The sequence below is a fragment of the Saccostrea echinata genome, unplaced genomic scaffold, assembly GCF_033153115.1.
Source record: "Saccostrea echinata isolate AGI-Se365-2 ecotype Australia unplaced genomic scaffold, CSIRO_AGI_Sech_v1 ptg000016l, whole genome shotgun sequence".
In the NCBI taxonomy this organism is placed as follows: domain Eukaryota; kingdom Metazoa; phylum Mollusca; class Bivalvia; order Ostreida; family Ostreidae; genus Saccostrea; species Saccostrea echinata.
The window spans coordinates 24,170,608-24,232,240 of record NW_026889765.1 but is presented as its reverse complement, the minus strand read 5'-3'; the positions used below and the strand labels follow the sequence as shown (position 1 = coordinate 24,232,240).

General features: G+C 31.4%; 3 protein-coding genes and 1 pseudogene across 3 annotated transcripts; 1 reads left to right on the top strand and 3 right to left on the bottom strand.

Moving 5' to 3' along the window:
- Nucleotides 1–3,354: 3,354 nt before the first annotated feature.
- LOC133188241 (putative nuclease HARBI1) lies at nt 3,355–4,388 on the top strand (annotated as a pseudogene).
- Nucleotides 4,389–4,917: 529 nt separating this feature from the next.
- Nucleotides 4,918–9,156, bottom strand: LOC133188240 (uncharacterized). Its single transcript, XM_061323618.1, has 2 exons — nt 8,679–9,156; nt 4,918–5,174 (listed from the first exon to the last, which is right to left on the bottom strand). The coding sequence occupies exons 1-2, from the start codon at nt 9,154–9,156 to the stop codon at nt 4,918–4,920; spliced, it is 735 nt and encodes a 244-aa protein (XP_061179602.1).
- A 6,001-nt stretch (nt 9,157–15,157) lies between these two features.
- LOC133188239 (uncharacterized) lies at nt 15,158–27,104 on the bottom strand. The gene is made up of 10 exons (XM_061323617.1): nt 27,053–27,104; nt 21,400–21,610; nt 20,098–20,171; nt 19,587–19,697; nt 18,107–18,316; nt 17,795–17,910; nt 17,525–17,639; nt 17,136–17,361; nt 15,507–15,571; nt 15,158–15,395 (listed from the first exon to the last, which is right to left on the bottom strand). The coding sequence occupies exons 1-10, from the start codon at nt 27,102–27,104 to the stop codon at nt 15,259–15,261; spliced, it is 1,317 nt and encodes a 438-aa protein (XP_061179601.1). The 3' UTR covers nt 15,158–15,258.
- A 5,661-nt stretch (nt 27,105–32,765) lies between these two features.
- LOC133188575 (deleted in malignant brain tumors 1 protein-like) lies at nt 32,766–42,204 on the bottom strand. The gene is made up of 10 exons (XM_061324056.1): nt 42,067–42,204; nt 39,379–39,506; nt 38,114–38,258; nt 37,768–37,925; nt 37,334–37,480; nt 36,003–36,146; nt 34,471–34,673; nt 33,950–34,353; nt 33,548–33,807; nt 32,766–33,001 (listed from the first exon to the last, which is right to left on the bottom strand). The coding sequence occupies exons 1-10, from the start codon at nt 42,177–42,179 to the stop codon at nt 32,850–32,852; spliced, it is 1,854 nt and encodes a 617-aa protein (XP_061180040.1). The 5' UTR covers nt 42,180–42,204; the 3' UTR covers nt 32,766–32,849.
- Nucleotides 42,205–61,633: the final 19,429 nt, after the last annotated feature.

Here is a 61,633-nt window from a genome sequence, read left to right as displayed (position 1 = left end):
ATTGCATGTTAACAACTATCAAAATAAAATATTTTTCAAACAATTGTGGAGTGAATACAGAAACCCTTTTAGATGTGAAAGTATGATGATCATTTAGACCCAAACAATCACTTCAAATTGCTATGAGAAATAATGAGGAATGTAAGAAATATATTAATGACTCAATTTTTTTTTCATAAATGTTAGTATCGATCACTGGTTAGTTTTCGTGGATTAGTAAAGGTTTGTGGGAAAGTTATTTTGTAGACAACATCTTATTTAGAACAAGATGTGTTTGTGAAATACTGATGCCACCATATGGCAGCTCGTGGCGAGTGTTAAAGTTTCTCAAATGCAAATAAAATTCCAAAGTCAAGAGATCAAAAATGTCGATATCCAAAGAAAGGTATTTTCACTAAAGGAATACACCCGTGAAATATGGAAGCCCTAGTACCAACCATTCAAAGGTTATAACCAAGGTTAAAGTTTTTCAAAAGTAGGTCAAACTCAACGGTCAAAGTCAAAGGGTCAAAATTAATTGTGCACTAGGAAAGGGCTTGTCAAAAGGAATATGCGTATGAAATATGAAAGCCCCAGCACTAACCATTTAAAAGTTATGGCAAAGTTTTTCAAAAAAAGGTAAAACTCCAAGGTCAAGGACAAAAAGTTAAAACTATTGGTACCTTATGGAATATCTTGCCACAAGAAGTAATATGTGAAATATGAAAGCCCTAGCATCAACTGTTCAAAAGTTACGACCATGGTAAAAGTTTTTCAAAAGTAGGTCAAACTCCAAGGTCATGGTTAGAAGGTCAAAATTGTTCGTGCCCAAAGGAAGGTCTTGTCACAAGAAATATACCCGTGAAAAATGAAATCCCTAGCACTTACCATTCAAAAGTTATGGCAAAGGTTTAATTTTTTTTTCAAAAGAAGGTCAAACTCCAAGGCCAAGGACTAAAGGTAAAAAAATATTCGTACCTTAGGGAAGGTCTTGTCACAAGAAATAAAATGTGAAATATGAAAGCCCTAGCACCAACTGTTCAAAAGTTACGACCATTGTAAGTTTTCCAAAATCAGGTTAAACTCCAAGGTCAAGGTCAAAATTCAAAAGTAATATGACTCAGGTTGAAGTTTGGTAATTTTTTTTCAAAATTGGGTCACATTCTAAGGTACCCAAAGAAAGGTCTTGTCACAAGAAATACACATATTTAATATTAAAGCAACAGGTCTAACTAATCGAAAGTAATGAAAAAGATTAATGTTTTTGAGGACAAACAGACAGACAGAGAGATAGACAGACGGACGGACAGGGCACAAACTATATACCTCCGAATCTTGGATTCCGGGGTGCTAATCCCGCACAGAGATTTTGATTGGCTTAAAATATGTTTATAAAATTACATCGGATAAACATCGTAATGTTTTCAGGGAAAATCAGACGTAAACAGGTTCTATTTACTCATGCAATATTTAAACACTGGAATTGAATATTTAAACCCACTCAGTTTTTTTAATTTTGTTCTCTGTGCGGGATTAGCACATACCATTTCATGGTTGAATTCGACTTTTCCACACGGCGAGCAGAGTTTTGACGCTGTTTACGGAGACTAAAGAAAATAAAGACAAGCATGCCATTTGTGGCTGTGTAGATAAATTATAGTAGAAAACATAGGTATAATCAGTTTGTCAGTGTATTTCCTCTGAAAGTGTAAATGAGTGCGATTCTGTGGGAGGGGGGTACTCCGTGTAATTGGGAGTTAGATACCTTTTCGTTATTATTGTATACAATGCGTTAATTTTTTTTTACCGATACAAGTGCCTGTGGTATACATGTATGTAGTACTCATGGTGATACATATTTTATTATATGCATGTATAGATAAATAACATTCGGAAATGAAATATAAAATTTTAACTAAAAATTTGAGTTGCTAGGTTATGATGAAAATTCTAAGAAATACAAACTATCTGTAATTTAAATTAACATTTTTTGACGGAACAAGTTTATTAATTTTGATATTAAAAGCCATGGTCAAATATTGTCAGGTATTTTTAGGGATGTGTCTGTAGATGCCTGCAGACCATAATACGGAAGGCCACATGAGCTAGCACAGCTACCTATACTAATCGTGCACCTTATCTGCATTGGCAATACCAGAATTTCGTCCAAAATACCAAACGAAAAACATAATTTAGTGAAAGAAGACAAGGTAAACTTTAAGACCCTAATAAAATTCTTTGATATTTTGAATTTGTTAAGGCCAGTACACACAGTGAAATTTGTAATATAATGCAATTACATGTATTTTATTTGTATTATAATACTTTCCTGTACACAAGCTTATACATGTCATATTAGATTGTTAATAGACTTTAGGTATTTCTACGTGTTTCCCTCGCGATATTCTCTCCCTCTCTCTCTCAATAATAGAAAACGAGGTTCTGTTAGCAGTATCTGTTAGAGTTACGTTTTATGCACTGCATCAAAACTGAAAAGACCATCATATAGGAAATAGCGGCGGAACACTCGTACACATAGTTGGTGCACATAACAGGCCCGTAGGAAGCAAATTCAGTTGGGGGGGGGGGGGAGCAGAGCCATATATTTTCAGTTGGGGGCATTATTAACTATCAAAAATTCCTTGACAAGCAATAAAAAAAAGAAAAAAAAAAGAAAAAAAAATCAGACGTTTTTATTGAGGGGGCACAAACATATAGTAGCTATATTTTCAATAGTAATCTATATATCGGCAAAATTATGGGGGGGGGGGGGCGAGGGTACGCCCCCCCCTCGGTTCCTACGGCCATGCATAATGCATTGCTAGATGAGGTGCAAAGAAAGACCCCATAAGTTATAAAAACTTCATTAGAATAGATAATGCAGCATTTGAGCAACTTTTACAATTACATGTGGTTACTCATTTGACCTCCTTCCCACAAAACATATTTTACTGTTAAAGTCGACCATAGATTATTTACCATGTGCTCTTTTTTTTTGTTATGATAAAATAGGATGACCTTAATGTGAATACTTTTGATTGATTTAAAAATGAAAGGTAAGTTAAGACTTGCATTAAGAAATAGAGCATTGCCCTGTTCTTAATACAGTTTTATAAGATTCGAAAAATCTTATTATTCACTGTATTAAAAGTCTATACATAGTAAGATTTTGTACTTAAATACATATCCGTGTGTACAGTCCTGCAGGCATGTTTACGAAGCTATCTTAGGACTAAGAAACGTCTTAAGATATACTTAGGACAATTCTTAAGTCTAAGTGGGGTTTTCGAAAGTATCCTAACTTAAGAAAGTTCTTAAGAATTATCTTAAAGTTAGGACAGCTTTTGACATATCTTAAGTCTATCTTAAGCAAAAATGGCCGCGCCCAAGTTGTTGCTGGCTCGACGAAATCGTCGTATCAGACGTGACAGAGTATTTAGAGATATTGATAACCCTCTTGACTACCTTGATGATGAAGCTATAATAAGAAGGTATAGGCTTTCAAGTCCCTTAATCCATGATTTATGTGAACAATTTCAAAATGAACTACAACGTCCTACTATGAGATCTCATGCATTACCTGTCTCACTGCAGGTAATGGTTGCATTACGATTTTATGCAACTGGCAGTTTCCAAGCAGTCGTTGGTGATGTGCATAACATTTCAAGACCGAGTGTGTGCAAACTAGTGAAAGATATGACCCAGTGTCTTGTTAATGTGGCCAATATACACATAAGAATGCCTATTACTTCAAATGAATTGGCAAAAAACATGAATGAATTCAGTTTAATTGCAAATATGCCAAATACCATTGGGTGTATTGATGGAACACACATTAGAATTAAATCTCCAAGCGGTGATGAACATTTATACATAAATCGCAAAAATTACCATTCAATTAATGTCCAAGGGGTTTGTGATGCCAACTTAAAATTTATTAACATTGTGGCAAAATGGACCGGCGGAACACATGATGCGTTTATTTGGTCAAATTCTGCTTTGAATTGTTTATTTGAAACAGGAAGGATTGCAGAAGGATGGTTACTGGGGGACAGCGGTTATCCACTGCGTCCTTGGTTACTTACACCTGTAAATAATCCATCAACAAATGCAGAAGAGCGTTACAACACTGCCCATATCCGCACCCGCAATTCTGTTGAAAGATCTTTTGGGGGTTTTAAAATCACGCTTCCGCTGTCTAGACGCAAGCGGTGGAAGTCTACTATATTCCCCTCAGAAAGCATGCGATATCACGGTAGCCTGTGTAGTGTTGCAGCACATGTGTATTTCTCGCCGTATACCCAGATCCACGAGACACGGGAAGAATTCGAGGGACTGATTATGCAGGGACCGTTAATGACGGTGCTCGAATCAGAGATCGTCTTATCACAGGACGTTTTTCTAGGTGAAGCAGCTGTAAAAATTACCACTAGAGATTTCTTTTTTGTTGTTGATGCATTTATCAAAGCAAATGTAATACAGTTGTGACTAATAAATGATATTTCTTTTCATTTGAGACTATTTGTCTTCATTTAAAAAAGTTATATATTTCTCTAACCCCCTCCCCCCCCCCCTCAATTTCATATGCAGAGTTGTCATTCGTAGCTCTCTCAGACACTTCTGCAATGGACTCGCATCGAGAGGAATAATTTAATTACATGTATACAATTAAAAGAAAGGCGCTAGTATTTCTTGTTGTTATCAATGTGATGTAGGAGTATGCGAGTCAAAATCTCTCTCTCTCTCTCTCTCTCTCTCAGGGTTGAGTCTGTGTGTATTTTCTTTCAAATGATAAACGTACCAGTAAATCAATTACAAAAATAACTTTAAAGAACCATAAGGAATCGTTTACTGTCATGTAGGTATTTGTACAAATTATATATTACTTCCTTCAAAAGTAACACCATGCTTGGCTAAGTACACTTGATGACGCTGTGTTTATATAGTAAGTCTCTGTCTAACTCCAAACGTTCCTTTTCGATCTCCAGCATCGATCTGTCTCATGATTGAAAGCTTTTCCTCCTCAATGCTCAATAACTTGTTTTCATAAAAGTCCTCACTGTCTTTTTCCTTTTTCCTCTTCTTTGAGGGTCCGGATTCAACGGACACGTCGCGTGAAACTGGTAAATCACATTGCGGCGCAATACTAGCACATGTACTGTCACTTGAACATGCAGTCTCAACGCTCAATATATCTAAAAAACAGAAACAAAAAAAGAAAATCATGGATTTTTTAAAATTGTATTTATATCATGTGGTTTCTACAGATGTTGAATTATTACACAGTTATACGTGTACTGCATTTGTTCATGCAAGGAACGTAGCATCGTTTTTTGAAAAGGAGGGGGGGGGGCAAAAAATTTAACTTAACAGAAAAAAAACTTGACAAGGAAAAAAAAGGAAATTTTCCTAACTCGAAAATCCTATTTCATAGGGGGTGGGGGGGGGGGGGTGGTGGTGGTAGGTTCCAACTTCTTTCAGTGTCAATTTTTATTCACTAATGCATTACCCTTTTTTAAGCGCTAAGCGCAGCGCAAAGCGCTTACTGTCATCGTAAATCTACTTCCGTTCGCGATCCAGCGCCACTAAGCAAGTTAGATAAATCCACTGGGTTTTCTAAAAATATGCAACTGGAAATCATGACTCTTTTCGGCTATTTTAGTGTAATACTGAGTTACGTGCAGTTCTAATAATAGGAGTCAATTAGTAAGGTAAAGATAAGCATGTACATTGTAAGAAAATCCACTGTTAGTGGATAACGGTGGTTCTTGTCATACGTATCTCTATACATTGTTGTTCATTGAAAATCGTGTCGGCACTCATCACTCGGTACATCGAATTACCGAAATGCCCTTGATATACCGAAATGCCCGTAGAAATTACCGAAATGCCCCTGGAAACTACCTTGTGTACCTTGTAGCTAACAATCGCTGCATCTATGGCGCAAATACTTAATTAAAAACGGTTTATTATATGTTATGTACATGTAATGTAATGATTGAATAAGTACATATTTTTAAAACTCAGATGGGATTTTAATAAGTATTTAAAACTCAAACTGGAATTGAGTTATTTAGTAGAAAATTTCGAATAAAATTGATTTACAATGTACTTACATATATACGTTCTATATAACTTATATCCATATAAACTATTATTCTTTCCTCTAGACCCTTATTTCAGGCATTGTAACTAAAAACAAGTCATCCTTTTATCACCCTTGCACCATGCAGAGAGCTATTAATGAAGTATTTTCGCATCTCAGTATCAATTAGTAACAGACTGGAATGCATTCATGGACTTTATATACTTTTCTATACTTGTAAATGGGTAAAAATATTATGTAAATAATTCGCTAGGAAAGGCAGTTTGCGGCTGTGCGTACATATAGGGCACATGGTGGCTGTGTTTTCAACGAATCCACTCAAATAGGAAAACTAATTTCTCGGAATATTATGCTTTAAAATTGTGCGTGCAGTGTACAAGATATGACGAAAAATGTAAAAACCTTAATTAAACGTTCTTAGCAATGGACAGGAATAGCGCCGATGTAATGTTAAGCAAATAGTGTAATACTTGTATTTGGAAAATAGGAAGAAATAGTTTATGTAAAGATGTGTGCGTGTTGCCGATTTGACTGCTAAGCAACTTAATGAGGACTACATAAAAACAGAATAGAACAATGTTGTATAACTTCATGAAGATTTATCAATACTTGAGATTAATATAATGTATTTTCTTTCTAAATTAGGCTATTGAATTATCATGGAAATAGCAGAAAAATTACGGGCAATTATTTTCAGTATTCAACTAACACAACAGTGCTGTGGATAATTTTTCCCCTCTAAACACGTTTTGCGTAGTAGTTAAAATCATACATAAACAAGTAAAGAATGGTGTAAAGCATCAAACGTCTGTAAAAAAAAAAAAAAAAAAAAAAAAAAAAAAAAAAAAAAAAAAAAAAAAAACTGAAGCATTTTTAAGCATTTCAACAATAATCCAAATACTTTTGGGGATTTATTGACATATTTTTAATCCGAAGAAGAAAAGTATAAAAAAAAAATTATTTTAAAAAAAATTAATATTTACAAATCAGATATACATATTGTGAGATCAACAGAAAAGACAATTTTTTGTTGCAAATACATTATATATCATGTATATGAAAATCAGAGATAAAAGGATAGCACCGAATGTTTTATCATCAAACAAAGAAGACAAATATAATATCTTTATACTCAAAATGTATATTTACCAATTATCTCTGACAAAAGGACGTTAACTCTGGATAGTTTTGTCACATGACGTTGTTACAAACATGATGCCGATATACTGCACAACGTGATGAAAGTGAAGTGTTAAAAATGTATAATACACAGCTGTAGCATATTCAAAACAAAATGTAATATATAGTCTAAGTTTTATTTATCATTTATAAATACTAGACGCTCTTAGCGATTGTGTAAATATTTTACACACTCCATTAATGTATAATTTCTTGTAAGATCCTTTCTATAAAATCGTAAATTTATAAATCGCTTATAAATATGGAAAAAGAGATATACTAAAACAATTAACTAGTAAGAATATTAGTATTCGATATTTTTGAAATGTTTTATTCATAACTTTAATAAATGATTATGTTTTCAATAAGGAAATATTTATCAACGCAATAAACAAATAACGTCTTTATTTTCCGAGTGAAGTTTCTGAAATTAAAGCATAGTTACTAACAGCTAATCTTCAATTTAAAACACTCGTAAACACGAAATGATTTTATTATAAAAAATTATCACTAGAACATTTTAGCTGTCGGTGTTGCACATAAATGAGAGGAATTTCAGCGACATTTTCAAGTGTCCAAAATTATTTAGAAATATACATTTTCCAGCAAATATATAGCTACATTTATAGTCTAACTGTGGTCGGAAAACTTTTCGACCATCTCCCCTCCAATAAATTGCCATTTATACGCAAAGTTACCTCTAATTGACTCCTTTTAGGAGATGGAAAAAGAAAATATTTTTACATGTTCTTTTTTCTTTTATTAGGTTTGAGAAATACATTGCTGTTTGGAGTAAATATCTGCCATTTAATTTGTATATATTGGGTTTTTTTTTTTAAGAAACGGAGAAATATTTTCTTGCAATTTCATGTATGTGAAATTGATTGATCTTTTGACAGAAGAAGAAAATGTAAAATGCTTAAAATAAAAAGGCATAAGACCATGTTGAATTTCATATTCCAACGGAAGATTCATGACTCACATGTTTGATTATGTATCAAACAACTGTGCTCGCCCTAGCGCAGCCGCTTTCAAGATATTGCTTAAATTCAAATACAAAAGGCAGTTTAAATATTTCTGATGAATTTCAAATTGCAATATGCTTAGCGCTTCCCAGTACTTTCAGTACTTTGATTACTATACTGCACCAAAAAGTGGGGAGGGAGGGGGACCTGTCTTTCAATGAACATTTTCAATGATACAATGTAAAAAAAAGTTATGTTTGGACCCCCCCTCCCCGATGTTACATGCCTGCATGCATCTACTTTCCAAAAATACCCATGGTTAGAACTCTTCCGATATTCAGTGCTTCATAGGGATGCACAACAAATATAGTAAGATGTAACCTGTTAACAAAATAAAACTATTGAATCTCACTTAACAAGAGAGAGAGAGAGTTTAAACATTACTGTACCGTTTTTTTCGGTGACCTCGCAGGTGTCGATACCGCCCTCTATGCCAGAAATTGGGGTACAACCAATTATTCTCACAATTTTTTCCAGCGTAGGATTTAGTCCCTGGGGTGGGGGGCCTCCTCCAGTTTTTCCTGTTTCCCTGCGATTTTGCAAAGCCTTCTTTTTCGTCTCACTCATATAAGAGGACCATTTCTTCTTCACTTCTTCTACTGTCCTACAGTGGTCGATGTTATTTGCTTTGTTGATTTTCTCACATATTGCCTCCCATGCTCTTTTCTTTGAAGAACTTGTAGATACGTTGGAAAACTTTGAAAATAAAATGGCTCTGTTTTTCTCCACCTCATCAAGCAGTATTTCGATTTCAATTTGAGAAAAATTAGGACTCCTCTTTCGACTCATCCTACTGGGTGTTTTCTTGTCGAACCAGAAATTGTCAATGAATAAGAGCTCCACGGAGAAAATTGGCGCGCTTTTCATGGTTCAAGAATTCTGAATGATCAAATAGAACTCTATTTGATTTTAATAACAACCAATATTATCGTCGAATTCAGATGATTATTTAAAAATATATATATTATTTATATTTAAGATTTTAAAAAAAATGTTTAAATCAGTTTTTTTTTTTTTTTCTGCTCTTTAAAATATTTTTATTATTATTAGCTACATAACGTGTAGCATTACATACCAAAAATGACCACTCTCTGATTCCTGACAATGGTTTAAAACTTTGCGTATTTCTATGTCATAATGATTTAAGACGTCTTAGTTTAGGATACTCTTAAGATAGCTTTGAAAAACACTTTAAGAAAATCTTAGGATGATCTTAAAATTTTCCTAAGATCTGTCTTAGGAAATTTCTTAAGAACAATCTTAGGAAATTTTCGTAAACATGCCTGCAGAAGCCGATTGACAGACACAATGAAAGCATATCGAACAGTGGAATGTCACGTGAGTTAAGTGATTATAATATCAAATGGGTCAAAATAGGTTGACACTCGGTGACCTGTTAATTTAGTAGCTAACTCGATCGCAGTTTGGAGAATTTTTCAAAAAATTACATATGAGCTGCAAATTGTCCAACATTGCCCTTTGGGTATGTATAAGTTTAGATCAAAATACACATTCTGTCCAAATGAGACGAATGGAAAAGTTGCGGCTCGATGTAAACAATGTCGTTGAAAACCGGTATGCATATGAATTATTTATAACAATAGAAATGTGACAAAACTGCTACACCCCGTCGCAAAAACCAGTGTCGCTCGGCGTTATTTAACATTTCCATGTGATATAATATATCAAACCCTGCTCTTAAGATATTGTTTAATAATTCCGATTCAAAAAGTTTTTAAACTTCGGAAAATTATTTCTGGCAAAGCACCGGGACCCAACTCTCATAGCTTAAGTGCACTGATCCTTTTAAAATGATTTAATGTATGTTTGTAATGAAAAAGGTGAAGATAATTTAACCAACAATGATCGATCTAAAAGAAAAAAAAAACAAAACAAAAAAACAATACAAATCTGTGAACAGGGCTTAAAACACGGACTTCTGGAAATTCGAGAGGTGGTATCAGGTGCCTATGTGGAGTAAGCATCCCCTGTTGACCGGTCACACCCGCCGTGAGCGACCTATTTAGGATCAAATTCGAAACTTAGAGATCAAGATAAAAAAAAATAATGTTGTCAATATGATTATACATGTGTATGTAAAAATTTTTCTAGTAATCCTTAAATATATGTGCTGTTTTCAGGCAGTATTTATTTTAATTTGACATTGTCAACGATTCAAATTATACCTTTATTTATTTCATCACCGGGAGCAACATTTTTTTTTTTAATTGGCAACAGATTGCATTGATTTTAATAAATAAGATTTTTAAATCCTTTGTTTTTTTTTGGGGGGGGGGGGAAATGAGATGATCATATAACGAAAATATTTTTGAGATACTTTATTCTTTGTGCAGGATATGTATTTCACAAATTTCGATTTTTTTTTATTGAAGATAAATGCATATTAAATATGTTACTGTGCCTCTACTTTTTAGTGAGAGCATGTAAATGTATTATCATATCCACTATACCTTTTTATGTACAAATGCCATTTTCTTTTAAGGATAAATTATACAAACTAACTTTTATCAGAAATCAGCAATATTTCTCATAAATTTATTTTTAAATTGGTAATCCGATAATGTTTGCCAGGTATAGTGGGAGAATTTTATAAGATTTTGACATAATGTCAAAAAGTTTAGCAAAATTTTGTATGGAGTTACATGTATATAGAAAGCGACACAAAGTCACATTTCTAAGCACAAGTAGAAAACTTAAGATTTCTTTATATTTTAGGCATGGCTGTAGGAACCTGAGGGGGGGGGGGCACGGGGGTGCCCTCCTAATAATTTTGCCGATATATAGATTACTATAGTAAACATAGATGCTTGTGCCCCCTCAATAAAACGTCTGATGACCTTTTTTTTTTGCTTGTCAGGAAATTTTTGGTAGTGCCCCCTCAACTGTCAACTGAAAAATGTATTGCTGTGCCCCCCCCCCCCAACTGAAAATGCTTCATGTCATTTCTAATCAAAATCAGTCAAAAATAAATATCAATCCATGCATCAAATTTTTGTTTGTGTTAAGTATCCTTAATGTATACTTCATAAATTTGAAAATTAAAAAAAATCGATCTGAACATTACGATAAACCCTTCAAAATGCTCTCTGTCTAACTATCTATTTATTTGTTCTGTTCGGCTTCTAATTTTTAGATAAAGTGATTTTTTCTCTTATCTTTTTAGAAAGTAGGATGTATCATATCACATATTATATATCTAACATAAAACAAAAAAATATATATCAAAAAATCATTTAAAATAATGAAGAAGAATTCTGATGCACGCAAAATAAATAAATAGGAAAAAGAAGTAGGTATGGTTTTGGTTTTATTGTGCCCTAAAAATTTATTGTTCTCAAAAAGTTTTGAAACTGGCTTAAATATGAGTTGATTATATGACTGTGATAAATCATGAAAGAATATGGCATGAAGGAGGACCATTCTAGAAAAATGACGTCATTAATTTGATACATTTCTCTGTTTTAAAGAAAAAGTCGAAAATTGACCCATTTCAAGGGTTATCTTCCTTAAAGAAATAGTGCCCACAACCGTCGCCTACTTTAATTTTCAGATATGTTGTGTAAAATTCCTTAAAAAGTCACATTTCTCAAAATCTTTGTGGGCGATGTATGTTGTCTATATTATCTGAAAAAAAGTTCCACTGAAATTGATGTCTTCTGCATTTTTTTAAAAACATACGGGAAAATGCATAAGTTCATGACGTCACGATTAGCATTTAGAAGGTCAGGTGAGAAAAACGATTTGTATGATCTTACTACATCGAATTTCAACGATTCAGAAAGCATAAGGTTTAATTAATATAATTAAATAGCATAAGGTTTCACATTATCTGGAAAATTTCTAACCTTAAATGTGACATTGGAGTATAAAAACAAGAGGACAGCAGTTTCAATCCCATTTACATAAATTTTCCTGTATTTTAGTGCTCTACATGTAGTGTTATTTTTCATTCAAATTGTATTTGTTTTTTTCAAGGTAAATGCATAATAATATCGATTAATAAAATATCATTATCAAAACAACCACAACTTACGTTAGCGATATCATGTTATGAAAGTTTATAAGTGAAAAATAATATGTAAAACAGTGTATCTTGTGCATCTTGAAAATAAAGCTCTTATCCGTAATTTGTTAGTAAGCAGCGTTCATTTATTTGTTAAAACCTATCCACAAGAAAACAACTTTTTTTATCATATTCTATTAATTTTATTCCTTTTTTTTTTAAAAAAAACGCTTAACTCTATGTTTTTGACGTTCAAATTTGATAAATGTGCTCCGTCGTCACAAAGCACATTAAGTACTGTAGATCACTACATTTTCGAGACATCTTATTTACGCGAGATATTTATTCTTATTAATAAGCGAGATAAAATTTACTCGAGCTGTGGTTATTGCGATATCTAATCCTAAACATTACAAATATACGCGAGATAAAATAATCACGAGCAGACAATCCCACGAAATTGCACAAAAAATAAAGTTCTCGCGAATAAAAAAGGGATTTACAGTAATATGATTTCTTTCAAATCACATGAATTAAATTTCATACATCAACAAAATTAATATTTTTATATATGACAAAGTGCGCATTTTAAATTTCTTGAAAATAGCATAAAGAGCTATAGTAATAGTATAAGGAGGATTTACATGGTCCACGGACTTTCCGAACAACTCTTGTACCTGTTGACAACATAGAAGTACAGTTTTCTAAACGGACCGATTGAAAGATTAAATTGGATACCTTGTTTAGAGAGATTACTGAGAATTATTGATGTAGTGATAGTTTATCATTAGAAATATCGGATGATTCAAGATGGTCGGTGGTGAAACACAATAAACCTATATCATTCAGTCAAACTAATGGTCACTGAATGGTTTTGAAAGGTCACTGAATGACAGAGCTCTGTGTTTCCAGGAACTGTATATACACAATTTTCGTCATTTCCATCCTTGCATGTTTAACAAGCAACTCCTGACCCTGTTGACTGAAATCGCTTTTTTGAGATTTTATCGCGTGATCTGTACCATGCATGCTTTTTTTTTTAAATTAAAACAAACAAAAGCAACATAAATACATGTAACAAAAGAATGAAATCTACAACAATTAAACAAGCAATAGTCCAAAGTATAGTTTCTCATCATTTTGAAATGTAATTACAGGAAATAACTGGAAAATTATTGGGCAATATTCAAATTTTAGATTTTGTAAATTTGAAGTTATGAATATAATTTGAGGGGAAAAAATTTATATTTGCAGAATATTCGAAATGGCCATTTACATAAAGCAACACTTGAATTACATGTTAGTAACAAATTATGCTAGTTAAAACTCAAAATATGAGTACTTCTTGCTATTTCAATACATTATATGATTTAATGATCGATATCTTAATATAAGAGGGTTTTAATATCTTTGATGCGAGTTCAAAAGATAGCCTGTGCCAAATTAATGCAATCATTTTAACCGCAGTGGTCAATTTAAAAAAGGTTGCTGTGCAACATACGTTTACTAATGGAACATATTTCTAGGAATGTACCACTTTTAATTATATATATGGTGGGAAATATTCAGTTTTGTAGGGTGCTTGTAGATTGTTTTGTGTTTTGATTTTTTAAATCAGTTTAATGAAGGCATGTACATGTAATTTAGTTCTTACATTTTAACATAGAGAACAAGATCAGATATATTTAAGGTTTCGAATTTGAGAATATATATACTGCGTGTTTAAGTTGTCCTTAAATAATCTACTTGTTTTAGATATAATTTTTTTTTCGATTGACAATGTCACAGATTAAGTTTAGTTATTTTATTACCGGAGCACGAAGCTTTTTTGGCAACTGATGGCGTTGTTCATCGTATAAACGATTGTTTTTTGGTTTTTTTTATTTGAAAGACAATAATCACAGAAAGAAACATTTTTGAAATTCGCTGTTTTTTACTGATTTGTTTTGGATATCTGGTGTTATAAGTGCACAAAGCCATGATAGGGTGGACATCAAATTAATTACACAAAAAAGATTACTTAGACAAGTTCTATATATATTTTTTTTTTTAAAAAAGAGACCAGTGTAACATCAACCAGTTCCTAATCTTTTAATTTCAATGTACTGTTTATTGATTTGTACAGGAAATATAGTATTAAATGTGCACAAACCATGCTCTGGTGCACATAAAAGAATTAAATTGAAAAATTAATATTGTCTGGTTTTAAATGAGAGTCCAACATCAATTTGTTTCAAAGGTTCATCTTCATGTACATACTGTAAATTTATACTAAGATCATTTAACAGACACTAATATTCACTAATTCTAAGATATTTCTTTTTTTCCATGTTTGTACAGCAAGTGTCTGTACTGAAGATTACACATCTTATTCCACTTCTTGTGTTTTAGGGCTCGATTAATTCCTCAAAAATTGTATGGCTTCTAGGAGTTTTGAGATTGAACATTATGCGTTTTGTTCATCTTTTCATTGTAAAACTCACATTTACGGTAGCTCGCTCCGTGATCGGAAGATCGTGTGTTCGAATCACGGCCGCGACTGACCTAAGTCGATAAAAATAGTTTGCAACTGTTCGATCGGCAAACTCTCGGCACTTTGAAGTGAAAGTTGTGAATCTTTCGGATGAGACCTTAAAAAACGAGGCCCTTTGTCACGGTAGGCGTTGGCATGATAAAGAACCCTTACTGCTCAATGGCCCTGAGTGCCGAGGGTATAAATTTGAAGCCCTTCACCGGTATATGTTGACGTCTCTATATGAGTGAAAAATTCTCGAACGGGAAGTAGAACAATATACAATCAATTAATCATTGTAAAACTCTTCACCAAAAACAATTCAATAAACATACTCTTACAGCATTTATTCCATGTTTTGGTTGGTCAATGAGCACACTCAAATGTACTTCAGAATATAATGTACCTTTCTTTGGAAAATATCAATTAATATTCACTTTAGGAATGAGGATTTCATAACCCTGATTCCCTTTATACCAACACGATCGAACCAGTGACAGGCATTCGTAAACGTTCTGGTAATATTCAATTCTCCTCGGGGTATATCCCATGGAATTTGTTCTGGTTTACCTAAAATCAGAATTATAATAAATCTAGTTTTAAACAAACTCTTAACGAAAGAAATCTCATAAAAAATAAAAATCTGGATTATATTTTGAATCTTAAAACTTATTATTTCACCTATTTTGTATATAACAGTGTTGTTATTTTGTGGCACAATGTCCATGCATACAAAGACTTCTTTGCTAAAAAAAAGAAAAAAAAAGAAAAATAAATTAATACCATTTTTAACGTGTTATTATTGGGTTACAGTGGAATTTTAGACATTTTTACTTGTTCACTTCACTTGCACTGTCAACGGTAACGATTTATTTTTCATTTGTACACTTGGCAAAGTTCCATTTAATCTAATTAATTCAATAGTTAATTATCCTAAACGATTCCAGTTCATTTATATACACGTACTTATGAAATGAATCAAATAAAATTTGCTTTTTAATTAAAAATTGCAAAATATTATAGATTTAAAATAATGGATTTTTAGGTTGTATGGGACACGACCACGCCATGACCTATTTCTGTTTGAAGTATTGTATTGATTTGCATGAGTCTTATTATCTGGTCAAATTTTTTAGATACACTGTTTAAAAGAACACTCTGAAGCTATTTCAATGCAAATACTCACAAGTCGGCATTTCAAGTAAAAATAGACAAAAAATCGCAAGTATATAAATTTAAAGATAATTGTACTGCAGACATTTAAAAAGCAAATCCCTGTAAAAGATAGTTTAAGCATTGCTGCTTTTGAACACGTTTAAGCAAAAGCTCTATTTCAGTTCTTTGAGTAACTGTACAGCACCTTGTGTGCGGTGAGACATGGATAAGTGCAATTACTTTACATTATGCTAAATTATGACCAATCAATTATCCCGTTAACCAGAGATGGTCTTCTTTCATACTTAATTCAAGAACTAACTGTTTGGTCACAAATCAGCTAGCTACTGTATATCGTCCCAAAACTTTTTGATGAATGCAATTGCTTTGAATGAGACACATCGTCTTGGAAAGCAATTATCCATGCATTGTTTTCAAATCAGTTCAAAGTAGAAAACTTCCACTGCAAAAAAGTGCGATTTAGTTAAGTTTGGAAAAAAATGCTCATTATTTCTGAAATAGCACCCAAGTTTTTCAACCCATGGAAAATAAAAAAGGATAACTCTTCCATTTGGATCTTTTAATTAAAAAAAATTAAATGCATCTTATTATATATATATATATATATATATAAATATATATATATATATATATATATATATATATATATATATATATATATATATATATATATATATATATATATATATATATATATATATATATATATATATATATATAATTTGTTTATTTCACTTTGCAAAGATATTATGATACATTCTAATTGTAGACTTTTACGAAATGTTATCCGTCTGTTTTCAAGAAAAGAACTTTTCCCAGTTTTTTACTCTTATTTTTTGTTGAAAATTGAAAGAAAAATATGAAGACATATTTCTTGTCATTTTTGTTTTTATATACATTTATATCAGTATACTCCTGTCAATAATATTAAGCTTTTGAAAAAAAGAATTATGTAAGAAAAAAAATTGTATTTCTCATTAAAATAATAAAAAATCATTAAAATTACTATTTATCATACTGAATGGTAGGGGTATTTCAAATCCTCCTAACTTGGGTAAATAAATATTTAAGAAAAGTTTCGTTTGGTATCCCATACCACCTTAACATAAGTTATCGTAAGGATTCAGTAATTACCATTCTCCATTCATAGCTCGTGTCATCAAGTACCTCGTACCAGATCTTTTCTGGCACGCATATGTAGAATCCACGAACTCAATTGCATTAGGTTCAGTTTGGAAACGGATATTTGTTTCATTTATGACTACATCAAATTTGAATCCAGGCCCTTTGGTTTCCCATTTACCTGCGATATCGCTTGGGAGTCTACAGCGAGGGACTATAGTCTCAGTTGAAGGAGGAACTGAAAGCAAAATATTAAAATAAGATGGAAATTATTTGCATCAAGGTTAACAAATTTTTATTTATTTAATCTATTTACTATGTCAACATATTTGTAAATATCTCTGCAAAGAAATCGAGTCATGCGTTAAACAATTTTATGTTTCATAATGAAATTCACTTACTACTTGTTAGCACTAATCTGACTGGCGCACTGAAAATACTATTTAAATTTGCGCAGGAAGCAAAACGAGACATCACCCACCGTTTCTTGTCTCCTTGTTGGGACCTTGTCGTCATCTATAATTACAGTTGTACATAATATATAGATAGATAGATAGATAGATAGATAGATAGATAGATAGATAGATAGATAGATAGATAGATAGATAGATAGATAGATAGAGAGAGAGAGAGAGAGAGAGATCTAGAGAGTTCTATTAGAAAAAAATCACCAGACACTTGAATTTATCTCTAGAGTCATTCATTAGAATGTCTGCAATGGCAGCAAACGTGTAAACAATTCCATTCCGTTCAACATCCCATGTGCCCATACACTGGTATCTCAACTCTATAAGGTTTCAAGAAGTTATTTTACATAAACACATTATTTTTGGCCGAATCTCCATGCTTTATTTTTATTGCGTCATACATATCCATAAGTTGATGGTGGTTGATAAAACTTTCTTCATTTTCTCTATCATGGCTATTCACAGTAATGTAATTATTAAAATCGTAATCTTATTTGTCTGAATTGGTTTCATTACTTTCATCTTTTGACGCCAGTGCATTGGGACATCTAGCATATGTCATAAAGAAGACCTCGTTGTTTATGTATGGGGATCCTGGCTCTTGACAGGCTTTGATTTGATTGTCAGGATTGTCACAGACACCACCACCCCATTCACTCAACTCATACGAGAACTGATACAGTCCTTTAAACATAACTTCGCAGTTAACTGGTTGTGGAAGTTGTCCTGCAATAATCAAACACACTTCACAACGCAATTTTATGAAAGACTATCACGTTTTCTAAATTATCATATTCCTATTCCTTTGAGGTTTATAATCGGAATCACTTTTTGGTTTAAAATAAAAAGATTTCAATTTCATTTATGCAGTCCAATTATATTTGAGAAAATATAAATTTCGAAAAAAAGTCTGACAGCATGCATCTGTTTTAAATAAGTTTTCCGAGATATTCCTTCACATTTCACAGAGCAAATACATTTTTTGTGTTGTAATTTTTCTGAATTTTTCATTTCAAACAAGTTGTGACCTGAAAAAGACAAGCTGCTTGAGACTGCACATATGTATTCTAATCATCCTTTAGCTGTAACTATACTGACCATCATAAAAAACATACCATCGAGTGAGTTTACAAAATTTTATTGTTAGAAGAAATGAGATCAGAGCATAAATGCACAATAGTGGTTGATTTTTTTTTAAGAATCATAATTTCTTTAATAATGGAAAATGTGTGACATCAAAGTCGATGTTGAGCATTGCTGGCGATGGCTTAGGATGAGATTAGTACCTTTCAATGATCGTTTAGCAAACAAAGACGCCGTTGCCACACTGTCAGCACCGAGTGTTTGATGACGATCCTCAAAATATTTTTTTCCAGGGGGTTTCTCTTGCTGTTTACCAAGCAGTTTTGAACCTGATTACAATTGAATACGGCGATTTTTTTCGTATGATAGTGACCCTTAGAACATAAAGAATTATATTAATCTACTTGTGGGTACAATACTTGTCGTGTACCCATTATAATGCTGCCAGGAAATAAATTTGTTACATCTCTAACTTATATTTCTGCTTTAAACATAATAAGATTTTTGTTGCGTCTATTGATGTAGGGGGAATGTAAGCCGCATTTGACAGCTAGTTCATCGTTTGCGGCGAGGATGTTTTCTGACTTTTTTTCAAATGTGCACATGGTTCTTCCAAAAATCCACATTATTAAAGAAAATAAATGCATCAAATGTCAAATAATGAACGAACAGTCTAGGTCTGCTTTTGGAAAACAAAAGAAAACTGTTTCTATCACTGACTGTTTATATATTTCCTGTTTTTCTACCAGTTTTGTGAACACTAAAGATGTTTCTAATTAATGAATATTTGTATTTATTCCTTCAATGATACCTAAGAAAATCAATATTTAATGGTGCGTTCTTTTATGGTGATCAGTATATATGTTACTAGAAAAAATACCAAAAAATTATACGAAAAACATTACATACTCACTAAACATTGTGACAGTGTCTTCAGTGCTGGGAAGGCCATACAAAGGATTCATAGCTTTACAGGAGATATTCAGAGAAATAGCATACCCTACATGAGCAGGTATACAGTCACCTGGAAAATATTACTAAATATTTTTATCTTATCTTAGATTCCTTGTTTGTTTTATCTATCTATATTGCTTTGATTTCACTACAAACTGTGTCTATTTACTGTCATATGTTACATTTTCATTTTTTATTTCTTTTATTTATTGTTTTATTTTGTTTCACTTTTTTGTTCTTGTTGATATTGCCATGTTTTATCTATTTTGATGTGTTTGACTGTTTGTTTGAATGTTTGTCCATTTTTTGAAAGGGGTGGGGAATTTTTCTCTAAATTTAAAATGTTAAAATATTTTCAAAAATGTTCAGTGAATGTATGGAGTAAGTCTTCTTTGAAATGTCATCGGATATTTACTGTAACATTAATACCTTCAATCACTTGATACATTTGATTTTACTCGCATATTTACCAATCCGGTATTGTAAAATGTTGCTTGTTCTCCATAAGACATCTACACAAAAATAACATCTTCCCAAACCACCACTGTTCAATAAATTAAAAAAAAGAGTAAGCTCATTTTTCTTGAGAAAAGTACACAGTAACTGTATTTCATATAATTCGGCACCCTTTTTGAATATATGAAAAGATACTACATGACATTTAAAATATGAAACTTTAAAGATTTTCAAAAATTTAATTTCTAAAGTTTCTTGGTAAAAATCTGTAATTTCAAATCAGAACGATGTCTCAGAGTTAACTATAATGTATGATATATCTATTATGCATAACATTGTATAACACTTCATATATATTAATTTAACAGAAATTATCTTTTTTATCTCAGTTTTATTGTTTTATTTAAAAATCAAACATAAGCCACATAGATCTCAATGTTTAATGTAAGCTTTTATAATATATATATATAAATATATATATATATATATATATATATATATATATATATATATATATATATATATATATATATATATATATATATATATATATATATATATATATATATATATATATATAAAGCACTAAAAATGACCAACGACACGAACAATAATAATTTCAAATTTTCGGGCGCCCTGTCCCTTCCTCAGGACAAAGAAAAAAGTTAAGAAGTCATAAGTATAAAGGAAACAGAAAAAAAAACAACTAGCAGAACTCTACAGAATTCTCGGGAATTTGTCCTGTCAAACAGACAACTGCATATATCTCATCAATAGAAATGTTTCTTTCAAACAGTGCGTTGAGGAAACGGGAGATCACCGCAGGAGAATCAATAATCTCCGTTCGACCATAAAGACTAAGAAACTCAATGAACCCGCTGGGGAACATTTGAACCTTGAATCTTCGTCTTGAGGAATGGACAGGGCGTCCCGAAAATTTGATAGTTTCTATTGTTCGTGTCGTTGATCATTTTTAGTATTTTATATAAATTTCCATCCTACACTCCTAGACCTTGTATCTATTTAGTAGATCCGACACTCAGGATATACAGTGTTGTTAGTTTTTTTGTGCTCTCTCTCTCTCTCTCTCTCTCTCTCTCTCTCTCTCTCTCTCTCTCTCTCTCTATATATATATATATATATATATATCCAAAATTTTTATATTTGTTTAATATATATATATATATATAGATAGATAGATAGATAGATAGATGGATAGATAGATAGATATCTCTCATAGTTCATTTCACTTTTAACATTGTTTCAGAAATGTATCCAAGAAATATATGAACTATTTAAAAATCTAGAACTCATACCTGCTCACCATAAACATTGTGACATTGTTGCCAGCCTGCTTAGACCTTGGGTTGGGATGGATGAACAAATTCTCACAATTTAACTCTGCTGCATACTCATTGCTGTCCCATTTGTCGGCAGTAATCTCTGTCCTGATGTCATTTCCCGATTCCTGACTGTACCAGTCTCCATGGAAATAGTCAGGGATAGTGCATCTACCTGTAACCGTTACTGTTTTCAAAAAAAAAAAAAAAAAATACTGCCCAGCTATCATTACAGTAATAGGTGATTTCACACACTTGATCCAATAAATTGTTTTTAACGGTATAAATATTTTTTTTTAATTAACTTGCCTTCAAGGTGCAAAAGACTAAAACCGCTAAGAATACACTTAATCCATCATTGTATTACTGCCCAGTTCAACACTTTAAAACACACTGCATCTGAATGCATGAATTCTACTTGTTACTTTTTAATAGTGTTTTTTTTTTTCATATTTCCCCCGTTTTAATGAAAATGGACTGAAAGCTTTAAATAATCTTTCCTGATAGAAGTTTATATCAATAAAAAAAATTCAATTTTTTCTAAATTCTGGGAACCACTGGCTCAAAAGTTTTTGCAAACTCCTTTTATAGCTTCACTGGTGAAGATGTTTTAAGATTTTTGAAACTAAGGCTACAGTCAATGAAAAAGGAAATTATAAAGAAGAAACGATATGCTGTGTAGTTTTAAAATCCTCGCAGGAGGGAAGGTAAATAGTAAGTAATATAACTTAATGAGTGAAAGTTTCTCAGATTTAAATGTCTTTCGATCAATAACCTGTCAAAATCGATTTTTCAAAGAGCTGCGAACGATAGTTTTGTTCTGCCGCCTACCTCCCAGTCAAGATTCAGAGGTTAACCTATTTGAATTATTTTTCATATGTATATACATTGTAGATATTTATGTGAATTTTCAAAAAAAAAAAATTAAATTATTTGGGAAAAGCAAGAGAGATGACTCTTCAATTTTGGTAAAAAATGCATTTTTCATTATAGAAATCAATGGAAAACGGAAAATATTCTTAAAACATCCCCCCCCCCCCGTGAAACAAAAATTCCTTTTTATGGATTTTTAGCTCACCTGAGCTGAAAGCTCAAGTGACCTTTTCTGATCACCCGTTGTCCGTCGTCCGTCCGTCTGTCTATCTGTCTAGCTGTCCGTCCGTCTGTAAACTTTTCCCGTTTTCAACTTCTTCTAGAACCACTGCGCCAATTTTAACCAAACTTGGTACAAAGCTTCCTTTGTTGAGGGGGAGTTTAGATTGTTAAAAGGAAGGGCCAAGTCCCCTTACAAGGGTAGATATTCAAGAAAAGACAAAAAATAAGGTGGGGTCATTAAAAAATCTTTTTCTCAAGAACCACTGTTCCAGAAAAGCTGAAACTTATGTGGAAGCATCCTGGAATAGTGTAGATTCTAAATTGTTCAAATCATGACCCCCGGGGATAGAACGGGGCCACAATATGGAATCCAAATTTTACATTGAAATATATAGGATTTTTTTAAAAATAATTTTCTTCTCAAGAACCACTGGGCAAGAACAGCTGAAACTTATGTGGAAGCATCCTGGGGTAGTGTAGATTCTACACGGGTATGTTAAGGCTACACCCAGAGATATCCTATTTGCTTTACAATATGACGTCATAGTAAGCTGTATGACGTGAACTTTAGAAATAATGATTTCTTAATATCTATATTTAAAGTTTCATTTCAGGTCAAAGAAATGGATGGAATCATTCAAAAAGTAATATAAACTAAATCTTGTCGTTTTTGGGTGGTATAAATAGCTAAGTATTTAAAACGGGGGTTAAATACCAAACCCATGACGTCATAACTATTGATCAAGTATTTGCCAAATGAAATTAAACATGACGAGAATTCATGTAAACAAATACATGAAATGGGAGTTTTAAAGCATACACCGTGAATGTTATGTGTGATTCATAAGGAATTAAAGATTACGAATCAGGTACGCTGATATATTCTTATCATGTTTTCTTATAATGAACACAGGCAGTGCTTTGAAATCCCGATCAGCCTTTCCTATGTCGTTCTATAACAACAAAGACGCAAAAGTTCAACACTACGCCGCATACTTTGAAACATAATTTTTGTTTATATCGAAAGCTTGTATTCTATAGTACTTGGAAAGTGCTGCTAGAATCGTGTGGTTAACATGAATTGATAACAATTCCTTGATCGTATGTATAAAATGTAAAAATGTTGGTAAGGTTTCAAGCGGAACTTTGGAATATTTTTTTTCTGTGTGGGAGAGTAGGATTCTAGCAGCACTCTTCATGGCCCAGTGATGTTTTTACATAATTATTTTCACAAAAAGAAATGAATTATCTCCGGGGTAGTGTTGAACTTTTCACTTTTTCATTAAGGCAATTTTTCTATTTACAGACGTCACGTGATGACGTCTTTGTGGAGTGCCTCTTTTAGTCTAAGACTCAATGACGTCTATACAATGGATAATAATAGTAAATGTTTTATCATTTATCAATGTTACATTTTACGAAAAAAAGTCTAAATTCGCCGAAATATGATCTTGGTAGTGCCTTAATATACCTGCGTAAATTGTTCAGATCATGACCCCCCGTGGTAGGGCGGGGCCACAATAGGGAATCCAAGTCTTACAATGAAATATATAGGAATTTTTTTTAAATCTTCTTCTCAAGAACCACTGGGCCATAAAAGCTGAAATTTATGTGGAAGCTTCCTGGGGTAGAGTAGATTCAAAATTGTTCAAAACATGACCCCCGGGTGGGGCGGGGCCACAATAGAAAATCCAAGTTTTACATTGAAATATATAAGAATTAAAAAAAAAAATCTTCTTCTCAAGAACCACTGGGTCAGAAAAGCTGAAACTTATGTGGAAGCATCCTGGGGTAGTGTAGATTCAAAATTGTTCAAATCATGATCCACGGGGGTAGGTAGGAGCCACAATAGGGAATCCAAGTTCTACATTGAAATATGTAAAGAAAATCTTTAAAAAATCTTCTTTTCAAGAACCACTGGGCCAGAAAAGCTGAAACTTATGTTGAAGCATCCTGGGGTAGTGCAGATTCTAAATTATCCAAATCATGACCCCTGGTATTAGGGTGGGGTCAATAGGTATTACAAGGGGGGAAATGTGGTTCAGAAAGCATTGCCAAAGTTACTCAAGTGAGCGATGTGGCCCATGGGCCTCTTGTATGAATTGTTATTTGAGAAATTCATACCAAAGCTTTTGTTGTTTCACGGGGGGGGGGGGGGGGGGGGGGTCATATGTTTACAGACGAAAAACCGCAAATATGGTCATTTTATCATCAATTTCAAATGAAATTACTTTTAAAATATTTATCAATCTTGTATGTCGAATTCAAACAAGTTAAACATACGGAAAGCTTTAAGGGCCATTTATCCATTTCCATGCATTTGCTGCATTGAAAATACAGCAAACCTTTCAATGGATAAAATGTTCAACTCCCCTTTTGAAAAGAGTCGTAAATAGGACCAATTAAGTTTTTGACATTGGTTTTAAGATTATTAATCAATTAATAATGAACTCTTCTTTGAATTGAATCAAGATTTAATGGCCAAACTGCCAGTTATATTGAATTAAATGGATGTAAAATGTATGTGGGGATCAAGAGTTAGCGTGCGTGGTTCTTCTGACATTTTAATAGATAGAAAGAAAAAAGAAATGTTACATGTCCTTAAAATTGTCTTGGTAATCATACTCATGGAGCAAAAGCTCTCTTTTTCCAAATTATGATCCCTGTCATTCGAATAATAAATAGTTTTTCAAATCACTAATGAAAACATAGATTTTTCTAAAAGGCTCAACCATAAAAAAAGCTTTATAATTCATGTTAAAAAGAAAGACTCTCTAGATTATGAAGATAAAGGTATGTGTATTATATCATGGCCAAGATATATAGATTTATATTCAAAACTGGGTATAGATAAAGGAGGAGAGCACTTTTGCAAAATAAGACAGTAATTATTATCATTTAGATTTCAAATTCAAATTAATTTAGATCCGTTTTAAAAAATTTGGTATGATTTAGTCTAAACAGTTTACATAGATCTCATCAACTTGTCTGTTTTGTAAGATTACATATATACATGTAAAATTTACTTAACTAATTTAAAACTCTTATTCATATTAAAATCACAATTCAATAAAAGGTAAAAACTACGGTAATTACAATGGCAGATTCTGCTTTTAGTTTTAATCTTTTTGTTCCAGTTAAATCCACCAAAGATACAAAACTGCAAGGCTAGGCATAACTGATCATTTAATTTGTGTACTTAATGATCATTTTGGAATTCAGACTGATAGTTTGTTCTTGTAATACCAACCATTTTTTAGCCTTTAGCGTCAATGTAAGCAAGTAGAACTTATTCGTAGAAACATATCGAAATTTTGTAGAAAACACTCTTCTAAAGGATAAATAGCATGACTTAGATGTTGCCAAAAGCGAAAATTTTGCAGATTTATTCAAGTCTTGTCATCATATCCTGGAGGAGCCACAGTCGTGATTAAAGGTTTGCATAGAAAAGCATTATTTTAAGAAATAATTGCCAATAAAATTTCTCATAAGTTACTCACAACCTTATGACATGTCATGAATGCAATTATCGGTTGCAAGAGCAATCTATAGATTCTTGAGCAATCGTTTTCAAATACAGAACTGTATCTGATCCATCTTAAATACCATCTATAATTTCTAAATTTTGAGTCGAACTTGTCTATTTACATATACTTAGCTAACGTATTTTTACGCATTTTAACCGAAAAATAAACAAGTAGGTAAAACAATCCTCTGTTGAGTATTGAAGAACACGCAATTTTTTTTTAATGAAATGGAACCAGGGTAGATATTGACGTGGAATATCAGTTTTAAATATTATGTTCTTTTAGAAATAAACGAATACAAGATTGAAAAAAGTTAATGCCAATTATGTTATACATTAATTTTTTAAACTGCACAAAAACTGATAGAACAATACGTCGACAACACTCCATCTGCGACTAAATATTGTATTCGAGTATAATGATAAAAAGCTCCAATTATCCTACATTTTTGAAATTATTAAACGAAATTATATCCCGCTAGGGAAGTTGAATAAAATATTGTTAGATGCTGTAGACTGTACTTCGCTTGTATGTCAACAGATAAATGCAATCTTGCTTAGTAATCGTGCACAATGTCCTTAGACACAATTGAAACTTTAAAATTAAAAACTAGCAGAGAGCAAATTCCATTCGTTTAGCATACGAATTGGAAATCTGAATAATTAATTATCTGTCTTATTGTGTTTGCCCAGTATGATTTGAATTATTATTATTCGTGCACTTCTTATAAAGCATTTTTTGTATAACCTTTATATTCTAGAGGAGAGTAATTAAAAGTTTTTATTCGCAGAAATATCCTTGAATAGTAAAGATTATTATAACCAATCTTAGTAACATTAATATTCATAGCAGTGATAAAAATCATTAAGCGTTAGCGGAAGACAGATTTTCTATTACAAAGTAACTGTAGAAATGTGCAATCCATAAGTGTATTGATTTGCATACACAGATAAATTTTTTACATGCAGATATATTGGTATAAAATAAAAGTAATGCAAAGTACTTACCGGTCCCATATAGAATTGAGAACAAAAATATTATGCAATGCAACGTAGCCATTTCTACGTGTTTTGTACAAGTGTTGTGCGAACTATAGCAGATGGTATTAAGTTATATGTGGAAAACATTGCTAGCCCAAGTCGTGGAACAAAGTTCACGTGATCGATCCATCGTAGTTTCTGATGATAAACTGTCGCTAATTATACTTGAACAAAGATAACATATTGTATTTAACCTTCACTGATTGCATCAAAATAGCGTCAATTTCACATTGAATTTTACTATACATTTCTCGATATTTACCAAATGTCAAGAGGGCAAGAAATTATAAGGCATTGTTTAAAAGTTTATGCGAAAAATTACAGTGGGGATTAAAGTTTGGTTAATATCATAAGTTCACATGTTAAAAATATCGTCAATTTGAAGTAAATGTGCATTTTAAACAATTTGAGGAAAAAAAACAACAATGGAATGAGAACATTCTAGAAGACTTGGCATCAAAGAAGAGAATATAACCTATAGGCAGTGAGGCTTTCCCCAAATCATTCTTTATATTAAAATGTTATCAAAAAATCCTAAATAACCGATTGCATACTTTTTGTCATTTCCTCTCTGTTTACTAATCTTAATACTTATATTGCAACAATTAGGACTTTTATTTGTAAATCCTGCCGACTTTGGTTGAATTGAGACAAATATTTAAAATGCTTTTTGTTGCAGTTTAGAAAAAACAAATGAATTACAACAATGAGAATTTAATGTTTTACGCTTTTTGAGCTATGTTTTCAATCCAAATTTCAATTTTTTTCAATAATTGTCAAAATGGTAATTCCCGGGGGGGGGGGGGGGTGGGTGCACAATGTGACTATTCCTAAAAAATAATTCACTTGAAAGAGGCAGTATTATCACTATTGTAAAAAAAAAAAAACTAGCAATACATAAGCAAGATTAACATAACAATAAGTGTTTCAAATATTTAGTGAGTAATAGCTGAAATTTTTATTAGATGAAGGTATGATAGTCAAATTCGGCAATACCATCACATCAAGATGTTGCGAGAAATACTGAGGGAGATATATATGATGTTGATAACTCACAATGGTTTTCAAAAAAAATTTTCGAGTTATTTTTTGGACATTTTTTTTCATCACGAAAGAGATAAAAGATATTGATAGGAGGATGTAATAATCTATGATATACAGACACATGTTTTTAATATATTTTTTTCATTTTTGTAAGACTAAATGAACTTAAGTATTTTTCCCATATGATTATAGACTGCTTGTAAGAAGTAAACGGTCATCAATTAGAAAATAACTATATGCAGTATTTAAAAAAAACCTGTATACCTGTAGTCCTTGGAGACTGAGTTTAAAATGAAAGAATGAGTGCACTTTAGAGTGTTATTTGGAGCCTTTTCGGCCACCCTTTTTAAGCCTTAAATTAGACTATATTGCTAAATTAATCTATGATTATTGTGCATACATATGCTTTTGATATTTATACTTCGAATTTTTTGTTAAACATATTGCTATAATTCCACACAAAGTCATTGAAAAGAACATGTATAAGTCTTAAATTCCGGAAATTTGAACTGGACCACTTTCGAATTTAAGGTACCCGCAAATGGGCGGAGATATTTAAATCGCATGGAAGTGGAATGTAAACATTTGCACATTATTTCCAGATTGATTCTACAGTATGAATTTAAATGGAGGAGAGAAAGATTGTGTAGTTTCATGATTCACACAAATAATAAATGATTCATGGCAATACATATTGATCATTTTCATGATTCGTAACCATATGTTTGATGCCTAGCACCGAATTAGATCAATCTTAAGTTTTCGTATATGATAAAAAAAACGCCCCCTCTTTTTTCTTCAGCTTTATCATTTTTCGTTTTATATGCTGAATGCTTTTCAATTCAAAGAATGAATGTATGTTTTAAGAAAGATTCACATGTACATGACTTTGATGTCACACTACATTTAATCGTAATTCACTGTACATGTAGTACGTAGAGTAATACAAACGTGTAGTGAATCAAATTATACATGTATGTAGTGATACATATTTTATTATATACATGTATAGATAAATAACATTCGGAAATGAAATATAAAATTTTAACTTAAAATTTGAGTCGCTAGGTTAACATGAAAACTCCAAGAAATACAAACTATCTGTAATTTAAATTAACATTTTATTGACGGAACAAGTATATTTCAGATTAAAAAACATGGTCAACGAAAATTCTACAACGTTACTATATCGATAATCACTCGTTTATGTCTTCAATATCTCTTTCATTTCGGCAATCCAAATATTGTCAGGTATGATACTAGTGTTTAGGGATGCAGATGCCTGCAGACCATAATACAGAGCCGACATGAGCTAACACAGCCACATACTAATCGTGCACTTGATTTACACTGGCAGTACCAGAATTTCCCTCAAAATACCAAACGAAAAACACAATTTAGTGAAAGAAGACAAGGTAAACTTTAAGACCCTAATAAAATTTTCGCAAAATTCTTCATTATTTTGAAGTTGCTCAGGCCGGTACAAACGGTGAGATTTGTAGTTACTGTATAATACAAGTATTATATTTGTATTATAATACTTTCCTGTACACAAGTTTATACGTTTTATTAGATTGTTAATAGACTTTAGGGATTTCTACGTGTTTCCCTCGCAATATTTCTCTCTCTCTCTCTCTCTCTCTCTCTCTCTCTCTAATGGAAAACGAGGTTCTGTTACCAGTATCTTTTATCGTATTATGCATTGCATTAAAACTGGAAAAAAAAAACATCGTAATGGAAACAGCGGCGGAACACTCTTATATGTACTTGGTGCACACAATGCATCGCTAGATGAGGTGCAAAGAGAAGACCCCAGTATAATTATAAAAACTTCTTTAGAATAGATAACGCTGCATTTGAGCAACTTTTACAATTACATGTAGTTACTCCTTTTGATCTTCTTCCCATAAAACAACGAGTTTTTCGATATTTTTACTGCATTCTAAAGTCGACCATTATTTACCACGTGCTTTTTTTGTTATGATAAAATAGGATGACCACAATGTGAGTACTTTTGATTGGTTTAAAAATGAAAGGTAAGTTAAGACTTGTATTAAGAAATAGAGCATTGCCCTATTCTTAATACAATTTTATAAGATTCGAAAAATCTTAGGATTCACCGTATTAAAGGTCTATAGATAGTCAGAATTTGTACTTAAATACATATCCGTGTGTACAGCCCTGAAGTCCATTGATAGACACAATGAAAGCATATCGAACAGTGGAATGTCACGTGAGTAAAGTGATTATAATATCAAACAGGTCAAAATAGGTTGACACTCGGTGACCTGTTAATTTAGTAGCTAACCCGAGCGTAGTTTGGAGAATTTTTTTTAAAAATTACATATGAGCCGCAAATTGTCCAACATTGCCCTTTGGATATGTATAAGTTTAAATCAAAATACACATTCTGTGCAAATGAGAAGAATGGACAAGTTGAGGCTCGATGTAAACAATGTCGTTGAAAACCGGTATGCATATGAATAACAATAGAAATGTGACAAAACTGCTAGACCCCTGTCGCAAAAACCAGTGTCGCTCGGCATTAATTAATATTTTTATGTGATATAATATATCAAACCCTGCTCTTAAGATATTGTTTAATAATTCTGATTCAACAAGTTTATAAATTTCGGAAATTTATTATTGGCAAAGCACCGGAATCCAACTCTCATAGCTTAAGTGCACTGATCCTTTGGAGATAACGAACAGTATTCAAGCTCAATGTCCACTAAAACAATTCAAATCGGGAACAGAGCAAACACAGACTTCCAAAAACATCAGAGGTGCTATCAGGTGACATGGAGAAGTGAGCATCCCCTGCCAACCGGTTACACTCACCGCGTGCCCCTTGTCATGATCGGGAAATAACGGGAAAATCCGTCGACAATTCGGTGTGTAAATGATGACCTTCTGGAATTCTGTTACTAAGAGCTCACTGTGGAACATATTTATTTGTTTTTTGACAAAAGCTGTGAAATCCATACTCTTTTATTTTCTTATTGAAATCTTTTTCAACAATCAGAATAAAATCAAATCTATACATTTAAGGCAATAGTATACACCTTCGTGAAGATTCTGTCTTCATGTAGCCAGATAAAAAAAATTTGAAAGAGTAGAATATAAACCGAAGAAATTGTCAATTTTCTCTGAAGAGCAAAATTTTAATAATTCATTCTCTGAATACCAAAGTAATTTTAGATTTTCCGTAAGAATATTCACACATATGTATATGATTTCTTTAACAAGCATTGAAATCTTGACTCACACACTTTTTCTCTATATATTATGGAAAATATTCTGTCAAGTAGGATGACTTCACATGAAGTTTGTGCCTGAAGTTAAAATAATCTATTTGTTTGATTAAAAACCCTTTATTATAACTTGGAAATCAAGGTCACAAGTTCAAGGTTGCCAATATAGATATATGTGCACCACGTTTTAAGTGGTCTCAAGTCTTTTTGCTGGTATCAGGCAGTTATAATGTTTGACTATGTCACCTATGCAAGTGAAATATTGTTTATTTCATCACCGGGAGCAGGAAACTTTTTTAATTGGCAACAGATTGCATTGATTTTAGTATACATTTAGTTCAGTATTTTAATTTTTTGAAGAGAATATCGTATGCGTAAATATTTTTAAAATACATCAGCTCTTTTACTCTTAATGTAGGAGTATTTTATATATAATTTAAATCTTAAACCCAGCTACGTGGTTTCTTTAGGGTAATTAAACTAATTTTCGCTTGTTGAATAACAATTAATGTTTGATACATGTATTTTACTATTCCTGTAAATATGGCAATTAGCATCTAAATACTAAGTCATATCTGCCATTATTTTTAAGCACAAATATAATTTCGTTTTTATCTATACTTTCATGATTAAAAGATTTAATGATTAAAAAAAATGAAAATGGTTGAACAACACGATAAAGTCTACCAAACTATATCTTTAAAATAATGTAATTGATCTGTTCGGCTCTTAACTTCTAGATACGGTGATTTTTCTCCTTCTTTCACAGCACAATATTTGATATCACGTATCATATATTTTCATTAATATATAGAGAGAAAATCCAAAAATTTGATTACAAATAATTAGGATTGTTATATATGCAGGCAAAATTAATAAATGTAAGAAAAGTGATATTGTCAGATTATAAAAAAAAAAATCTGTAGCATGATATATGACTTTGAGATATATTTAATAAAAGGAAACAATCCATTCCCATTTCAACTCATCATATTGTCTTCTTTTGTTTGTCATTTTTAAATTAAGAAAAAGTGTCTGTTTTGACAAAAAAATAAGCATTTAGGCAAAATTATTGACATAAAATATATCATAGGCGACAAAATCTACACTTACATTTACAATATTATGTCATGATAACTTATATGTGAAAATAACATAAATTAAAATACATTTTGTGATTTTTGACATAAAAAATCAACTCTGATTTTTTTAGTAAGCAGTGTTATTTAATTTACATAAACCAATCCACTAGCAAACAACTTTTGTATCAACCTACATGTAATTAATTTTGATTTTTTAAAAGATATTTTTCAAAAGTACTATTACTAGAATGGAAGTTATATGTACAATACTTATATTTCAATTGCAAATAACATTCCAGTTTGGAAGAAAATAGTTCAAATCACAAATTTAAATTGATCTAGGATAATGACTTGGTCATGGTGAAATCAGAGCATCCGTCTATGCTAAACAACTTGTGCTTTCTTTTGTCTGATTCTCTTTATCTTCCCTAGAACCATGAAGGTGACTAAGGTTATAAAGATTATTCCAAACACAACAGAGAGAACCGCTATCACGGTAGAACTGCCTCTTCTGCTTGAACTTCCAGTGCCATCAGCTATAATTATTGAAGTCTTTTTATGTAAAGAATTCTTTTGCTAGAATGAACTTTAATGAATTATAAGAAAAAAAAATGTGAATTACAAAAATGTCAATGAATAAAAGTAAAAAAAAGGTATTGTTAAGAACAAGATATGATCATTAAATCTTTCTTAAATTTTGATATCAAATTTGAAATTATTCTCCTTTTTTATTAAAAGCAATGAAGGACTTATCTTATTTGAAAAGTTAAGGCCAGAAATTAACCTAATCAAGGTGAAACAGACATCCTTAGCTGACAAAAAGTAGAGATAATGACGCAGGTAGATTCTTGTTTATACAACTCTTTTTTAAAACAAGACCTTATATAATTATTTTATTTTCAGATCGAAGTTTAATTGTGTGTCTCTAAATTTCGCAACATGGAATCAAGCAGAATATTGGATCAGCATAACATGCAATAACGTATGTAAATACAGTTTTTCATTGTCATTGTGTTGTGTCGGCAAATGACATGTGATGTGTAATATTGGATGTATAATACATGAAATTTAAGACTACAAACCTTGTGTCAATCTGACAGCGTTATTAACTGTCACAGAGTCCACTGGACCATCATATAAAATGTTACCCCCTCCTACTCTCTTTCTGGCACGTTGACAGGTTTGCTCACATGAATTGCTATAGTCATTCGATTTACAAAACGTAGCATTGCAGTGAAGGTATAGAGAATCGTGATTGGTGGAATATTCAAAGTCTTGGAAATAAAACCTTGTTTCGTGTGTTGTTTGCGAAAGTATTCTGGCATTAGGATCAATAACACATCTAAAACATGTATACAATTTAAATTATATACCAGTAGTACAAATAAATAATTCAATGAATTAAAAAGATAAACAAGTGTATATCTTAAGTTAGACAATGATTTTGAATTTTTTACCGATTCTTATGTCAAATGTGAGCTTACCCGTTTTGAATGATGAAATATTTCAAGCTTGAGAATGACGATGAAGTAGGCGTTGTAAAACAATCAGAAATTCTCATTTTAAGATTGTAGTCTCTCACATCGGTATAGGCCTTAACGTATACTCTATCGCCAACTCTAGATCCATATAAAGGCTTTGTGTATCGGAATGTAGAATCCGTGTAAAACTGTAAATGAACACTGTGATGTGTCGACCCTGTCACGTGATGAGCTGCAGGAATTGTGACGTCATGACCATGATTAAAATGACCGGATCCTTCTTCATTTCTTTTCATATAGCAATCCACGGGAACACGGAATCGATATTCATGAACAATGTAATGATGGTTTGGATCATGAAGGGCATAGACTAATTGATTGGTATACACAACATGATCAGTAAGCGTCTAAATGAAAAAAAAAACAATATTGATCAAAATTCAAAAACACTATGTTTTAAAATTGGAAGCAAATTAAGCACAAAATTTACTTAAAATATATGTGTGTTTCATAGAATAACTCACCCTTGTGACAGTGCCACAGGCGGAATAATCAGACCGGAAGTGGAGGTAATTCCCATTCACGTAGCCAGTGCAACTATCAGATCCTAAATAAATGTCATTGGAATTGAAGTCGGGGTACCTGTTGTAGAACGATGGCAGGTAAACGGAAATGTCCCAGGTATTATCCGTACATGCAACAGAGATGGCATTTTCCACCGAAAAACCTGATTTAATTAAAAGTGAAAATAAATAATCTTGTGACATATTTTCCCTACTTGCATCTTTCATTTCACTTTTCTATTGTAGTTTTAGCAGTGAAAGAATAATTTCAAGACATCATTTCCTGATATATACAATAATTAATAATAATAATAATAATAAAAGACTGATATTTGAAGGATGCTTGAATTCCTTATTAACAAAATCTATATAGGTTTTGAAGACCGGACCTTCCAAAAATATGTTGGAATTCAAATGTTGCCCAATCAACAGCAGACCTATTTTGGTATTCCCATGAAGGGATATCATTTTAAAAAAAGTAAACATAAAAAGGATTTGCTTGCAGTGGCCTTCACGTCGACAATAAATATATTGATGACTTTTCATCAATTTAACAATCATAATTTTCATACGTCAATTGATATATCAAAGTGAGCTTGAAAATTAGAGTCGTAACAGCGTCTGACACATCTATTTTATATTTGGATATTTATAAGAGAAATACATTAATGGCAAACTAGCACCTAAACTTTATGACAAATATCATGACTTCAACTTTCTATCATCAACTCCACTTATTTTTGTAGAAATACCATTATCACCTGCATATAAGTTTTATGTTTCCAGGCTGATTCGATACACAAGAATATTCCGAGTAAACAATTTCTAAAACGAGTAAGGGCACTGTCAAAGAATTCGATGATACAAGGGAATCAACAATTTCGTTTGAAGTGAACATTTCGCAAATTCTATGGTCGGTACAATGACCTAATTTACAAATGTAATCTGTCATTTGGTCAAATGCTGACTGACGTCTTTCAAAAAATTATTGTTAGGCAATTAAATTCATACTGAATCGTCTATTGATATGAATCACACGTAAATATGACCAATTGACAGAAATCTACTTCTCCATGACACCCGATCCCACCTCTGATGGTTTCGGAGGTCAATTTTCTTGGTACATTTTTGCTCTGAACACAATTTGTATTGGTTAAGTGAATTTATAGTAACTGATCATTACCAAACGTTAAAAATGATAAATATAAACTCACAAAAAAGAAGCATGATCATGTATAAGTTTTCTCCTACTTGTAAAGACAGAATGATTTTATAATAGACAGCTATTGCTATGTCAAACAATATACTCTTGCTAGTCGATCTTATGCATTCATTTCAAAAATTGTATTACCAGTGGTGACGAGATATGGCATCCATTCATTTTCATTGATGCAAATTTCAATATTTAAAAAAAACTAATAACAATATTTTTTTAATTAACCTAGTATTTAACTTTACAACTTATCCTTTGTGATAATTAGCGATTAACCAACCGAAAGAGGCATCACAGTGTTGGCCAGTATATCCATTTGCACATGCGCAGTAGTATCCTGGGTAACCATAGTTGCGATAACACGTACCACCATGTCGACAGGGATATCCATAGCAAGGATCAAAAGTCGTTGTCTCATAGTAGCCTTTCAAAATATGTTTAAATGTTCAAAAAAATTCTTGATACGTCCCTTTATTCAACAGGAAAAGATTTTCCCTATAAAAAAAATAAATCTTACCCATATAGTTTTCGCAGTGTTGCCCAGAATAACCCCTTGGGCATAAACAGTAATACCCGGGATAACCATAGTTGCGATAACAAGTTCCACCATGGCGACATGGATATTGGTAACAAGGATCAAATGTTGTGGCCGAATACTGACCTACACAAAGATACAAAACAAAAAACAAAACATACAAAACAAAAACAAAAACAAAAAAACTGAGCAACCATTTTTTCCTCCTCTATTTTAAAGTAACTAAATAAGGTTGTATCAATAGGATTTTATCAATTTCAGGTTTTTAAGTTTTATATCTAATATTAATTTATAAATTTGTGGTTTTTCTAACAAACTTACTTTGCATATTTTATTGTTATATGTACATTTTAAAATATTATATGAAATATAGGTTAAGATATAGTAAATGAAAGATAGAGATATCTCAAATTTGAGATACATGTAGCAATTCCCATTTTTTAAGTGATGCTTTCTAACTACATAGTTATGCTGCATTGGAAAATTAAGGTGTATAATTTATGCATATTCTAAATCTTTTTCAATTAAATATGAAGAAAACAAGAAATAATATATTCTGGGGAGTTTTTTGCTCAAAAGAAAAAAATACAAATGAAATCATCCAGATTGCCAACAGTCTTTCCTAAAACGGTAATCTATATTTCTTGTTCTCCTCTAAAAAATGATTTTAAATTGAGTTTGAGAATTTGGATAACTTTTGAAATGTTTTAAATTGAATTCCATGAAAATACTTCATTTGCTACATAATTTAATTGTAGCAGCAAAGTATAAGGGATAAGTATGTTTAAATAAAATATGTCGCCATATGGATAAAGCACAAAAAAGATTATAAACTCATTGTTTTTGTCGGTATGTACCACAACAAAATAACTTTGTGTGTTTAATGGTTGAAAGAAAAGGTCAATGGGGTGTATTGTATATCCTTAAGACCAATATACATGTATTTCAAATATTTATCTATGAAATATACTACTAGAAATACTACTAGAAATATTAACATATGACCTTTCTTGCATAAAGTTTCAGTAAAATCATAATTCCTTCACAAAAGGATAAATTAATTTTCGAAAGCTTACAATTTGTCCCGCTGTATCCGTTTGGGCAAACACAGTAGTAGCCAGGATAACCATTGTTTCGTACAAAACAGGTTCCACCGTTGTAGCAATGATACCCATAACAGGGATCATATGTGGTAGTTTCGTATTCATTTTTCGTGGAGTTGGCTGTTCAGCAAATTAAATAGATAAGTTTTTTCTAGTTTCTGTATGGTTTTACTTGTTACTCATTTTTTCGTGTAAAATTTTAAAGAAATGCACAAGCAAAGCAAAAATAAACCAATTTTTACATTAATGGAACTCAAAACTTCAAAACACATTTTCATGTCAAACTGAATGCTACTTTATGTTTTTTTTTTCTGTTTTTTTTTTCTCTTGTAAATTACCTCAGAGCTGATTCTAATCAATAAGTTACCTCAGAGTATTTTGTAATCAGTAAGATATGCTGCACTTACTACAATCGACTCCTGCATCTTCTGAGTGTCCACAATTATGGCTTCCCCAACCCCTGGAACTACAGTAAGCTACGTCACTCTCATATCCATTGCAACCTAGATCATCCAGCCATATTGGACCCCTCCCTTGTCCATAGTGTGCACTTTGGTAAGTTTGACTGAAGATACATTTTTATTTTTCCATTTATTAAAATTGAAATTTGTCACCATTTCTAGAAACGAGAACTTGTAAAAACTTGCAATTCAAGCAGTTTTAATTCAAATTTCTATAGGTTAATGATAAAATTTAAAATAAAATAAAAATAATAAATCATATTAAATTTCTTAATATATTTTTTCATATTACCTTGAGTGTGAATATCCCAACATTTTACAAATGACGTCACCGTCTTGTTTATCAAAGCTGTCGTCACATATGGTTCCCCATTGACCATTATGTATGATCTCTATCGTGCCTTTCCATGGATACCCAGTTCCAACAAGTCTTATTCCTAAAATATATTGATGCAAACTGTGCATTAATATATGGCCTTACACAATCAAACACACACACACACACACACACACACACACACACACACAAAGATTTCAATTTGTTATTTTTATATCTTCATAATTCGAATCTGGGTGTTTAAATAAACTTGTTAATATTTTTCTCAGTAAGATTATCCAGAGTATGGCAATCTCCTTATGTACACCATATCAAATGTGGATTATGTTTGCATAAAACTTATTTCATTGTAAAGAAAAATTACCTGGAAAAACTTTCAAATACTTGGCAACAATGTAAGGGATATTGAAGGTCTTTCAAACGAAGTATTAATATCAGCTTTTCATAACACTTCCTCCTACATGTGTATATGGTTTCAAGTTATTTTATTATTGGCTACAATGTAGCAGTGGATCCTTTTCAGGTATCTTATTTCATATTCAAATCAACATTGAGAATAAATAGCAAAAAAGTGCTGCATATATAAAAATTTGTGTCCGAAGGACTTTCTTGTAAGTATGTTGCACTGTATATATCTAAGGAGCTAGGTTCCCCTTCTGCATGAAATGACCATGGTCATATCCCAGTTACTTGATTAAAGCCCTATGTCCCATTTCAAGTCTTAATACTTTTGTTTCTTTTAAGAGTCCATTTAGTTATGAAATTCAGGCTTTGTAGAATTGCTATGCTCTGAGTTTTGTAGAAAAACAAGACTTAGTGTATTAAGGGTGAAACAACGGTAATTAAGTTCAAAAGTCATCACAGATCAATGGCAGCACAAATAAGGATCCCCCAAAACATCAGAGGTGGGATTGTGTATCATGGAGGAGTTATTATTCCTGTCGACCGATCACACCCACCTTGGTTCTTAATCATCGAGAAAACGGAAACTCAGTGTGTAAATAATGGCCTAACAATTAGTATTTAAAAGAGTCAGTCGTATTGACCATAGAACTTGCGAAATGATGACATTAAACGAGACTCTTGATACCTTCGAATTCGATTACCCTATTTGTCAATAGCTTTACTTGTTTTAAAAAATGTGTAACTATATTAACAGAAGTTAAACATCTTTATATACATGCAGAGAGAAAAACTTTAATCTGTATAGTCAATTTTACCAAGGAAATCACAGGTCAGGTACAAGGCATTCGAACAATATTGGGGTCTGTATTCTGCAGAACAGCTTTGTACGTATGTATCTGAGCAGTTGATGTCCAGTGTCCTGTAGGGATAGTTTGGATAAGAACTGCAAAATGAGTAAACGGAAACATTTGAAGATAAGCAGTTTGGTTTTGGAAATATAATGGATGCCACTGTCATAGTGCAATTGTAGTCTTTTTTACGGGCTTTAAATGAAATATCAAAGCGATAATAATATAGAATAATTGTAGAACATTCATATTTTCCCATACTTATATGAATATAAGTGGCAAGATACACTTTAATTGTAGTTTACAAAGAGTTTTGAAAACTTTTTTTCTTTAAAAAAATAATGTGCGCACTTAGCTGAAGTTTACAGCATGTTTATTTATCTTAGTTAGGAACAATTTATTTTTTTTTAAATATTTATAAAATTAGTATTTCTATATACTTGAATGTGCACAAGGTATGATCCTACTGCGTACAACCAAAATATCAGACTTTGATTAGAGATTACGCCAGCATATTTCGAAATAAATAAAATTACAAAACGTTTGCCTAATTTTCATTTCGAGACAGTGGTAAACACAACACACGAAATACTGTATGGCGATGTTTGATGACGTTTCGACACACCGTACTGCAGTTACTTTTTTTTTTAGATACATGTATACATGTATAGTAATGACGCCTTGGCGGATTTAAATATATCAAATGATTTTAAAAATATGAAAAATCAGTACGTCTTTAATATACAACTGGAATTCGCGTTATATAAGCAAAGGTATGGTGGCATATTTCTGTTCCCTACGTGCAAGATAAATTATGTTAACATGCGACATAATTATGTAGACATCCGACTTATTTATGACAACATGCAAAATAATTCTGTTGACATGCAAGTTACCAATCTCTCTAGAGAATCTTGATTTAATGTTGGTAAACTTACTTACTAAAGCCATTATATGACATACAACCAAGATATAACAGATTTATGTTGACATGCGACTTATTTATGTTAACATGCGAGATATTTATGTAGAGAGTGACTTATTTATGTCAACATGCAAGATAATTATGTAGACATGCATCTTATTTATGTCAACATGCAAGATAATTATGTTAGCATGCGAGTAAATTATGTCAACATGCGAGATGTGTATGTTGACATGCAACTTATTATCTTGCATGTTGACATAAATATCTTGCATGTTAAAATATAAGTCGCATGTTGACATAAATAAGTTGTATGTTGACATAAATAAGTCGCATGTTGACATAAATAAGTTGCATGTTGACATAAATAAGTTGCATGTAAAAAAAAAAGTCGCATGTTGACATAAATAAGTTGTATGTTGACATAAATAAGTCGCATGTTGACATAAATAAGTTGCATGTTGACATAAATAAGTTGCATGTTAAAATATAAGTCGCATGTTGACATAAATAAGTTGTATGTTGACATAAATAAGTCGCATGTTGACATAAATAAGTTGCATGTTAAAATATAAGTTGCATGTTGACATAAATAAGTCGCATTTTGACAAACTGAAAACTGTACAAAACAGTATTGAAAATGTAACAACGAAGTGTTGATTATTTTTCACTTTACATAATAGTCCATGATTTTACCAGATACATGTAACGCTCGTACGCAGTTATTTCTTTCAACTTTTTTTTCCATTCCTGATAATTAAAAATGGCACATTCATAATAATTAGTTTAGAGTGTACAAAGTAGGATAAACAGTTTTATTTTTTTTAAAAGCACTACGTCCCAGGTAACAAAACTTAAAGAAGAATCACGTGGTGCGGATAAGATATATTTTTATAATATTTTTAAAAATTATAATCTTTCTGGTCCTTGTTGCATCTTTAATTTAGGTATAAAGGAGTGGCGGCTTAATATAAAGATTCATTTTTTTAAAAATCGGTATTGTGTTTTCTTTAGTGGGCCTACACCTTTGTTCATTCCTTTTTTTATACTTTGGTTTAAGCATGCTATTTAACTTGTGAATATTTTCAAATTTAACAATTTTAGCATTACGTATGAATTTGACGAGATATTTGAGCTGCTGCATTTAAAATGTATCTGATATATAAAGAATAAGGTCTGAAAAAGTTTTCCTATTTTAGTTTCAAATGGACCTAGAGTGTCATAAAAGCTCAGTTGGTAGATCTAGAGTGTTTGCTTTGCAGTTGGAAGGTTTGGGTTCAAGCCCTAGCTACGACAACCATGAGTCGATGAAAATAGGTAGCAACTGTTTTTTTTCGCAAAGTGCTTGGCACTGGGGAGAAAGTTGCTGGCCTTTCGAGCTAAATGAGGATTTAAAACCGAGGCCTTATGTCTCGGAAGGCACTGAAGAACCCTCAACCCTTAAGAACCCTCAACACTCAATAGCCCTGAATGTCCAATGATACTTTAATAATGACGTCTTGTATCAATCATCTTCACCCAACTATGATTTCTGTTTTATCCAGTTCTTCGAATTGGAATGAGACTTTGTTTTCCGCCTGGTGTTTTTCGAATCAACAATCATTTTACAATAAGTTATCGATTTAAAAAGGTTATAAATTCAACTTAAAATAGTCAGAAAAGGATTCTACTAAGAAGTCAAAAGAAATTAAAAATATAATGTACATAAGGTACATAGCACAATAATTTACCTGTTGTAAAAGTAGTAATGATATCCTTTTGACTGACACAGTGCTTCATATGTGTGGTTAGTTACTCCATCAGCACAAACCTCAACACCATCAACGTACACTTTACCATACATTCCGTATTCGATATACACACTGGAGTAACCTTAAGTTTAAGGAAGAAAATAATTCAGAATATTTCTTTCTAATGAATGCAGTCGAATCAAAATGTTTTAGATATAAAACTCTCCGAAAGATAATAAACTTAGTAATTTAGATTACCTAACATTCTGTAGATTCCAATTCGTACTTTCAAAATAGTATTGTTTTCAATTAAAAGTATTTTTTTCATAATTTAAATCATTTTTTATGAAATAATCAGAGATATCATGTACCAATTGAAACGCCTGAAAGTTCTGTAGTTGTTTGTTGTGTTGATGTCGTTTCTCCTGCAAAAAAGAGTTAATTAAAAATTAAAAGATGGTCGAAAAGTATTAAAGGAGGATAACAATGCACTCAAAGATAATATGAATGATCGGAAGTCCTTTTATTTCATCGTTTACTTTGATCAAATGGTATATATGCTATTTTATATTAATAAAATTATTTTCATTTAAGTTTGTGAAGCATCTCTGGATCACGTGAGATTAAAAATCCCTACTTTGTGTCTCCTCTAACTGTAACCCATAGTGACCCCCATGTACTTCATCCCTTTCTGGGACCACAGAGAATATTGCATTGTGTTTGAGGTACATAATTTGTTTTCATCTGAACTACTGTTTTGATATTCCCTATGTCACTGTTGGTCTGGCCTTGTGGATTTGTAAACAATGGTTCCCCTGCACATATTGCTTATGGGATATTCCTATGTTCTAATGCCATAAAGTCTCCATTTTTCAAAAAATTATTTTCATTTATATTACATGTTGTCGTTTCGTGATAAATAACTTTGTTGGAACCTAATTTGTCTTGTGCGATTTTGAAAAAAAAAAAAGAGAAAAAAAAAACAGGCTCAATATGTAGTTATAGGAATTTTCATTTCTAGAAAAGGTATTTTTTGTTAACAGAACTAAAATTCAGTTTCATGCTTATCTCATCTGGATTATGTAAGATTACAAATTCACACTTTGTGCCTCATCTAAGGGTAACGCTTGGTGAACCCATGTAACTTTATCCCTTTGAAATAAGGGAACTAGCAGCATTTTATCTATCCTATATATATTTTATACAGAGAAGACGACCAGTAATTTGACTGTAAATGTTTTAAACTACCCACCTTCATCCCCAGTCATACACTGCTTACATTGTATATATGTACGACATATCTTATAACTCGATTTCGTGTTTTTCATGTACATTTTTTGTATATCTACTGTGTTACGATGTTGTTTATTGAAGGCCAATCATATTCGTTACATGAATATAAAAATGTCATGATATTTTATTTAGCCTTTATATATACATATATAATGTAATTGTTACATACTAAGAGGCCAATTTTTTTATTGCCTATTTATTTTACAAGATATTCTCAGGAGATGTATTCTAACGTCATATGGGCTCCCGGTCTCCTTTTTTTCTATTTTTTTTATGTATTTAACTTTGTCTTTTAATAATAAATGACATTGTTTAAACTTAATATGTGTTTTGCATTATTTGGTAAAATTCAAGCTCAATGTAGTCACAGGGATGTCGATCTCCAGAAATAAAACTATGACGTGAATATTGTTTACTGCAGTATTATGTTATTTACCCTTAAATCATTAAATATTTCGGAGGTGTTAACGGGATTTTCTTTACAAATCATTTTTTTTAAATTACATGTATTTCTTTAATCTGAAATTAAGCAAATTTGGGCTAGAGAATTCAATTTTCTTAAAACTTCTTTTGATTTTCTTATATATTGTTATGGCCAATACGAAGAAATTGATAAAAAGTTCTGAAAATGTTTCTAACGAGTTCTATCTATGGACAAAGATTTGAACAAAATTCATATTCAAGAGTAATTTCTAAAGCATTTACCGTGACAATAAATGTAAACCACGCTTGAACAGTAATGATATCGTAATTCCTTGTTGCAGTTGGAGAGATAACCAGAAGAGCACCTAATTTCGTATGTGTTGTAGTGGTCGCGTGCAGATGTACTGTAAAATAATGATAATTATTTTTTTTGTCGTTCATAATAATTTTTTTCAATAATAACAAAGAATAAAAATGTTTATCTGTAGTTCAGAAACATTAATTTTGTAATCAATAACCTTCGAGAAATGTTGGAATCAAAATTAACTCTAAAAACTTATGATATAATTAAAACGCTTTTTTTAATAATCGGTAATAAATTTACAAAATAAAAAAATTAATTTAATTACATATAGAAATTTAAGCTATTGTCCAATAATTTTAAGCTTCCTAATATATATATATATATATATATATATATATATATATATATATATATATATATATATATATATATATATATATATATATATATATATATATATATATATATATATATATATAAGTTTGATCATGTTTACCTTGTGTAGGTACTATAAAAATATCCTTTTGAACGACACAACGCCTCCCCTGAGCGATAATTATATGTTGAAGTGCACACTTCGAATCCCTGTACGTACACTCGACCACTAGTTCCATATTCTATTCGTACATCCACAGAGTCTATAGATAAGATGGACATTTATTTTTTTGTAATTAAAATGTTCTTTATGCAATATCTGTATATTTGCGTTAACACTTTTGACTTTTCCATTTTTTCAGCATATCAGATTACTTATTCTAAACATAAAGATACCGATACTTAGTCATCATGAAAAAACTGTATGACCTATAATTTTTTTCCTTGTACCAGAAGACTCATTTTTGGCTAATTACTGGTATGTCTTCATGCAATGATTTCGTCTGTGACCTTTTTACCATTCTCTGATAGATCAATTTTTTTTTTTTTTTTTTTTTTTTTTGATGAAAGTCGAAAAAAAATACTTGAATCTTACAGATGAACCAGTCCTATCGGAAGATGCTGTGAAATGATTTTTGATGGGGGGTGGGGGGATTTTTGTTGTTTTCCTGGTATGAAGAGACCCACGAATTTGTATCTTACATTGAATGTTAACATTACAATACAGAACAAGTGGTCCAAGGGCCTTTAGGGTCACCTGAGTATGATAAAACAATTTATAGGATCCACAGAAATATAAAATAAACTGATAGATGAAGCTTTATTACCCCAAAGCGAGAGAAAAAGGATGGTTGGGATCAACAAAATAATTAATCTAGTACTCAGTATCAACTTATAAAGTAACATTCTCTTGCCCAATTCATCAGTATCACCATGTAGACTATTAACAAAACAAAAGTTCGTCAGTATAAGTTTTAACCCGGGCCATATTTTAACCTCTCATATCATAACTATGCACTTAGTTGTTAAAAGAATCAAAAAATAAACACATTTTCACTTCATTATCAATAGAGCACGCCCCATCCCCTCACCCCCTAGACACACCAGAACCCCTTACCCTGGGACAACAAGTTTTAAAATTTTTGGAAGAAGCACCCTTGCTCATCATAACTATGCACCTTGTTTATGTACTCAATACCATCGAGCAGACAAGATTATTTAATAAAATCAGTGCAATTTTACTATATTACTATGTTATCAATAGATCCAACCCTGATACCAGAGCATCTGACCCAGGGCCATGAAATTCACAATTCTGGAAGAAGACCCCTTGTTTATCAATCTCTACACTTAGTTTCTTTGCTTTACCAAGAGCGGAAAAGAATATTTTCAATAAAATTATGCATTTTTCACTTTATAATCAATAGACCCCCCTTTCACCAAAATCCCCGACCCTAGGGTCAGGAATTCCACAATTTTGGAAGAGGCATCCTTGCTTATCATAACTATTATCATACACTTAGTTTGTTTACATAATAACCAGGAGCAGAGAAGAATATTTTAAAAGAAATTATGCATTTTCACTATATAATCAATAGAACCCCCCCCCCCCTTAACACCAGGACCCCTGACCCTTGGGCCATGAAATTCACAATTTTGGATGAGGCGCTCTTGCTGATTATTACCATATACTTAGTTTGTTTACATAATAGCCATAAGCATAGAAGAATTCAAAGAATTAATGCATTTTCACTACATAATCAATAGACCCCCCCTTTAACACCAGGACCCCTGATCCATGAAATTCACAATTTTGGAAGAGGCACCCTTGTTGATCATTACCATATGCTTAGTTTGTTTACATAATATCCAAAGCAGAGAAGAACATTTTCAAGGAACAAGAAATCTGTGCGCCAATGCTCAGTTGTAATACCCCTGCTCTGATGTGAATATATGCTATCATATGATCATGAACTGCAATGAGTAGTTGCTGAAAAATCTGCGACGGAAATTTGGAAACAGATGTACGGATAAACAAGAAGTTGATATCAGAATCGTACAAAAATGAACACCACCATATGGCATGCTCAAACAAAGAGTGTGCTAAAATTTCAAGCATCTTCAATGAGTAGTTGCTGAGAAAACTGTGACAAAAAATTGATACGGACAGACGCACGGCTAAATAGGACGTTGACATCAAAGACGTACAAATCCACCACATGGCTTGCCTAAACAAAGAGTGTGCTAAAATTTCAAGCATATGCAAAGAATAGTTGCTGAGAAAACTGCGACAAAAATTGTTAGGGACAATAGCTTCGGACAGATGCACGGATAAACACCAGAACTAACACCAGAGCCCCTGACCCAGAGGCCAAAGGCCATGAATTTCACAATTTTGAAAGATGCACCCTTACTCTGCATAACGTACGATGACGAACGAAAACGGATAGCAATAGATCACCTGCGTGATTTAGTTGACCTTAGAATTCAACAAATCTTCCACCAGAAAATCAATTTCCCACGAAACAATAACTGAAAAAATAATCAAAACCCAGGAAAATTCGACCACGCCAAAACAAATGGTTTTACAGTACTATTGAGAGTTATAGTATGCATTGCTTATTTCCCCATACTATATTCCTATATATTTAGCACTGTGTACTGATTCATCTTTTTATTAAACTTTATTTGAATGTAATCAATATAATAACGCAGAGCAGTTAAAGGGGTCTGGACACAGATTTGAAGTTAATAGTTACTCAAAATTTCTACATAATATCATGACTTGTATGTTGCAAGAGAATTTCACACGGAAATAAAATAAAAGCATGTTCTCTGGAAATTATTAAACCTACAAATTTCGGGAAGCGTTTGATTGACACATATTCTTCCACGTTCACGATGAAAGCTTTATCCTTAATACTTAACAAAAGTAGAAATTTTGTTGTGTATTAATGAAAAATATTAAAAATATAATCCAGAAAATTCAGACTGGAAATGTGAAAAAGCAAAACAGACTCACAAGTATTGTCAGTCCGTGATCATTAATGTGTACAGAGTTTAACAGAGTTAACAAATTGAACACACCTGGTAAAACGTTAACATTAACAATAACAGAGCCCGTGGCCGATTTACAAAAAAAGATGTTTGATGTGATGTAAAGAAGAATGTCGTTGTCACTTAATTCTAATAACATTAATGTAAGTTCAATCCATTTACCTGGTTTTATTTTTTGAATAAACATAGAAATTTAAAATGTAGACAATCAAACGGTGTCCAGTTCCCTTTAAAGCATCAAGAAGAAGGTTTGGCTGTTTTATACGGGAAATATTTTACATGACAATCCCAAAAGCAGCCATTCAAAATAAAATGACTTGCAAATTTAAACTTTTGAAGAATTTAAATTACATCAAAACTTACTATTGCATGAAGTTTTGTCGTTAATTAAACAACTGTCCTCAATGTATCATGGCAAACTTTTACATATAAACTCAAGAACCCTTTTATATTTTATATTTGAGAAATGCTGCAAACCTGATGAAATCTTGCAAACAAATTCATTATTTTTATAAACAACCGATCTAACATATGTAGCAATTAGATAATAGAATCAGTATTGGTTCGTTGCATTTTTCACGAAATGCAAAGAGTGTTGAAACTATGTGTAAATTAAACTTAATTTTTTTTCAATTTGCATATGCCTTTGAATTTATAGATGAACTCCATACTGCAAGAAAATTTGTAAGAATCTCTTCACTTCCACATCACAAGTCTAAAGGAAAAAGCTAATCGTCTTCAACAGATAGTTTTTAACTTTTTTACATTTGTCAGAAATTAATAAAGTATTTAAAAGAATCTCAAATCTTTGTAAAAACTTTTTATCTAAAAAATCGCCAATATTTCCATTGAGCACAATAACTGTACTGCAAAGTGTTACGGAACGATTGTTTACATCAAATCAAAGGTCATATGAGAGACAGCTGATACTCATGGTATAGGTATAAGGCTATTTGGAAGTGAAATGTAAAAAAAAAAAAAAACAATCATCATATCTTCTCCATACATCAAAAAATATAGAGCAGTATATGATTGTCTTTTTTCTCTGTTTAAATCAATTGCAAAATTGTTGAAGGATAGGCTATTTTTTTAAATCGAGCATTTAACGTCATATGTATAAAAAAAGAACTGCAACTGAAACACATTATTTTACATTATCTGTTTTAAACATCTTAAAAGAACTAATGCTACATGTAAATTGATATAAGAAAATAATGCTAAGAAGTAGAGAGAGAGATAGAGACAGACAGACAGACTTAGAGAGAGAGAGTACCAATTGAAAAATCTGCTGTTGTGTCAAGCCATTTTGTTGAGTATCTTTCTGTGGTTGAAGAACCTTTTAATTAAAAAATTACAACGTGGAATCTTGTAATAACTACGCAGCATTTGTCGTGATTTTCTGTTTTTCATTTATTGTAAATCAGAAATTTATCTTCAAGCAAAAGAAATGAATTCTGTGACACTTTCGTGTTCCTATATGCAATTCAAGCTAATACCAAGTTTGTTATGTACCTGCATATACTTTATTCATGTACCTACTTCTGTCTTACTGGTAATAAATCGTTTTCAAAGAATGAAATTATACCATTCAGTTAACGGAATAGTAACTAAAAGACTACAGAAAAGACACTGATAGGTGTCTGTCAGGGACTTTTCCTTGACCTTTCAGTTACAATTCCGTCGACAGAATCGCAGATACATCTCAGTGGACTTTCAGTTGTCTTTCAGTTGTATCTTTTTATTTTATCATCTGCTTATTTTCAACTAAGGAAATTTATTTCTCTTTTTCCCAGTATGATGGTATTCATTATTTTTCCTAATGGAAACAAAATTAAATAACAGTGGACCTGAAAAAAAAAAAACTTGGTACTTGAGGATCTCGAACTGGGTTCCTTTTGCTTGATAGTCTCTTCTCTTATCCGTTACGCGAAGGCAATATATGAATTTATAGCAGGAATGAATAACATAAATTTGTAGAAATGCTTGTTCCTTTGGCACCAGGAGCTTGACTACGTGTATATAATCTTGTATAAATCGTTCATGTTCTATGTTAATTGCTCGGATTTAGAGAAGGAAGATTTATCATTTTGCGCCCTTAATTGGAATAATGACATTTCTCGGCGACAGGCACCTACTTTGTAAGAAATGATTTGAAATAAACTTTCACTTTTTAACTAAAACAAATTATATGCAAATTAGGAGTTTCATTTAACAAGTATTAAATATTGTAGAGATAATTGAAATTTTGACTTAAGCCTTAGTCTGTTTAGTGATGATCCTGGGGCCAGGTCTTCCAACAAACTGTTAGAATTTCGATGGACCTTAATTGTTCCGTCGACCAGTTTTTATATTCCTAGGAAGCAGAATTTATTCAAAAACTTCTGCAAGAGAAAATAACACTTGCTCTGGCCTGCAACTCGAAATGCAGATATATGGACGACGTTTTATCAATTAAAGTATTTATTTCCATGCAAATGTCGACTCGATATACCTTACAAAATTGTTAAGAAATGGATACTTATGCATCAATAGAAATCCGATGAAATGTCCCTGAAATAAAACTGAAAGGTTACTAAAAGGCAACAGAAAAGTTCACTAAAATGTTGGAAAGGGCATGAAAAGGTATCTGAAAGTAATCTGAAATGTTTCAGCTGAATGTTGCCTGAATTGTGGCTAAAGGTAACTGAAGTTGCACTGAAATATATATGCAATTCAGTGACTGAATAGCCACTGAAAGCCATCTTTTAGTTTTAACTGTGAAGTTTCACTTCTTCCTGTGAAATTCGACGCAGTTGATACACCTTAAGTATTTTATGATTAACGACAATTATATATATATATATATATATATATATATATATATATATATATATATATATATATATATATATATATATATATATATATATATAAAGCACAAAGAAATTCACTTTTATAAGGATACCCACTTCCGCTCCCGCCCGGGGTTGAACTCTCTATCTAGGCAAGTCAAAAAACTTACTATCGATGCCGATGGAATTCTCACAGCGCTGCCCTACAGTACACGGTCATTGAGAATAGAAGTGAGATAAAGTTATTTGGACATTAGTTTTATTAGAGGATCGTTACCAATACACGTTGTAATGAAATTAATTTTATTTATAAAGCACAATTTACAACAACTCTTAAACTTGTGCTTTCTATATTAATATTTCTTCACTTAGGGCAGTTATGTTAGTTTAAGAGTTGTTGTAAATTGTGCTTTATAAATAAAATTAATTTCATTACAACGTTTATTGGTAACGATCCTCTAATAAAACTAATGTCCAAATAACTGTATCTCACTTCTATTCTCAATGACCGTGTAGTGTAGGGCAGCGCTGTGAGAATTCCATCGGCATCGAAAGCAAGTTTTTTAACTTGCCTAGATAGCCGAGCGGTCTAACGCGCTGTTCCAGTACTGCTAGGAGACAGATTCCGTAGGTCGAGAGTTCAACCCCGGGCGGGGGCGGAAGTGGGTATCCTTATAAAAGTGAATTTCTCGGTGCTTTCTATATTAATATTTCTTCACTTAGGGCAGTTATGTTAGTTTACGAGTTGTTGTAAATTGTGCTCTATATATATATATATATATATATATATATATATATATATATATATATATATATATATATATATATATATATATATATATATATATATATATATATATATATATATATATATATATATATATATATATATATATATATATATATATCTTAGAAGACCGATAGCATAGAAACAATGATTAACAATGAATCAGCATTGCTTCAATCATCGTGTTTATCAACATCATTAAGGTGGACATTTATCAAATTTGGTAGATTGGTTAAAAATTATTTTGTTTCCTTTCTAGATCAGAAAAATAGCTAAACCTTTAACATAACCTTTTTCGAGTAAAATGAATGACACGTGCAGTATTACCAAGACTACAGGTCAGGTACAAGGTATATGAACAGTATCGGGATCTGTAATCTGCGGAACAGCTGTCTACGTATGTATTTGAGCAGTTGACGTCAACTGTTCGGTAGTGTTGGTTTGCATAGTAACTGTAAATTGAGTAAAGAAACATCGTTACATAAAGAGTTTGACTTAGGAATTATAAATGTTACATGTAATCATATAATGCATTTGTGATCTTTTTAAAATTAATTTAAGAACCCTCTCTACACTGCACACTGAAAATTTCTGATTCTGTGTTATTTTATGCAGTTAGAGTAATCTTCCCCTAGATTTAAATTTTTTAAAAAAAATGAAATTTACTGTGTTTTTCTCAATTTCCTATCAATGCAATCATTCTTAGAATTTATATAGGCCAAGATAAATTCGCGGAACACCATTTTGATATGTATTTTCCTTACATAAGTGAACATTGTCATCTTTAAACACTAAATGCAAGGTTCCCTATGTTGACAATGGAATGGATATGCGCAATAATTACACCTACATACAATATAATTTTCTCAATGTCAGAAAAAAAAGATTTAGCTTAAGTGTATAGAGTGTCTCTGACTTTTAAAACCAGGTTCATATAATATTTTCATTTAAGACAATATTTTAAATTAATTTATTTAGTAACTGGGTATAATATTTTGACCGAAGTTTTTTATGTTACGAGAAAATTCAACAAAATATGGTTTACAAGAAAGATCATACTCATGAAACAACGAGATAACGAACAATAACAAAGCTCAAAAGTCAACTGAAACAATTCAAATCGGGGCACAGCATACATGGACCTCTAAAACTATCAGAGGTGGAATAAGGTGCCATGTAGGTGTAGGAGTAGGCACCCTTGTCGACCGGTCACATCCGTTGTCTGCTCCTTGTCATGATCGGGCAAACGGAAAAAATCCGTAAACAAATGTGTAAATAAGGCCGAATATTTAGAATAAAAAACGTCGGTCAACTTTCGTCTCACGGACAGATTGTATTCGCTGACAAGGTTATTATATGGACCAAAAAAGCTTGCGAAATTTTGAATTCAAACTAGACTGTTGATATTCTTGTTCCATCAATTCATACATTCATGTATAGCATGCTCTGACTTTTGATGTTTTGTTTTTATTTCTAAGCATGCTACAAACCAGTAAAATCTCGGTTAGGATTTTTTGTCGGATGACAGAAAATTCAATAGAAGCAAGTTTATTGGTCTGTACAGACGGCTATATAGGGTTAGGAGGTGGATTAAGTATACAGGATGGTAATATAATATGTCTAGAAATAGGGAATGAAAGATTGATTGACCAATGCTGGAAAGTGGATATATTCTCCCCAACCGAGCACAGAAAATCTTGCACAATGTTTGCAATACGGGATCTGTAGCATTATGGTCAAAGACGAAAATATAAAAACCATAACGCTACGGTTTCTGCAGCTAGCCACACTGCATCAATTTGACAGAGAAATATGAGAATAAAATGCCTACAGGTCAACTATTTATTATATTTTATTTAAAGCAAAATTTAAAATGCCTTTTCTCATTTATTGGACGGTACATAATATTATGACAAAAAATCTTTTACTAATTTTATTGCTGGCAAACAAAGAATATTTTACAAGAATATTCGCATCTTGGCTAAATATTTTATGCGTTAGTCAAAGCATGCTATTTTATTGCTGAATATTTTCCATTTTAGTCATATGTATAAAGGTGACAAGATGCTTGTGTTTGTTATCTAATGTTTAAAAGTCGTTCTGGGTTTTCATGTTATACTTTCTTGCTTATCTAACCACGAAGACTCTTACTACTCATATTTTCTTCCTGTTTCCTCTGTTTAAAGAATTTTGTTATTCTTTTGATTAATTTTCCTGGAATCAAACGATCTAGTAAATTAAGCCGTTGATGTATCGATTTTAAATTTTATTCATATCAATTTTTGAAGCACATTAGTCAAAATTGCAAATGCAACACCATAAAGAAAGAAATAATTACTTTTTCCAAATTATGATGAATTTGATGTAGAAATATATTACCATAGTTAAAAGTAAAATACTTAAATGCCGAAACGATTGATGAATGGAATTCTAAATGAAGCATAACGATTTCTTAGAAATGCGAGGAAATCGTGGTCACACTTTATGAAGAAATGAATTTCCAATTTCTCTCTTGATCTTTTTTTTTTTTTTTTTTGCATTCATAAAATAATCAGAAAAATTTTACATTCTATGCACTATTTGAAGAAAATAGATCGTTGTGGGGCAGACACATGTAGAATAGTTTTTGCAAAGTGCTCCCTTTGAGAGGTTTGTAATATGAATAATAGATTTTTTAATTCTTCTAGAAAAAAAATGCTGCAACTATATTTATGAATAAAAGTATCTTCTATAGGTGGTCTAAACATTTAATATACACCGCACAATTATTGGGGATTGCACCTTAAATCTGTGGCAACCGGAAGTTTGTTGGACCGTATACAAATTTGGGTGATTTCTAGACGATATAATAGACTTATTACTCTTCATCATCTAATTACTAAATAAAAATTACTGATAATAACTAATTACAGGTACAGGTATGTGACACAGAAATTTACCTGTTATAAGAGTAGTAATAATACCCTTTTGACAGACATAATGTTTGAAGTGTCTGGTAACTTATTCCATCAGCACAAACCTCCCTACCGTCAATGTACACTCTTCCATACATTCCGTGTTGGATATACACATTTGAGTAACCTAGTGGTAAAATTAGGAAAGAATTAAAAATTACTTTTTCTTGCATGTGGAGAGATCAGAATGATTTGTTTTAAATATCAAAACTTAATGAAAGTTGATAAGCAAAACATCATTTACTACCCTCATAATATCATGCAAATTCGAATGAATATTTTTCTTAAATAATTTAGTTTTTTTTAAATAATATTTTTTTTAAATAATTCAAATCATGTAATTTAAGAACCTGGATACCTAGGGATACGCCTGAATATTCTGAAATAGTTGTTTGTAATTGTGTTGTTGTCGTGATTTCTGTAAAAGCAAAACTAAAAAATTATCGAAAAGTATTTTATTCTTTTTCTTATTAGTCCATTTAAAAATCATATATTATGAATTAAGAAATATTTACTGATAATTTTATGTTACATTTTATTTTCATATTATTAACTTAGCTAAGAACTTACCAAAGGATTTACATTTCTTGAAAACTTCTAATCTTGTGGTTATATTATATATTTTAAAAGCAGAAATAAAGATCCTAACATAAGATTATAAAATAAGCTTAAAAGTATAGATTTAAAGGAGAACGGAATTAATGAAAAGTATGTAAAATGACATTTCATATCATGTCATTCACAATTGCAAGTGCTTTTTTTGAGCATTTACCGTAACAATAAAGGTACACAACACTTGAACAGTAATTATATCGGAATTCCTTGTTGCAGCTGGAGATATAGTCAGAATAACACCTAATGTTGACAGTGTTGTAGTGATCACGTGGATTTACACTGTAAACAGTGATAATTATTATTTGAAAAATGTGCTACCTTAATAGTTACTACTATTTTGATATAACTTTAAAATGAACATAGTTATATGGGTTTTGGCATGTTCAAAGAATGTTTAAAGGAATATAAATAATTTTAAATTTACCATTTACAATATAAATGAAGAATTTTAAAACGGTATATAGACATTTAAGCTATATTTCTATATATATTCAAATAACAAATCTCAACACGGTCACCTTGTGAAGGAAGAAGAATAAGGATATCCTTTAGCTCGACACAACACCTCCCCATAACGATAATTGTACGATGAACTACAAACTTCCTGTCCCTCGATATAAATTCGACCGCTAGATCCATATTCAATACGTACATCCACAGGCTCTATAAAAAGATGTTTCACACATTTTACAAGTACCTGACCCCTTATTCCCTCGTTCTTTATGTCTTTTAAAACACTTTTAAATCGATTTTTCAGTGTATCATGAAAATGAAGATAGCAAGCCAAGATCACAAATGAAATTTATATGATATATAGTTCCTTACTTTCTATCAGAACTCCTCACTTGAAATGGAATATGATGCTAAGGTAAATTTAATGGTACAGTTTCAAATGATAAAACATATTTGCCCTTATCATTAACATTTTTAAGTGATTAGTGGTAGTCAACAAAACATTTTGTCATAATTTACTTCTGAGAGTTAAAGTACAAAAAGGTTTGGATTCACTATCATTTCACTATCAAAGTGGAACTCTTTGCATACCCAAGTTTATAATGTATTCAATATACAATTAGTATTAGGCAGAATGAAATTAAGTGATCGAATCATGTGCCGAACAACAGAGGGCTAATATTCATGATATAGGTTTTTAGGCTATGAAAAAGCGATATGCAAATAAGAAAAACATATACAGGGAGAAATGAGACACCTTTCAGTTAAAACTATAATAAGCAGTTTCAGTGACTTTTATTGGTCATTCAAACACTGAATGACAGATTCATTTCAATGATATTACCATGACATTTGCTGCCCTCCACAAGGAAATGTTGGCATCTTAATATGGATGAAAAATTCTCAAAAGGATGGTAAACAAACAAACAAACAAATAAATAATGGGCAGCATATATGATATTCTTCCTTTCTGTAAAATCGCTGATTCCGTGATATCTGTGATTAATATTTTCACAAGCTTATTTATCTTACACGTTGTTGAATGAAAAAAGAGTCAATCAAATGTTTAAAAAAATCTAAAATATTGGAGAAATTGTTTTTAAACAAGATTTTTTCTTTAAAAAAAATTATTTCTAGCTCCATTTCTGCATTATTCTTATGCCCATCTTATGTTCAACTTGTTAGTTTCCGTGAAAGAGGGAAGTACGGGTTCAGCTTTATTGTGCTCTAAAAGTTTAATGTTTTCAAAAAAGTTTTGAAACTGAATTAAATATTAGTTGAGCATATGACTGTGATAAATCAGGAAAGAATATAGCATGAAGGAGTGCCATTCTGGAAATATGAACTCATTAATTTGATGCATTTCTCTATTTTAAACAGAAATAAGCCTGAAAATGACCCATTTCAAGGGTTATCTTCCTTAAGAAAATAGTATCCACAGTCGTCGCCCACTTTAATTTTCGGATATGTTGTGTAAAATTCTTTGAAAAATCACATATCTCAAAGTCTTTGTGGGCAATGTCTGTGGACAATATTAAATGAAAGAAAATTCTATTGAAAATTGGTGTCTTCTGCGGGAAAATGCAAAAGTTTATGACATCACAATTAGCATTTAGAAGGTTATGTGAGAAAAATGATTTGTATGATCATTCTGCATAGAATTTCAATGATTCAGAAAGCATGAGATTTAATAACGATTCTCTGTAACCACTTAAACTTCTTTGCCACGCATGGTCACCGATTTTTATGAAACTTTGCCCATTATTACAACTTGACACCAGAAACATATATCATATAAATTTCGGAGCCATGTGTCTTGGTTGCCATGGTAACAGCCAGAAAAGTTGGAAAAAAATGAGATTTTCAGCTACTTTGAGTCTTTATTGAGCCTTAATAAAGACTAAGAAAAACAAACAAACCATTCTCACAAAAACATTACACTTTGTTGCCATTTATGCTGTAAAGAAACTATTTAGAATTTATCTCTAAGTAAGTGGTAACCATGGGTACATTTGGAATACATTTTAGATGCTGAAAAACGCCTAATATATTCACTAATGATGGGCGTTACATGATCAAACATAACCAACAACTTAAGAAAAACAATAAAACTATTTGACCATAAGTAATTAAGTATTAGCAATATTATTCTTAAAAACTTTCATTGTTGCCATGGTAACATAGTGTAACTATGCAAAATCTGTTGCTAAGATTGGGTTAATGCTACTATCTTGAGGAAAAACGACAAATTTCATATAAGATTCAAAATTCATCAAGCGGGAGGCTGGAAACCCAGTTTTGACTTCATAATCAGCTATTGCTTTATTTAAGGTTCACTTTTATTCATTTTTTTTTAAATTTAGAATAGATAAACTAATTACCATCTTAACTAGAAAAAGTGAAATAAAATTGTTAAGTTAAAAAAATAAAGCAGGCTATTAATAACGTTAAAATGATACCCGCTAAAAGATGACTGAAAGATCACTGAAATATTTCGGCCATATCATTCAGTAGGATTGTGAAATATCATAAAAAGGTAATTGACTGATTCCTTTTAATGCCTTTTCAGTGAGCTTTGTCATACACCATTCTGTCATATGTGTAACTCTTATTTCAGGCATCAAGAAATATTCAACAATACATGTACCGTTATATGTTTGTTCTTTTTTCTACATAAAACACTTTTAAAAATGTTTTAAAGACAAGTTTGAGCAGATATTAAACATTATATGTAAAAATAAGTACAAAAGCAAAGAACTTAACTAATGAGCATTGTTTTTTTTATTTGAGAAAGAACAATGCAATACTAAATTTAATGAAAAAAAGGTCAGAGGTTGAGAGAGAGAGAGAGAGAGAGATGTACCAATTGAATAATCTGTTGTAGATATAGTCCACGTCTTTGTATAACTGTCTGTGGTTGAGGAACCTGAATTGAATAATAACATACAATATAAAATGCCTATTCATCTACGAGCACCAGCAAATTAGATTTTAGACGTCTTACCGTAGCAGTTTAAATACAAAACACTGGAACAGGCACTACGCTCTCGAATGTAACAGTCATAAATGTAATTAGAAGAGCACTGGATTTCATAGGCGTTGTAATAATAGTTTCTTGGGGAGACACTGAAAAGTCAAATTTAAAGTATGCATAGTACACAGCATAAAGTAAGAGGTGCAAAGCCATTTTTATGCATATGCCGCTTAAAATAGTAGGGACAAGACAAACAGCTTATAAAAATTATTTGCTTAAATGAAAAACAGTATATAAATCAAGCATCTAGAGACGGAAAACATATTCTCACAAAATATCTCTATATTATGTCAGGTATTAAATAACTGCAGATAAGCATTCAAAATTAAAAATAAAAAAAAATACTGTAAACATTGAAATGTCGGCGTTGGAAATTTTTTTTGCAAATTTTTTAAAGAGTAAGTTTCGCAAAATTTATCATAAAGCCAACGCGACATTAAAATTAACTGCAAGTTAAACAGGTTGCACGAAAGTTAACTAACAGTTAAAGCTTAGTTAATTTTGTGATTTAACCAACAGATTTAACTGAGATTACATAGGTACATTAAATATTTAGTTAAACATTAAGATTAACATTGCGGATTTGTTATCATTTCAAAACTTGTTTGCAGGGAAGGAAGAACTTATACAGAGATAATAGAAATGTCTGACTTGAGCAACGTACATGCAAATTTGATCCTGATTTCAATTTAGGCATGATTGTATTAAACATGTATTTATTGCGGGAAAATGTTTCGATATTATCTGCAAAGAACAAGACAAAAACATTCCATATGAGTGGAGATGTAGGACTTCTTTTTAATCCGATTATGCATACATAAATGTCATTATATTTATCAACAAAAAAGATCATCATTTTACAATTTTTTTTTAACCTCAGACATGTTACTGAAAAGTAGATTAAACGTTAGTTCAAGAAACTTAAGGCACGTGAAACGGGGAATCGGGTGTTCCTCTACCACTTTTTAAGAGATTTTTTTTCTTGATTATTTTCAATTTTCTCTCCCCAAAATAAATGCTCCCTGTTAGAACTTAATACAGAAAACTACATGTATATGTACTTGTATTGTTCATATTGTATGTAAAATGATCTTTCAAACTAAAAATTCAGGTTTGAAGAAACTATCTTTAATAACATACATGTATCTTAGCAATATCTGATATAAGATTAACCATAGCAAATATTAACATTTATAAATTGACGTCATTTTAATTATGACGTCAGTAATATTTCACCATAGGTAAGGGAAATGCACGCGTAGAACGATTTTAACAGAGAGTTAACTATAAGACATCAATTAAATCTGAGTTAGCTAGTTTAGCTGTAATAGACTTTCGAACAACAACAATTTAACTGACAGTTATGTAACTTTTCGTTAAAAATTTAATGGCTAGTTACGGCATTAACTTTAAGTTAATTCAACTATCGTTCGTGCAACCCGGATCCTGGTTGTAACGTGCTGCTTGATTGGATAAAAATTAACTTTATATCGTATAATATTCATGTTCCCTACGTCACAATGACTTGCGTCAAAAACATTTAGTATTTTTTTCTATACACTGTACATATACTTTAATAAAGAATGAAGAGATAAAATGAATTTAGTAGTACCTATTAAATGAGTTGAAGGAATATCCTTTTGATTGACAAATTACTTCTCCAGTTTGATAAGTCAATCCTGCATAGCACACCTCACGTCCATTAATAAAGACCCGACCATAGTTTCCGTAATCAATACGTAGAGAAGAATAACCTAATTATTGGAAATAATATTTTTTTTATGTTTTGGAATAAATGTGTGCTGTATTAATTCGTTAAACATGTGAATACTATGAAACTACGTTTATAGATTTTTGTCTAAACCTAGACTGCATGGTTTGTTGCTGTTTCCAAGTATCATTCATCAGATGTTTGAAAAATGGATATATATATATATATATATATATATATATATATATATATATATATATATATATATATATATATATATATATATATATATATATATATATATATATATATATATATATATAATAAAAACTACAAACCAAGTGTTTCTCTTTTTCCTAGAGTTGTTAATGCCCAATAATGTTTCTTTGTAGTTAGACTTCCTTGTATTGTTACTTCACTCGAACTTCCTGATATTGTATGAAATAAAACCAAGATATCAAGTATAAACAGTGTATATTTGATATGCTGTTGAAAAAAAATCAGAAAGGATGTCTTTACTGCATTACAGCTATGTGCACTTCCTGGATGCCTGCGGAGAAATAACTTTTTTCATTTGCCTACCTAAGTAATTAGCATCTGTATGGATAAGGAATTATAAGATAAGAAGTATTGTTATTTTAATCAAAATTTTAATTAAAGTGAAACTTGGTGATAGTATTTGCTAATTAAGTCAAAATAAATTCCAACTTTGCAAGAGCAGTGAAACGTGGTGATAGTATTTGCTAATTAAGTCTAAATAAATTCCAACTTGCAAGAGCATACCCTAAATGAAATAGTGTGTAGCTTCAGAATCATTTGTTTAGTATGAAAAGTGCAGCTTGCAATCTGGTTTTAGCAGCACCGAGTGTGTTGTACAGACCTGGGGTAATGGTAATGTGTAATGACAATGTATTGTAATCATTAAAATTTTTTCAAAGTAATGGGATGTAATTTGTATAATGGATCCATCTTTCAATTACAAGTAATTGTAATGTAATTCATTACTTTCAAAAAATTGTCAGTAATGACCATTACTTTTCAATTACATTTTGTATTTTAATCTCTTTTTATTTATGAATCTCAATCAAGTCAGGGTCACTGAGAGGTTATTTCTTTATATAATGTTACAGTCTTAAAATTAAAATGTTATGTCTTACCATTTTAAAAAAAATGTTTATTCAATAGTGATTGATAGACATATTAAATAATTGTTTTAATAGAAAACTTCTTGACAAGACAGTTATTAAATCAATTGAAGAGAGCAGGAAAAAAGATATTAAAAGAAATCATCAGATTTCCAGGAAAGCCACATAACAAGTGACAATGCATGAATATTGTGACCACTAATTATTATACAAACTATATTATTCAACCTATTTTTTTTTTCACAATGTTCATTCTGGTAAAATGCACTTGGTAAACAAGAAACGAGATCAGTATGATCTACTTGAAGACATAAAGGGAAACTAAGGCCAAATATCAATTATATTGATATTGTCCATCATTCATTTTTGCTAGCTTTAGAGTCACCTCTAACTTCAAACCCTATATTTAGGTACCGGTAATTATCACCTTTGATTGAGTTAAATTTATATCTTGATTAATTATGTCTGTCCAGCTAATTACAGGTGCTAATTCATTAGATTATTAATACATTCTCGTTTTACATTTATAGTATTATCAGTTAATTAAATAAGATCACTATATATAAGACAAATAGTACGAAATGT

Bases quoted from the DNA above. Each gene is read 5' to 3' on its own strand.
- LOC133188240 (XM_061323618.1), bottom strand. From the start codon at position 9,156: ATGAAAAGCGCGCCAATTTTCTCCGTGGAGCTCTTATTCATTGACAAT. The intron at 5,175-8,678 runs GTACAGTAATGT...TCTGTTTTTTAG, and splicing joins CGAGGTCACCGAAAAAAACG to ATATATTGAGCGTTGAGACT.
- LOC133188239 (XM_061323617.1), bottom strand. From the start codon at position 27,104: ATGGCTACGTTGCATTGCATAATATTTTTGTTCTCAATTCTATATGGG. The intron at 19,698-20,097 runs GTAAATATGCGA...AATATTTTCCAG, and splicing joins CATTTTACAATACCGGATTG to GTGACTGTATACCTGCTCAT. The intron at 15,396-15,506 runs GTGAAATAATAA...TTCTGATTTTAG, and splicing joins CACTGTTATATACAAAATAG to GTAAACCAGAACAAATTCCA.
- LOC133188575 (XM_061324056.1), bottom strand. From the start codon at position 42,179: ATGTATGGTAAAGTGTACGTTGATGGTGTTGAGGTTTGTGCTGATGGA. The intron at 37,926-38,113 runs GTAATATGAAAA...ATGTATCTTCAG, and splicing joins TTGGGATATTCACACTCAAG to TCAAACTTACCAAAGTGCAC. The intron at 37,481-37,767 runs GTAAGTGCAGCA...TTTGCTGAACAG, and splicing joins AGATGCAGGAGTCGATTGTA to CCAACTCCACGAAAAATGAA.